Genomic DNA, 71,206 nt, shown 5'->3' on the forward strand with positions numbered 1-71,206 from the left:
TTGAATAGGCCCGTGGCTATTTAAAAAGCCAAATTAATCATAATCTTCCAAAGTACCCAGGCTTGCTGTGAATTCTACCATCCCCTGAAGGATGAGAGAACAGCCGTTCTCCACAATCTCTTGCAGAAGACAGGAGCAGAGTGAATACTTTCTCACTTCCCCATTCATTCCACAAGGCCAGAATCACATTAACACCAAAACCAGACAGAGAACTTTGTTTATTTTAACATATATTTTTATTGCATTTCCTTTTTTTTAATTAATTACATTGCATTATGTGATACATTTTTTTATGCACTGGGATTCCCCCCCTGCCCCTCCCCACACCCTCCCCCCACGGTGGATTGCTCCACCTTATTGCATTTCCATAGTTCAAATTCAGTTGACATTCTTTCATTGGAGGTATTTACCAAGCATGAAGTCCAGCATCTTATTGTCCTGGTAAGTTCAATGGCTTCTTGGTGAGACCATCTCTGGTCTAAAGGTAGAGCCAACAGAGTATCATCCCAATCAATTAAAAGTCCCAACATAATGTTTCCAACCATTTACAACATTATGGCATTAATTGACATGGTATTGATTAACCAATATGTTAAAAGGAAAATGCAGGTTCTCAACCACAACCTGTGACTTCTTCATAGACATTTCAATTTTGGTTTACATTCAACCGTGTTCTATACACCTTAAAATGGCTTAGATTGCTATTCAGCTGTCTCATGCCTATTTTAATTTTAGTCTTTAGCAGTTTATAGCATTGAAGCATGATTTCGCTGAACCTGGCTGTTTTTCGGGTAGTCTAACTCTCTAACTCTAACAGGATATATGTCAACAGTTTAGGTGAGCATGTTTAGGAGGGGTGTGCAGAGAAATCTTCCATACCCCAGTGAGGAGTAACTAATCTTTGTGCCCCACCCAGTGAGGTACAAGTGCATCCCCGCTGACCGTTTCCTGTCTGTTTCTGAGCTTTCCTTGTTGTTCTCTGTCTATCTATTCTAGTTTTGTTTGTTTGTTTGTTTGTTTGTTTTGAAGGGTTTTCTGAGCGCTCCTGATGGTTATTACAAGAGGGGGTGGGGAGCCAAAGTTGGAAGCAGGTAAGGACCAGAGAAAGCTCCTTTCCCTAGTCCCGAAGGAAGTTTACTGCTCTTCTGTTTCTGCGGACTGCTCAGGGATCCTGGTTGTTGTTCCGATGACCTTGGATCCTGCAAGGCAGGATTTGGGCTTCTTCCATCCCATGTGGTAGATCCAAATGGGGGTGGTTGACCTCAGAGTTCTTGGTCTCCGAAGGCACTCCATTTCCCCGTGGTCTCCTTGGCAGTAGGCAGACAGAGAACTTTGGATGAAAGAAAACACTAGGCCAATATCTTTTATGAGCAAAGACATAAAATGTCTCAGTCCTGCATTGTGGCATATCAAATAAAGCTGCTGATGATGAGGCCAGGGTCCCACGGGGGGTCCCAATGCGTGTTCTTGCTGCTCCACTTACTATCCAGCTCCTGGTAACCTCCTGGGGAAAGCAACAGAGGATAGCCCAAGTGCTATCCAAGTGAGAGACTCGCACAAAACTCCTGGATGCAGCTTGACCCAGTCTTGTTACAGCCATCTGGGGAAAAAACAGTAGATAGAAGCTAGCTTGCTCTCTATCTCTCTCTCTCTCTGATTTTAAAAATAAATAAATAAAAAATAAATATTTTTAAAGCTCTCAATGAACTATTAGCATATAGAATCCAATAACATAGAAAAACAACTATACACCATGAACAAATGGAATTGGTCCAACTATGTTAGACTGATTTAATATTCTAAAGTTATTCCATGTAACCCATCACAGCAATAGGATAAGAACAAAGACCAGATAATCATTTCAAGAGCTACAGGAAAAGTATTTCAGAAATATAAAAACTCTCAGCAAGCTAGGAGTAGACAGGTTGATAAACAACCTCTGTAAATCACTTACAGTTGGAATAATATCCAATGATGATGAACTCAAGAAATTTCCCTTAAGATCAGGACAAAAAAAAAAAAAAAAGAATGTCCTCTTACCATTTTTTCCAGCATCATACTGGAGGAACTAGGTAGTACAATAAAACAGTAAGAAAAAAAAGAAAAGAAAGCAAGAACAAGAGAATGAAAGGGTAGGGAAGGACAGGAAGGAGGTAGAAACAGGGTGTTCTAAATATGAACGAAGAATTAAAGCTGTTTTTGCTCACAGGTAACATGATTTTTTAAAAGACATTTGATTTGAAAGGCAGTATTGCAGAAAGAAGTTGAGACAGAGAGGGAGAAAGAGAAAAACATCCATCGACTGCGTCACTCCCCAAACGGTCCCTAATCACCAGAACCTAGATGATACAAAACCAGAAAGAAGCCTATTCTGAGTTTCATGTGTGTGCAGGGGCCAAGGGCTTGGGCCACGTCCCACTGCTTTCCCAGGTCGCAGTAAGGAGCTGGACTAGCAGTGGAGCAGCCAGGACATAAACTGATGCCCATATGGATTCTATCATTATGCCACTGTGCCAGCCCCAATGTTTCCCTGTGCTAGTTCTGCTTTGCTTTTAAAACTTGAGCAAATGCACAGGCAGGGGGAGGTGACACATTCGAAAGAACATTTGGAAGTGCGCGTGTGTGGGCCCCAGATCTGAGCCTCTTCCTCGGGCTCTCCCTCCCCATCGGCAGCAGGAGGAAGGTGAGGGACTGTGTCTCGTGGCAGTCTGGGTCTGGAGGCACAGCTGTGGGTCAGGTTTCTGTAGCAGACCCTGGCTTTGGTTTGTGGGTCAGATGTGGATATGTTGCTCCTTAGGATGTTCTGAGAGGGCATGGCGTTGGAGAGATGGCTTTCTCACACCTTGGGAGATCCACCCCTTGAAGCACGTGGCTAAGAGAAGAGATCTTGGACAAAGCAGCCCTTGGAAGATTCTGGAAGGAGGACATGCAGAAGAGTCTGCGATGCTACGGACTAGCACCGATATGGGGTGCTGGCACCACAGATAGAAGATTAGGTGGTTACACTTCCATGCTAGTCCCTCTGTATTTATTTCTAAATGCTTATGTATGTATTTAAAAGGCAGAATTACAGAGAGAGAGAAAGACAGAGGGAGAAATCTTCCACCCACCAATTAACTCCAAAATGACAACAAAAACCAGGACTCTTCCAAGCCAAAGCCAGGAGTTAGAAGATTCTTCCAGGTCTCCTATGTGGGTGCAGTGGCCTAAGGACTTAGCCCAAAGGCTTCTGCTTTCGCAGACACATTAATAGGGAAATGGACTAGAAATGGAGCAGCCAGGACAAGAACCGAGACCGCAATGGGATACTCGCACTGCATATGGAGGCTTAGCACTAGCCCCTGATTTGATTATTAATGTTGCAGACCCAAACGAGTTAATCCAAAAAGCAAGACCCTCCCCCACCAAAATAAATAAATAAATAAAACTACTGGAACCAATAGGTGATTATGGTTAAGGGTGCAGAATATTAGGTAAGTATACAAAACTCAATCACTTTCCTATATACCAACAATAAACAAGAGGATTTGAAATTAAAAATACAATGCCAACCAAAGGAATGAAATATCCAGGTACTATTTTAATAAAGTAAATGCAAGAGTTGTCTGAAGAAAATTACAAAACTTAGATGAGAAATATCAAAGGGCTAACTAAACAGGGAGATGTCCATGTTCACGGGTAAAAACGACTCCACATTGTCAGGGTGTCAGTTCTACCTAGCTTGATAACACAGCACAATCCCAATTTCAAAATAATACCAGGCCCGGCGGCGTGGCCCAGCAGCTAAAGTCCTCGCCTTGAACGCGCCAGAATCCCATATGGGCGCCGGTTCTAATCCCGGCAGCTCCACTTCCCATCCAACTCCCTGCTTGTGGCCTGGGAAAGCAGTTTAGGACAGCCCAAAGATTTGGGACCCGGAAGAGGTTCCAGGTTCCTGGCATCGGATCGGCGCAGAACCAGCCGTTGCGCTCACTTGGGGAGTGAATCATCGGACGGAAAATCTTCCTCTCTGTCTCTCCTCTCTGTATATCTGACTTTGTAATAAAAATAAATAAATCTTTAAAAATAATAATACCTCCGGGAAGCTGTTTTTTGTGGCTATCAATAAATTCTAACGTTTATGTGGAAGGGCAAAAGATCTAGAATAGCCAACGCAGAGTGTAAAGAGAAGAAACTCAGAGGATTGACCACATGCCTTCAAGACACACTGAAGAACAGCACCAATAATAAGGACAGAGTCAGGACAGAGTCATATTGGTGAAAAATTAAGTAAACAGATCATCAGGATGGAATAGAGAGCCAAGATAAGAGACTCATAAATGTATCAAATCACTCTTTCGCAGTCCAGGAAAGGCAATACAATGGGACAAAAACAGCTTTCGTAGCAAATGGTCCAGCTGGATACACATACAAAAGAATAAATAAAAAAGAATTTAAATGCAGACTTTCAATCCTTTGCAAAACTCAAAGTCAATCCCGGATCTAAAAGTAAAAATGTAAAACCGTAAGTTCCTTTTTTTTTTCTTTTATTAGTTACGTTGCATTATGTGACACAGTTTCATAGGTACTGGGATCCCCCACCCCTCCCCAAACCCTCCCCCATGGTGGATTCCTCCACCTTGTTGCAGTATTACAGTTCAAATTCAGTAAAGATTCTTTCATTGTAAGCATATACCAAGTATAGAGTCCAGCATCTTATTGTCCAGATAAATTCAACGGCTTGTTGGGGAGACCATCTCTGGTCTGAAGGCAGAGCTGGCAGACTATCATCCCGATCAATTAAAAGCCACAGCATAATATCAGCAACAATTTGCAACATTATGGAATTATTTGACATGATATTGAGTACTCAATATGTTAAAAAAAATGCAAGTTCTTAACCACATCCTGTGACTGCTTCATTGACATTTCAATTTTAGTTTATATACAACCGGCTTCTATACACCTTAAGATGGCTATAGGGTACTATTCAGCTGTCTCATGTCTATTTTCATTTTAGCATTTAGCAGTTTATAGTGTTGAAGCATAATTTTGCTTAACTTGGTAGATTTTAGGATGGTCTAAACTGGATTTTAACTCTAACAAGACATATGTCAACAGTTGAGGCGCAGAACAAAAACCGCTAAGACTGCATAGCAGGAAAGCTAGGTAGCCTGAACCCATATGAGAGACGCAGAACAAGCACCTGGCTTTGGATCAGTTCAGTTTGGGATGTTGTGGCCATTCGGGGAATAAAGCAATGGATAAAAAAATTCTCTCTCTCTCTTTGTCTCTCCCTCCCTCCTTCTCTATATAAATCTGCCTTTCAAATTTAAATGAATAAATATTTGAAAAAATACATTCTTCAGAATGCCTGGGATCAACACGTACCTCCAGTTCCCAGCTCCAGCCTCCAGTGATGGTTCCAGTAACTGCCAGTTGGAAAACTAGTCATGAGTGACTGGCAGAGGGCCACAAGACTCTACTCCAGGGCAAGAGCCAACAAGACCCTACTCCAGGGCAAGAGCCAACAAGACCCTACTCCAGGGCAAGAGCCAACAAGACCCTACTCCAGGGCAAGAGCCAACAAGACCCTACTCCAGGGCAAGAGCCAACAAGACCCTACTCCAGGGCAAGAGCCAACAAGACCCTACTCCAGGGCAAGAGCCAACAAGACCCTACTCCAGGGCAAGAGCCAACAAGACCCTACTCCAGGGCAAGAGCCAAGTACCTGTGCTCTCCTTCCAGGCCCACCCAAGACCACCCATTCAGTAGTGTAGCTTAGGGGTCAACATTTCCTGATGAAATGGGAACTCAGCCAGACCAGAAAAATCCAATTTATGGCACATGCACAGTGACAGCCTGACCTGAGGGAAGCCTTGCTTCATTATATGAGCATTATAATGTAATTACATAGCAGTTTTAACACTTCCTAACCCCCATCCAACAATAGGCTCTCCCAGTGCAAAGTCAAAAACACCAGGGCCACATCACAAACACAATGCCCTTCTTGTTTTAATGATAAAACCCCCAACCCTGGATGACACTCTGCCGGCTCTACCTTCAGACCAGAGATGGTCTCCCCAACAAGCCGTTGAATTTATCTGGACAATAAGATGCTGGACTCTATGCTTGGTATGTGCTTGCAATGAAAGAATCTTTACTGAATTTGAACTGTAGTACTGCAACAAGGTGGAGGAATCCACCATGGGGGAGGGTTTGGGGAGGGGTGGGGGGAATCCCAGTACCTATAAAACTGTGTCACATAATGCAATGTAATTAAAAAAAAAAAAAAACCAACCCCCAAGGGAAACAGGACCACTGTCCTTGACGGGTCTGTTCACCTTTTGGAACATACTGCAAATAATTTTGCTCTGCTGTACTAATTTTTCATTTTAAAAAAGTATTTATTTACTTACTTACTTGAAAGACAAATTACAAAGAGGGACAGACAGAAGGGGACAGACAAGAGATGCACAGAGATAACCTTCCATCTGTTGGTTCACTCTCCAAATGGCTGCAATGCCCATGCTTGGGTCAGGTTGAAGTCAGGAGTCTAGACCCCATCAGGGTCTCCCATTTGGGTAGCAGAAGTCAAACACGGAGGTCATCTTTCACTGCTTTCTTAAGTACATTAGTAGGAAACTGGATTAAGAGTGGAGTACCCAGCAATGCTGAATAGGCAGGTTGCCAGGTTAGGGTCAGAAGCTGGAAGCCACACCTCCCCCTGCCCAGTGCAATCCTATCTGCCCACCTGTCAGTCAAACAACCCCTTCCTAGCAGCCTAGGAGGCTCCTCCCCTCACCTTGCTGCGAGCATTATTATATAATCATTCCCCTTTGTCAAGCTCATAAGGAAGCCTGAACGGAAGCCTCATCTTCTCTCTCTCTCTCTCTCCCTCTCTTTTTCTCATTCTCAAAACACAGGGAAAGTAAGATAGAAATACCTCTCTCTCCTTGTCTCTCTCCCACTTTCCATTCTCAGCCCAATCTATCCCTGAACATGGCTAGTGTGTGTCTGTGATTTCATCATCTTCTAAGTAAACTTAGTCACTTTGTATGTCATATTTATCCCTAAACTTAAAAATGCTTTTTTACTGGGCCCGGTGCTGTGGCTTAGCAGCTAAAGTCCTCTCCTTGAACGTCCCAGCATCCCATATGGGTGCCCGTTCTAATTCCGGCAGCTCCACTTTCCATTCAGCTCCCTGCCTGTGGCCTGGGAAAGCAGTTGAGGATGGCCCAAAACCTTGGGATCCTGCACCCGCATGGGAGACCTGGAGGAAGTTCCTGGCTCCTGGCTTCAGATCAGCGCAGCACCGGCCATTGCACTCACTTAGGGAGTGAATCATCAGACAGAAGAGCTTCCTCTCTGTCTCTCCTCCTCTCTGTATATCTCACTTTGCAATAAAAATAAATAAATCTTTAAAAAATGCTTTTTTTACTAAGAAGCAAGAATCTAGAATAGAAATTCTAGACCCAGTTTAGCCCCATTCCCAGAACTCAAACTGGAACTCATATGTGATGTCCAGCAGGTGGCTATTTTTTTTTGAAGATTTGTTTATTTTTATTGGAAAGTCAATTTTACAGAGAAAAGGAGACACAGAAAGAAAGATCTTCCATTTGCTAGTTCACTCCCCAAGTGGCCGCAACAGCCATAGCTGAGCTGATCTAAAGTCAGAAGCCAGGAGTTTTTTCTAGGTCTCCCACACGGGTACAGGGTCCCAAGGCTTTGGGCTATCCTTGACTGCTTTCCCAGGCCACAAGAAGGGAGCTGGAAAGGAAGTGGAGCATCCAGGATACAAAGTGACACCCATCTGGGAGGCTGGCACATGCAAGGCTAGAATTTTATCCGCTAGGCTACTGTGCCAGGCCCTGGCAGGTGGCTGTTTGACTGTACCACAACATGGGGCTCTGCCATGGCTCCTTTGATGTTGCTGAGCTGTAATGCATTCTTACATAGGCAAAAACAGAGGCAAGCCGGTCACTGCCAGGTAACAGTTGCTCCCTGCCATCCACAAGGGAGGCCTGAATCAGGTCCCTGGCTTTCACCTGCAATTAGCTAGGCTCCAGCTGTAGCTGGCATTTGGGGGACGGGGAGAACCAATATATGGAAGCATGCTCTTGTACTCTTGCTCTGTGTATGTGTGTGTGTGTGTGTGTGTGTGTGTGTGTGTGTGTGTGGTGTGTGTGTGTGGGGGGGGGGGTGTCTGCCTCCCAATAAATGCAATGAATAAATAGAAGTCTATGTTTCTATACCTTCTCTCTCCTTCAAGAATGAGCTTAAATGCCAACCTTTTGCACAATCTGACTTCATTCTTCATCTTCAAATAACTTCTTCCTCCTGTCAACCATGATAAATTCTTATCTCAAACAGCCCCACACTTTTCATCTTAAATTACAACTAGATGAGCACATCTAATATCCCCTGTTTCTAGAGACAAGTTTCTGTTTTATCTTTGTTAGTCCATTCTAAGAACCTACCATGATTTAAAAAAATATTAAAAAGTGGGAAGTATTTGTGGAGAGAATTAATCAAGAACAAATTGAGACTAGAGACAGGGAAGTTCCTTTTAAAATGTAAACTGCAAGTTACAAAATACTAATGCCTTACCCATAAGGCAAGTCTGATTACGCATAGCACCTCTGACCATGTCGTCTCAGATTGGACTGGGAACATAGGGCAAGTGTAGCTGTCTTCCATTTGTCTCTGTCTTTAACTTCTACCACTCCTGATTTTAAAGAAATGAAGATGAAGGAAGAACAAAATAAATTACAAAAAAAAAGTACCCTAGGCATATGTAGATAAAAGGGAGAAATCGGAAACCATATAGAGGAAGGGAGATAAGTTAACTGAAATCACAGGTGTAATAGTGACTGTAATTGAGCCCTAAATTTTAATGCTAAGCTTCCTGGTAGCCAAGGCAAAAAGCAAAATACAATGGGTCATAGTTCTCATTCTCAGCAAAAAAAAAAAAAAAAAAAAAAATGATTAGAGTAGTTATCAGGAAAGGCAAGCCCCTTCCGGGAGCTGCCTTCTCTAGAAGGTATTACGGTGTCATTCCTTTAAGAATGACATGGAAAAAAGCCTGTCAGAACTAGGCTGCTCCAGAGCTCCTTGGACAGACAGGACCTCTGCAGGGACTCACAGGGAGTCCCAGCTGACACCCAGGACCCAGCAGCTGCCTGCACTGCTGGTCACATCATTACCGAATGTTGTCTGATTAAATGTAGGAGAGTGCCTGCCTGAAATTATTCATTTCAGTCTGTTGAGAGGTGGCTCTGTTCTTTCTGACAATAATTGGCCAGTGAATTGAATTTCTTTATTAAAACAGTTCATGACTCCTGAGTGTGAGCAGCAAGCCATCACAACATGTGATGGTCATAGCATCGACTTCCTGTTGTACGGGATGTGCCGGACTTGGCTGAAAAGTAATGATTGCTTGCAAGTTCAAGGGAAGAGTGTTCCACAGAACTGACACATGGCAGCCCAAAGTGGGAACTTTTTGAATCTGGGTGACAAGTACTAGGGATTTTGTGTGTTTGGAAAAAATATCTCATACTAGAAAGTTGTGTTAAATGTTTTTCATGCAAGAACTTAGATGTGACAGGTGAGTTCAACTCTATAAAGCACCAGCCAAGGGTAGCTGACTACTCAAGAAGTGACATGGGAGCCTTGGGTCCTGTCTGTGGTGCCAATTGGTCCAGACTCTGAGTGCTCCTAAAGACATCTTAAACAATGGGCCTAGTGTTCACCCCCCAGTGGCTGCCCTCAGCTCCCCGAATATCTGTGATAAAAACAAAAGAAGGAAAAAAATCTTGATCCTGAGTGCAGATGAGGAGATGATAGGGGCCTCCCTGAAATGAGAGCGGGAGAAAGTGATGCTGCCTCCAGAGAACAAATGGCCCAGGGTGGGAAGGAAAATAAGAAAAGGCACAGGACTGGGAGGAGAGGATGGGTAACATTCCAGGGCAGCCAAGGACTCCCTGAACTGCACACAAGTGAGTTGACCTTGTAGTTGATCCTGCAAACAAAAGATGCGGGAGAGGTGGCCCTGCCAGGAAAAGCCTGGAGCTGTAGAATTGAGGAGGGGCTTCAGCAGGGTCATGACAGGCAGGTGTACCCAGGGCAGCTCTTTCCAGAGCCAGGTTCAAAAATGGCTGCATGATACAGAGCCCCACATTGAAATGGACCATTGCAATCTAATTCTGCGATGATAATGCCTAGAAAAGCATTGTGCATGGGACCAGTGGAGGTTTGGCTCTGACCCTGGACTTGGCAGCCCCTTTGCCCCTGGCAGCAGCCAGCATTGCTTTTTTTCTGACTTTGGAGAAATCAGAAAGAGAACACACTTTGATTTTCCTAAAACAAACACTGTGTTGAGTAAAGAGATAAGCTGAGCCTTGGGTTGACTCGAGTTTCTCCAGCCCAGGGAAGTCACACTTCATATTTCCAACAGGAAAATCCAACAGGGGACTGGTGGGCTTTGTCCAGAGGACTGGAGAGGCTGCTGGCCCAGTCTTCTGTTTCAGAGGGAGGCCTGCCCAGCCACAGGATAGGAAAGGGAACAGAGAAAATCTGCTATAATCCAGAGACTACTGTGGTTGTGCCATGTGTCTCTACCAGCTGGAGCTGTGAGTGCCCGACTAGCGGGCTCTAACACAGAAGAGCCATTTTCCCAAGAAAGAAATTTTAGTAGCCCATACTCAAGCAGGTGTGACCTCCCAATCCTGTGGCCTTGGAGATGTGACCTTGTTGGGATAGTAACTCAGGTGTAACAGGTGGGAAGGGGGCACAACCATCCCCCATGGCTCCCCTTCCTCCCTTCTACCTGCTCATATTTGCCTAGCACTCTTGGGTGACAATAGGCACAGCCGGATTCTATGCTCTGGGCACTTTCCCTTGGTTACCTCATTGCCCTCTACAGGGAAAGGAAAGGAAAGCTCAGCCATGTCCACTTCACAAGAAGGAAAGTGAAGGCTGGAGTCCAGGTCTTTGGCCCCTGGGCCTGAGCCCAGGCACTGTGCTTCTGCACTGTCTCTCCACTGTCATCTTCCTGGTTTTCTGGCTTCCCCTCTTCTGTGATTCCAGCCCAGCATGCTCTCACCTGAACTCCCCAATGGCTCATTTCCATGGGTGAGGATGGTAGTCCTGCCTTACCGGTAATTTCTGTGTCTGTGGTTTCACTGACCCAGCGTCAGCTGCGGTCCAAAAATATTGAATGGAAAAGTCCAGAAATAATCGTTTTGTTGCACAGTGTAGCCATTCTGTACAGCACAATGCACTCTCACACCACTGGAGCCAGCCCACCCTGCCTTGGATATGAATCACCCCTGTGTTGGTTTATCCAGCTGTGTATGCTACCCACCCGTTAGTTACTCAGTAAGGACATCCTGGTGATCAGGTCAGTTGTTTCTGTACATTAGTGCTTGTGCTCAAGCAATCCTTATTTGATTTAATAATGATCCCAATGCACCAACCTTTACTGTACTACATTATCATAGTATTGATTATTATAGTTAAATCTTACTATGCCCCATTTAGAAATTAAACTTTGCCGTAAGTTTTGCACGAATAGGGGGAAAGTGTAGTATATAGAGAGCTGGATGCTGCCTATGATTGCAGGCATCCACTGGAGACTTTGGAAATATCGCCTAGGATAAGGAGTAATTTCTGAGGTCCCCACATACAGGTTGGCAACCAAGTCCTGCTCCCCTCCCCCTTTCCTCAACTCACTCAGCTCCTGGGGCCCCATTTTATAACATTCCACCAGACGTTTTCCAGCTCCAGCACCTCTGGCACAAAGCCTACAAACATACATCCCTCTCTCCTCATCTCTCTCTCTAAAAGAAAAAGATAATGCCGCCTGACATTCTCAAGGAAAGAATGGAAAAATAGAAGTGAAGTTATTCTGCAACGTCCAGCTGGACAATTCTTTCAGTTCTTGTACAGACAGGCCTGCTAAGCCAGTTTCTTTTAATTAAGTTAAAGCACTAGTTCCCAGTAACCTCACACAGACTGTGGTGTACATATAGTGAGCTGACGTGCTGAGGGTGGGCCCATACCCTGGACACCAAAATGAGGAATCCAGGAAAGCCCATGTGAACGAGACAGTGAAGCCCCATCACTACAACAGATAGTGGTCAGGGTGTAAGTGGCCCAGGACTGCTAGCAAAGCCTCACAAGGAAAATTATATTCCCAGACACAGGGACAATGGACAGAATATGACCAAGTCTTTTAGAAATAACCCATTGGACTGGGTCAGAACAATGACCTAAGAAGCTATAACTTGTCTCCACAACTAAATTCTATCTAGGAGCCAGCATGTCGGGCAGCCACTTGGGATGCCAGCATCCCATAGCAGAATGCAGATTCAAATCCTGGCTGCTCCATTTCCAATCTAGCTTCCTACTAATGTGCCTGGAAAGCATTGAAAGACAGACCAAGTATTGGGACTCCTGCTGCCCACGTAGCAGACCTGGATGAAGCCTTGTAGCTTCAGCCTGGCCCAGCTCCAATTGTTAGAGCTATTCAGAAAGTGAATCAACAAATAGAAAAGATCTCTTTTCTGTTTCTGTCACTCTGCGTGTCAAATAAGTAAAATAAATAAATAATTGAAATAGGACATCACATTTAAAGAATTTTGTAGTCATCAAAAAGATTATTGAGGGTCCGGCACGGTGGCCTGGCAGCTAAAGTCCTCACCTTGAAAGTGCCGGGATCCCATATGGGCACCCGTTCTAATCCCGCAGCTCCACTTCCCATCCAGCTCCCTGCTTGTGGCCTGGGAAAGCAGTTGAGGACGGCCCAAAGCCTTGGGATCCTGCACCCGCGTGGGAGACCCGGAAGAGGTTCCTGGTTCCCAGCTTCGGATCAGTTCAGCACCAACCATTGTGGCCACTTAGGGAGTGAATCATCGGACGGAAGATCTTCCTCTCTATCTCTCCTCCTCTCTGTAAATTTGACTTTCCAATAAAAAATAAATAATTCTTTTAAAAAAAGACTATTGAAGAGAAACTTTGTCAGATAACACCTGTGGCATTGACAGACCACACCCCAAGCAGCTGTCTCAGGGACAGTTGGCCCTCCACGCCTGTAAGTTTCATGGCCAAGGATTCAACCAACTGTGGATCAAACGGATTTGGAAAAAAGAAAAAATCCCACATCTCTCCTGAGCACATACATTTTGTTTTTGTCATTATTCCCTAAATAAAATGGCATAGTAATAATTTACATTGTTCAATATTACCCATAATCCATAAATGATGTAACATAGACAGGAGGATTGCATAGGTTGTATGAAAAGGTGGTTAAGAACTCGCATTTACTTTTAACAAATTGGCTACTCATTACTATGTCAATTAATTCCATAATGATGTAAATTTTTGCTGATGGCATGTTGGAGCTTTTAATTGATCGGGATGATACTCTGCTGGCTCTGTCTTCAGACCAGAGAGGGTATACCTAAGAAGCCATTGAACTTGACTGGACAATAAGATGCTGGACTCTATGTTTGGTATACACTTGCAATGGGGGAATCTCAACTGAACTTGAGCTGTGGTTATGTAACAAGGTGGAGGAATCCACCATGGTGGGAGGGTTTGGGGAGGGGTGGGGAGAATCCAAGTACCTATGAAACTGTGTCACATAATACAATGTAATTAATGAATTAAAATAATAAATAAATAAATAAATAAAAAGAAAATGCTATGCCATTTTTATATAAGCAACTTAAGCACCTGAACATTTTGGCATCCAAAGTGACTTTAGAACCAATCCACCACGGGATATCAAGGACAACTACAGTCCTATCTGCTCCTAGGGATGTCTGGAGTGACCAAGGCTTGGCACAATTTGGTGAAATTTCCATTAAGTAATATGTTCATAACCTGTACTTCCTGAGCAGCCTCCTAAATTTATAACTTGATGGAGATGTTCTTTCTAAGTACAATCCCCTTAGCTGGACTACTGGCCTATTCAGGACTGCTTCCCTCTCATCCAGAACAGCTCCAAGCACACAGTGCGATGAACAGTTATGGAGCTGAACTCGAAATGCTGTCCATTCTAAACCAACATTTTGTGATAACAGATGAGATAGAATCTTAGCTTTGAGTCTGTGAGGCCAGAGGCCCAGGAGGAGCTGCTGTCACCATTTCCAGCCCTAAATGCTGCCAGGCCAGCTTTTACTTCACCTGCCAACTTCTGCAAGCATCAATTTTCTAACCTGCAAAATGGCAGTACTAATAGAAAGTAATCGTTGAGTGAGTTGCTTGAGGGTAAACAACACGTGATGCATGAACCTTATAACTTAAAACCGTATGAAACACGCACAGCAGATGCAAATTTAGTGCCTGAATCCAGAAGATGGTCCCCAGTCACCATGGCAGGCTTATTTTCACCCCACCTTCCAAGAAGAGCCTCTGCTTCCTTTCCCAAGACCCAGTACAAAAAGACTGCAGTGATGGGAGCAACCCACTAGGCGGCAGTACAGAGTTCTAAACGAATTTAGTTTGCTAGGTATAGACATGATGGAAAATACAGGAAAGAAACACAGAAACAGCGACGCATCAGTTTGCTGATCACTGACGTCTGAAGTTACTTTTAAAACTCAAGAGAAATGAAAGGGATACCAAAAGCAGTAACAAACCTAGCTAAACAAACTTCTCAAATATCCTACGGAAGGTTGCCCACAGATGGAAGAGCAAGTTGGACAGGCCTTGGGAGAGGAACTTCCAAAGTATAGGGAAACATGGACATCTTCAAAGTACTTCTCAAATCAAAATGAAAACAACTCATCTTTTTCAGAAGAAGTGGCAGACAAAGCTCGAAAAATCCCTTGAAGCTGAAATTCTTGATTTGTGGAAGCCATGACATTCTGGAAGTTAGAGCTTGAAACAAGCCAAGCAATCAATGGTCAATTTCAAAGCCTTATGTAACAGATAAGGAGATGGACACTCAGAGAAGACAAGTCCTCTGATCCCAGCACAAGAGCACTGGGCTCCGCCACAACAGAGCCTCCACAGAAGCTGTAGTCTCCCAAGTCCCAGCACAGTGGCTGTCCAGAACCCTGGAGTCTGGACTAAGCTGGAGGCTTTTACATGACTAGGGCAAAGTAATTCACTAAGGCTTAGAGCCATGGATCCACGGGAAGCCAAGGCAATTGTGTTCATTCAACAATTAGATATTTAGCTAATGACCTTGAAGGGCATCTGTACCAGGGGGCCTCGCAGAATTCCTAGAGAACTTGGCAGGAGTTTGGATAAGTCATTGGTCTCTGGTTGGAATGGCGGCAACCCATGTCGGAGTACCTGAGTTTGATTCCCATCTCCAGCTTCTGACTCCAGGTCCTTGTTAATGTGGAAGTGATGTGGAATCCAGCAGCAGCAATGGCTCAGGTAGCTGGATTCCTGCCACCCAGACCTGGGTTGAGCTCCGGGCTTCTGGCTCCTGGCATCAGCCTGTCCCAGGCTCAGCTGTTGGGCTGTTTGGCGTGAACCACCAGATAGGTGAGATGCATTCTTTGTCTCTTGCTCGCTCACTGTCGCTCTCGCTCTCAAGCATAAAAAATAGAAAGCTCATGGAAAACACACATTGTGTGGGAAGAAAATCTGTGGATTTCCAAAAGATTTTGTACCAAATTAAAATTTTCTTTTATTTCAATTTCCATGAGCTTTTGGAAACCCCTCTGCGTGTACACAGCTTTCCAAAGGTGGAGGGGACAAAAAGCACTGCTTTAAAGCACCGGACTCTGATTTCTGATAGAGACTGGGAAGCTGGGGATGAAGCCACGTTGCTGCACATCTTTGTGTCCAGATGTAACACATAAACTCACTCATTGAGAGGATCTTCATTTTCCTTAGCCTGACTCTCATCCACTCATCCACTCACCAACCCAGTCCAAAGTGTGTTCTACATTAAAGCCACAGGATTCCTTATGGATAACATATGTTGCCAAAACACGTACAGTCATAATATCTCATAACCCAGAGATATTGTCCCTAGAGTTAATGTAACTCTGTTAACATGTGTTTCTGCTATTCCCATCCTGAGATACAAGTATTGAAATATATTATGCACAATGTATGGTTAATTGAAAGATACAGGGGGTATATGAAAAAATAAATCTGTTTATATGACCTATGCTGAAATGCATTTGAAATATCACACAGTTGCTTTCACGCTAATGTACGTGAGTGATCTCTATTGTTTTCTCTGATCTTGCCATCCTATTTTATTTCACTCTCCTCTGTCTTCTAACATGTTTCCTTGGTGCCAAGCCCACCACAGAAGACTAAGTTTACAGGCAGAGGATTGTGAAGCCAGGAATTTGGGTACCAGATAAGAAGGTGTGGTAGGAGGCCAGGAGTAACAGAAGGACAGTGTCAGTTATCCCATCTCTCTGGATTCTGGCAGCACCGTGGTTTAGGGGCTTAATCCCACGAGGAAATCAAGTATATCTGCTCCACTCTCCCCCTTGGTGTATGGTCATACTCATGTGTCAGTGACCCACTGTGACACTTCTTCGATAAAGCAAAGAAATGGCTGGGATGCTGCTCTCACTCTGGAGCCCAGTGCACGGTTAGCTGCCCTAGGTTTTTAGGGTGTTTTTTTTTTTCCTCTCCAACCTCTACTGCCCTACTCCAGGCTTCTGTGATCTTAAATCTGGATTACTCAGGGACCCCTTCCATGGTTCTTTCCCTATCCCAGTCTGTGCTCACCACCAGCTCACTGGAGTTGCAGCCTAATGAGAATCTGATTGACCCAAAACTCTGATTCAAAATCCTTCCATGACTTTCTGTTGCCTGTCACCAGCTTGAAGGGACTGAAGTAGGATGCCTGCACCCAGCAAACAGCACCGAGCAAAGCGCAAACTCCTTAACAAGAGGTAAGGCTCTTTATGGTCAGCCCATTTCAGTCCTCAGGCACGCTACTGTCTCAAATGCCTTCTGCCCCACCAAGATATTTCTGCTCTTAATCTCCCACACCATTATTTACACCGGACACCCTTCAAGGAATCTCCTTGTCTCCTGCACAAATTATATTCATTCTTCAAGGTCCATGTCAAGCATTGCTTACTCAGCGAGAGCTTCCCAGATCCAATTAAACAGACTGTTAGAGCAGCATCTTCTATAATTCCCTGGACCCATATCTACCCTGCTGTTAACTGTCCTTCTTAAGCTTCCATTGCCACTGGCTTGTGCTTGACTCCGTAGCAAAATAAGAGTTTCTTGAGGAGCATGACACGTGACTTCATTCACTATGGAGTTCAGTCCTGACTACGATTTCTGAGTTAAGGGAGTCACATATAGAGTCCATACATCCATATATACACCTAGATATGCAATGCTAGATTATAATCCATAGCACTGCTATAAGCAATAAACATAATAGCACAAGTAGTGCTCCTAACATGATGCTCATATACAGCAAATACTGGGTGATACAATTGTAATTGCATTACTGCTGTGTACCAAATATTTGCTAAATACAAGGAGAATTAAGAACTTTCCCTTGAAGTTCTCCATGTATGAGTAAAAAGACAAATAATGCGACGGCAGATGACACAGAAAGTGCTTTAGGAACTCAAAAAGAGGCACCTGGCTCCACGGCTAAAAACCATTTCTAGGGGAAGGATTTGGAGGGAGTGGATCCGGAATCAGGGATGACAGGTGTAGGCTGCTGACCTATCCAGGTGACATAGGATACTGCCTTCACTAAAAAGCAACAGCAGTGGAAAGGAAAGAAGAAGGTGGAGCTGAAAATGCGCCGGAGCTGGAGGATCAAGTCTATGAGCCTATGAGGCGATGGGGGCTAGTGTCCAGGAAACCTGGATGAGCACACATGCTTGAGAGGGCTGGGTAACTGCAGATTCAAGAGCCATCGATAGACTGAAACAAAGAGAAAGCACCGAATCCCAAAGGAAAGCGTGTGAGATGAGCTGAAGGAAGAACTACAGGCAGTGTATGCGTGTAAAGAGCAAAGGGGCCACGTGGAGCGCGTGAGGGAAGTGGGGACAGGACAACCGGGGGTGAAGAGGAAGACAACAAACAGCCACCAAGGAAGTAGAGGGAGGTCTTGGTCATCTCAGGGCCTGATATCTGGTAGACACACAGGTGACATCTGTGGAGGAAGTGAAAGACTAACTGCCTTTCAGTGGTCCACCGAAAACTGAAGACATACAGAAGGTCTTTCATGGAATGTGGAATTGCCTAATGGAGTCTCCAGGCTACTTCAGATTAAGGAGGGAGAGGCCTTGGAGTGACAAATCTTAAGTGTCTTATTCCTAGCAAATGCAAGATGAAGTATTTAGGAGCAATGTGTCAATATATAACTTTCAAGCAGTGTGACCCCCTCCCCACCACAAAGCCTCTCTACAAAAGCAAGTTTTGCTAGTAACCATGCTCCCAATATCAAGCATATACTATATGGTTGTCCCACTTCTCCAGACTTTTGGCTTGTTTTGTGCTGGTGGTAGTGTTGTTTGAAAGGTACAGAGAATGAAGAGAGAGGGGGAGAGAGGGAGTGCTCCAAACTGCTAGCTCACTTCCCAAACTCCCCAACCAGAGATGTCTGGGCGAGGCTGAAGCCAGGACAAGGAATTCAATTTGAGTTGCACGCATAGGTGCCAGAGACCTAAGTAGTTGACCCATCACCCACTGCCTCCTAGAGTGTGTATTAGCATGAAGATGAAATTGGTAATGGAAGCCAAGACTTGAACCCAGATACTCTGATGTTATGAAAGCTATTGTAACCACTACACCAAACATGCGCTCTTCCTGTCAGGTTCTGATGCCCAATGTTTTTTGTAATAAAAAATTGGGAAAACAAAACGTTGTCTCCAGATCCTTGGATGTCATGTCCCCAAAGCAAGAAGCAGACACATTGACATCTGTTCAGACATCAGATAAAGGGGCACGGAGAGAGCCCATAGAAAAGCCAAAAACTGGGGACACTCGATTTCTTATTTGTTAAAATGCCAGGGAGGGGACAGAGTTGTCGCACAACGGATTAAACTGTTGCTTGTTGTGTGAGTATCCCGTATCAGAGTGCAAGGTCAAGTTCTGACTGGACTGCTTCCAACCCAGCTTCCTGTTCATGTGCCGGGGAAGGCAGTGGATGACGGCTCCAGCACTTAAGCTGCTATATTCATGTGAGAAGTTTAGATGAAGTTCTAATCGCCCAGCTTTAGCCTGGGCCAGGTCTGGCTGTTGCAGCCATCTGGGGAATAAACCAACAGATGAAAGACCTTTCTCTCTCTCCCTCTCTCTCTCCCATTTTTTTTTTTGTTGTTGTTGTTGTTGTTGTTACATCTCTGTCTCACTCTCTATCACAGAGCCCTTCAAATAAATAAATAAACCTTTTAATTTTAAAAAATGTCATGGAAAAAACTACAAGGTGAGCAACCCTAGTCCATTTATATTTCAACACAGGCTGGGAAATAACAACTACAAAAATTCTTTGGGGATTACTCAGCCCATGTAATTTACCTCTCAGAGTAATAAGTGGCTGGCATTTACTGGGCACTTACTATATGTCAAGCTCGGTGTTAAACAGCCCGCTGAGTGCACACAACATTTGCTGTGTGAAGGCAAGTTCTGTGACCCTCCCCTGCTTTGCAGGTAATCTACACAGAGCTCTCCGTGTACGCTGTTCTCATGCGTTTCTCTCCGCATTCCCTGGGATTGTCATAGGAACTGAATCTGGGACTCTATATACGCTCTTGGTAAACCTTAGTAAACTATTCTTTATTCAACTCTCTCCTCAAGTTATCCTAAATTGAATATGCTATCTATTCTTTACTGGAATAGTAGGAAGGACAGAGAAATGGAGAGAAACCAAAGTAAACCCTATCCATCAATAAGGTGGACCAGAATCCAGAAAAGGGAGTCCCTGCAGAATGTGAGAGAAAGAGAGAGAGAGAAGGAGGAGGGAGGGAGGGAAGGAAGAAGACAATTGACAAGCCCGGTGAAAAAAAGAAACACTTTAGAGGGCCTGGCACGGTAGCCTAGTGGCTAAAGTCCTCATTTTCCCAGCGCCAGGATCCCATATAGGTGCCAGTTCCAATCCCAGTGGCCCTGCTTCCCATCCAGCTCCCTGCCTGCGGCCTGAGAAAGCAGTTAAGAACAGCCCTAAGCCTCGGGACCCTGCACCTGCGTGAGAGACCCAGAGGAGGCTCCAGGTTTCTAGCTTTGAATTGGCACAGCTCCAGCAGTTGCAGCCACTTGGGAAGTGAGTTGACAGTTGAAAGATCTTCCTCTCTGTCTCTCCTCCTCTCTGTATATCTGACTTTCCAATTAAAATAAAATAAATCTTTTACAAGAAACCACTTTAGAGAAAGATTTGGGAACAGCTGATGATACAGCTGAAGATGTATACATTCCATAGGCCAGAAATCCCACCAATACAACCTCTCTGGTTGTACAGACACTGGAAAACACAGACAAGAATGTTCACAGCAGAATCACTCGTGCAGAAAAAGACTCAAAGCAAACCTAGAATCCATCATCCATTCACATCCCCATAATGATTTAACATGGCAGAGACTGCAACGTCACTAGGCTGGGATTGCCTGTGTGCTGCACATGGCCCCAACAGACACAATGTGCAGCCGAGAAAGTGATTAACAGAGGAGCATCTGCCAAGCGCCTAGTGCACATGGCCTAGGGATACAGATAGGGTTAGGAAGAGGCTACAGAGGAGCTTGGTGATAAACTTCAGGAAGATGCTACAGAGAATTCAGCCACAAGGAGCTTTACCTCTAAAGGTGATGTTTTACTACTGATGTGATTAGTGGATAGGATTTAGTTCATTATCCTTTGTGGCTTCTGTGTGTCTTAACTATTGCACAGTGATTTTAAAGAGAAGTAGGGGAGAAGCACTAGTGAATGTTTCTAGGGAACTGAGAGCTCCCCAGAATTGCAATTGCATCACTAGTATGGAGACACCCTTCTCATCCTCAAATCGGTCAAGGTTTCTGAGACTCCTCAGAGCTCAAGGTTCATTTAGTTACTCAAGGGTGGTTCCAGGCATCACAGTTGGACCCTGAAAGCTGCAGCAGAGGCTCAGCTGGGAAGCAGGCCAAGAAACCCATCAAGTGACTAGGTTTCCTATGAGGAGAGATTTACAGAGATCACACGCAAAGGGCACTTGTGTGAATGGGTTCTTCAGGAGTCACAGAAAGTAGTCTCAAGACCACGCCCCTAAGCCATGCTACGAAGTCCTTCAGGGCAGAAGCCAGGAACAGCCAAAAGTCTCCTAGCCTTGCAAAGATCTGACAAGGACTGCACAGGTTCAAGTGAGTGCACCCAGAAGGAGGCAAATGGGAACTTGAATCCTGGCTCCACTTCTACATAGGGAACCCTTGCTCAAGTCACTTCAAGTTCTGAAGGTCAAAGTGCAGCAAGCCTGGACAGACAGGTCAGTTATCAGAGCAGGGGGTTGTGACAACCCAGGAAGACCATGGGTGTAGATGGTACCCGGCCCACTGCACCCAGTGTCCCTGTGAATCTCTTAGAAGTCAAACCCCATCACCCCTTCAGATCCTGCATGCTGCTAGGCACACCCCAAACCCTCCCTGACCTCAGGCAGGGTGCTGTGTTCTTCAGTCTCTGGCCCAGGATCCCAGGCCACTGTAGACCCAGCCCAAAGGGAGTGCTAACTTCTTCAGAGGCCATGCTGTGCTCCTGACCATGATTCCCCATGATTCACAGTATCTCTTTTCTCAAGTTCCTCAACAACAGCAAGACCACATGGCAAGAATCTGCTCAGTCCTCCACAGCAAAAGCAATGAGTGGTCCCTGCTGGGACCTGGACCACACAGCAGTGACCCAAGTCTCTAAGATCTGAGACTGCGGCCAGCTTTGGGAAGGTGAGCAGAAGCAGCAAAGTAGGTAATTACTTGCACAACTATGGGGATGCTGCTGCTGAAATCTCACCGGCTTCCACCCATTCATCGCGATCATGCTTTTTTTCATTTTCCCAAATCCAGACTGGCATGGGAAGGTTCTCTCCCCTCTTCACCTCCCTCGATTTTCCCTCTTCTGCCAAAACCACTCCCCTCCAGAGACACACAGTCCTTCTGTTCCTTCTCTGGAATGTCTCTTATCTCCCTCTTAACAACACTCTGGTCTTCCTAGGAACATGATTTACATTATTGACTAGGAGCACCGAGCATGGGAGAACAAAACAGTGGAAGAGCTGCGGACTGGGTGCCAAGGGCAGGGCAGGCACAAGTACTCCTGGGACTGGGCTCCCTCAAGCACTGCTGCCCTTTCCTTGCAAACCCAGAACAGCAGGGGCTTTCCCAGCAGTGCCCTCACAGCTGCTGCTGGCCAGCGAGTGGCACGGTGGCATCTGCACACGCTGCAGGGAGACAGTCTGCTGGGCTTTGTTGCTCAGGCTGCAGGCTTCGGGTCTGACTCACCACGCAACGGCTGGGCACAAGCCAAAGAGCCACGGAAAGACTTTCAGGTCATACACACTGCCCTTAGCAGTGCCAGCTCAGCCTGCAGGGCTGGCTGGCGCTCCCAGAGCAGACCGAGCATGACCCAGGAGTCAGGACCTTTTTCACAATTGTTGAGGCTTTTTCTCTACTGGGGCAAGAACTTTGTTATCCCCTCCTAAGGATGAATTATGGAGCAAATTGCTTCTGCCTCTCTTCAAAGGCCTGCGAGGTTAGGACATTGCTCCAGAAAGCTGCCTGTTCTGCACAGGCAGGTCTGTTGGCTGCACAGGGCTTGGCGGTGATTGTTTCCCCAACTCCTGAACCTTGACCCAACCAACAGGATGCAACCCAAGAAAAGATTTTACTGCCAAGTGTTACAAGGGAGACCAGAAGGGACAATGAAATCGACCACCTCAGGAATATAACCATGTTTGGGTCAGTTTTGCAAAGCTCTTCCAGCTGCTGACTTTCAGCTTAAACATCAACCCAAACCCCTCCAGGTCCCTGCCAAGTGCCCTGCTAGCTCAGAGTGCCACACAGACTCTTCTCTACTTCTTCCAGAATCTTCCAAGGGCTGCTTTGTCCAAGATCCCTTCTCTTAGCCACGTGCTTCAAGGGGTGGATCTCCCAAGGTGTGAGAAAGCCATCTCTCCAACGCCGTGCCCTCTCAGAACATCCTAAGGAGCAACACATCCACATCTGACCCACAAACCAAAGCCAGGGTCTGCTACAGAAACCTGACCCACAGCTGTGCCTCCAGACCCAGACTGCCACGAGACACAGTCCCTCACCTTCCTCCTGCTGCCGATGGGGAGGGAGAGCCCGAGGAAGAGGCTCAGATCTGGGGCCCACACACGCGCACTTCCAAATGTTCTTTCGAATGTGTCACCTCCCCCTGCCTGTGCATTTGCTCAAGTTTTAAAAGCAAAGCAGAATTAGCACAGGGAAACATTGGGGCTGGCACAGTGGCATAATGATAGAATCCATATGGGCATCAGTTTATGTCCTGGCTGCTCCACTGCTAGTCCAGCTCCTTACTGCGACCTGGGAAATCAGTGGGACATGGCCCAAGCCCTTGGCCCCTGCACCCACGTAACTCCTGGCTGCTAGTTGCAGATCGTCTCAGCTCTGGTCATTGCAGTCATTTAGAGAGTGAGCTAGTGGGTGGGAGACCTCTCTGCTTTTCCTCTCTCTGTGAAAATCTTCCTTTCAAATAAAAATAAATAAATCTTAAAAAAAAAAATAAAAACAGGGAAATGGTCTCCAAATAGAATGAAACCTTCCTTAGCAAACCTAGCATTTCCCCTCAAGAAAGGTAGCTAAAGGGCACACTCTGGGTGCCTGTGGCCTCCTCTGCCTTAGCCCCCTGCCTGGCACAGCCCTGAGGTCCTCACCCAGACCCCGGAACACGCTGTCCCTCAGGCTGAACGGCTCCTGTCCCCTGCTGACCATCTTTGGTCTTGCTGGGTTCCCCAGTACTCTGTAGGATATCCCAGATCAGCCTCCCACTTGCCCACAGCTGTTCATACTCAGGTCTCCCTTCCCAGCATCATCGGTCTGCCTCTGTACTTTGTTCATTCTCGTGTTCTGACTTTGGCTTCTTGGCTTGAGTTCTGCTTCCTCAGCTACCCTGGGAGCTGCTCAGGAAAGAGGCTGATGCAGTCACCCTCATCATTGCCTTCCTGAGTTCTTGTTCTGTGGCTGGCCCAAGGCAGGTGCTCTCTTAAATAGGAGGGATTAGGGATTCCACATGGAAGAAATGAAGTCACAGTGGAGAGGTAGGGGTTGCACATGGAGAAGATGAAGTCACAGAGGCAGGACACAAATTTTAAATATTTATGACTTTATTGGGAGTTAGCCATTGTCACCGCAGCAGCCAGCTCCCCGTATACACAGTATACACCACACAGCTAGTGCCCAGGTCCTCCTACCCTTCTGCAGCACATGGAATGCAAAAAAAAAAAAAAAAAAAAAAAAACATGCAAAACAGGGGACTCTCTCCAGGTAGGTGCCTAATGGCTTCTTTGGGAGCAGACTGCCTGGCTAGGGGTACTCAGGTCCTGCATACCATCCTCAGCTCCGTGCAGTCCCCTCGCTTCAGCATGATGAGGTCTGGAAGACAGTACTAGGGTCAGAGGTCTCCGAGCAGCAGCACAGGCAATGGGCACAGGAGGCTAGGAAATCCTGAGCTCAAAGCTACATGCTGCTGAAGAAGTTGCCAGAGACCCCCGTATGTTTTCTCTTTTTCCACAGACTTGATACACCATTTATTATTCCAGCCCCTGAAACCTGTGCCTTCAGGTCGTGTCTGCTCAGCCCTGGAGAGCATGGTTGGGTCTAACAAAGGGTTCAAAGACAAGACAAACACCTCAAGTTGTCCTGGTCATACTTCTCTTTACGAAGGAAAAAAATAATTAAAGTGACAAAAAAAAAATAGTCAGCACTGGGACCTTGCTTGCGTCAGGAACAAGACTGGGTGTCTCTCTTTGAAAGAGAGCAAACGATGGTTGAGACCAAACACCTTCTGCCAGGGAACCAATTACCCCACGATGGCATCTGCCTCTGCACCTGCTTCCTTCCTCAGCTGGTTCTGCACAGCCCTCACACACCCAATCCTTGCCACGCACATGATATGGCACTGCCATCAGCTAAGCAGGCTCCCTTCCTGTCTGGTCCTGCGAGCCCTTTGTCCAGGCAGCCTCATGGGCTCACAGATACAGGGAGGGAGATGGTTCCTCTTGCTCCATCCTGTCCCCAGAGAGCTGCAGGCCCTGAGGGAGCCCTGTCCAACAGTTCCAGCCCAGGACCATGCCCAGGTTGGAACACCAGGCCAGATGCTTGGCTGACAGGCTGGTTGTTTTGTAGATTTTAACCTAATAGGAAATCAAGAGATTGAACCACTCTCCCCAGGAAACTCATGTGCTTTGATTTTTATCTCAATGAGGTTCTCTGCTAAGCTCCTGGATTCAGAAGCAGGAGATCCCTTGAATACATTGAGGAGTCTGTACCATTAGCAAATACCCTGCTTGGCCAAACAATCTCTAACACTCAAACACTCCCCACTGGGAGACGTAAGAATCTCCCGACGTCTACTCCACTGATGTGTGTCTACATGTGTCTTACTATGCGCCCCTGGGCCAGTAATTCTTGGTGACTCTTGAAGCCTGCTCCCAAGAAACCTGAATGAAGAGGAAATCCTGCCACCCTGCCCTCAAGCTTCATCCTTGGAGCCTCAGCAATGGTCAGGCTGTGGAGGAGAGCAGGGAGCGTTGCACCACACTCCTCTCTGCGGCTGAGCAGCTCAGTCTAGGAAGGCGGTCAGTGGGGCATGGTGGGAGCACCGGGTGACCACTGTCCCAGGGCAGGGACAGGGGTGGGTTCCCAGAGAGAAAAAAATCTGAGGTAGGAAATCAGTGAACCCCATTTCCCAGCTTGGGGTGCAGCATAACCTGCCCACTGCGTACAACAGCTACTGCCGGGATAGAGACTCATTTGCAGGCACCTGACTCCCTGGGCATAGCCCACTCCCTTCCTGGTCCTCGGGGAAGATGCAGAGCTTACAGTCTGTTGACAGATGCCTCTCAAAAGAAAGACATCATCAGAACTGAGGTCTCCACCTCCCATCCATGGCAACACCCTCAGAACACAGAGCTCAGCGGATACCCACCCATCACTCAGCAGAGCCCTTCAGATCGCCCCTCCAAGTCTATGCTTCCACCACCAAGTCCATCACCCCCTAGAAGCATCAGTGTCTTTCTCAGAGTGCCAAGCTCCCTCTCTGCTTTCTGCCTCTATCTGACATGCTTCAGGGGGATATCTAAGAAAAAACCTTCTCACTAGTCTTCCGCCTTGAAAGTCACAGGAAGGCGCGCCTGCTTCTTAAAGGAGCAAGGCCCAGTACAGGAGCTGAGAGACCTGGAATGGTCAGGTTTTTTTCCCAGATTCAGCAGCCGGAGCTCTAGCACTGCCTCGTCTCTCTGCTCCCCCAGGTTCAGCCCACTTGGCCACTTCTTGCTGCTCAGTGCTTGTCAATCAGGAAAGGAGTGTGAGCTGAAAGCACCACGAAACCCTGCCTCTTTCAGAGATGGATCAGAGCCCCTGGGGCCACCTGAGGGTACCAGGCTGCTGGGCCACCGCTCTTCCAGAAGCCAGGGGTCTCCCTGAAGGAGGGGCCCAGGTCCCTGAAATTCTGCCCTAGGATCTGCCCATCCTCCAGGTCCCTTCGCCCAGCCGCTGCCCCTCGCAGCCTATGCCAGCACCTGGGCCCGGGAGCAGCGGGGCGTGAGGTAGACTGTGCGTAAGTTAGCATGCCCTGCCCAGCCCAGGGAGGAAGAAGGGACGTCTCAGCCCAGCCTCGGGGCCTTGTCCCTGGATGTGAGTGACACAGCGGCATGGGCCCCTGGACGCTGCCCTCTGCCCACTGATCCAAGTGGCCTGACATGGGCACAGCAGTGGGGCGGAGAGTGAGGAGGACACAGGGACAACCTGTGTTGTGTTGCTCAGCATGGCCTCAAGATGCAGAAGTCCAGTTCCTGGGGCTTGCGGCGCAGGTTGCACTGGTCTCTGGCCAGCAGCCGGCCTCCATGGCCCAGGCACTTGAGCGAACGCCTCTTAAAGCCACGGCCACAGCTCTTGGAGCAGGGTGACCAGGTCCCCAGCTCCCAGGTAGGGCATGGCTCTCCACAGGCTCGCGTCTCCACCGGTCGATGAGCAATGTCGCAGGCTGAGGCTCCACGCAGCCCCGGGAGGCCCTGGCAATCCACTGCCCGCTTCTGCAGGCCACTGCCACAGCTCACAGAACATGGTCCCCAGCTGCCTGCCACCCAGCGTGCTGGAGGCCTGTCATCTGGGTGCTCCACCTGGTTGGAAAGGCTGAGAACACTGTTGTGCAGCACAGAGGGACCCCGGGGGGCTTTAGGGTGGGGAGACTTGTCCTCCCGGGGCTCTTTGGGTAGATAGAAGGAGTAGCGGACCCGGGGTGGCGTCATCTTGCCCACAGAAAGGAGCTCTACAGTCAGGGGCTCCAGGATGGGCCGGGAAGCCTGCAGACTCTCCACTGCTGTGCCCGTCCCACTGTACCGCAGCACACTGCCCTTCACCACCAGGTCCCTCTCCACAGCTGACACCACAAAGTGGCCGTTGAGCAAGTACTTGCCTTGGCCGTTCTTGACAGCCAAGTAGTTGTCATCCCCAATTAGCCCCTTGTAGCCACGCTGGCGGATGTCGATGCTTGAAGCACCTGCAGGGATGGTCACCACGAAATTGTAGCCATGCCTGTGGGGCAGTAAGGGCATCATGCATTAGACAAACACCTGCACAAATGGATCACATTGCCCTTGATGTCCTAACTGACTCCCTTTTGCAAACCATAACGTGGGTCAGAAGGCAGCCAAACGAATCAGGCTGCAGCAGATTCCTGGATCCAACTGAGGCACACAGGCTGCAAGTGGGGACCTGAGCCTGCATTCAGAGAACCCTAAACTGAACAGGGGTGGGGTGGCCTCTCTGTATGTGACGCACCTAGGGTGCGACATCCGAGGGGGACAGACGAGACTCCAACACAGTCACCTGGGACTTTCCATCAACAGCACCTACAGTGCCACGTTTCCAGGACCGACAAACCGCCAGCCCCTGCCTGGGACCTGAGGAACCCTGCCCAGCCTCATCTGCTCCAGAACATGAATCTGGACTTTTGCAGAGGAGCACGCTGGCCTCAGCAAGCTGCAGCTGGGGAAGCCCACACTCCGCACTTGATGAGCGTCATCCAGAGATGTTTTCTCAATTGCTCCTGGTTCATGTTTCCCAGGAAACTGTGCTGTCTCTATCCCAGCCGCCCCACCAAACTCTAGGCCAGGGCCTGGCCTGGGAACAGCATGGTGGCTATCACAATCTCCTCATCATCACCAGGAACAGCATTCACTCTGCACCAGGGACTATGTCATTCAGCCTAGTTAGATTAAGCCCCTTAGTTTGCCCTAGAGCACAGGTGAAATGCATTAGTATTACATGTACTTTATAGGTAGTAATGTCTAAGAGCATTTCCCTGGAAATGACTCAATTACTCAATATTGGGGTGTGGGATTTGAATGCGAGCCAGTCTCAACCTAGAATGCTAGAGAGACCCTACCAACTCTGCCATCTCCCTGAAGGCCAGCTCTGGCTGAGTGATGCTCCTACTTGTGCATTCATCTTCATTTACTGAATGAATGAATGATTATCAGCCCCAGCAGCGTAGGGGTAAGGGTATGGATAGAATCTGGCTTTCACCGCAATCAACCCCCAGCTTCCAAAGTCTGGGAAGAATTCCACCCACCACCACACCCTTGCTCCTTGGCTTCACCCTCCAGAGTCCAGAACTCACATGGGCTTGGTGAAGAGTCCTGTCACCTTCTTGCAGCTCTTATTGTCTCCCCCACACACCCCACATTTGTCAAATTTCTTCTTGGAGCCCAGGTTCCCGTCGCAGCCAGCCTTGATGCATTTGCCTTGGACACAGACCGAGGTGGAGTCGGGAGCACACAGCGTTCCATCCACCACCTGCAGCAGCCCAAGAAGACGAGGAAAGCATGAGGGAGGCAGTTCAGCCCTTGCTCCACCGACAAAGACCAGCTCTAGGCTCAGGCCTCCTGCCCCGGCTCACTCACCTTAGGTGCCAGCACATAGAAGTAGCCGGTGCCATTAGCTCGGCAAATGAGCTTGCACTTGTCCCGGGGAGACACACCCGAGTACTTGGGCACCCATGTCACAGCAAGGGTGACCCGGTTGGTGCTATGATTGTGGCCATTGAAAGCTTCGCATTGCTCCTCCCGGAAGCTCTTGCCAGAGGCTGCCGAGGAAATAAGTACATGAAAGAAGTTAAGAGAGAATCCATGGGGATGAGACTAGAGCATCTTCCTACGGTGCTCAACCTCCTATGGCCCTAAATAGCCTTTCCCTTCACCACCCACTGCTGCACGGATGCTCTCCACCAAGGCTGAGCCTCCCTTCTGAAGGACCAAGGCCCCAGGGCTCAGAGAACAAGGCACCCCTAGCAAGGCACCCCGCTCTGGATCAAGAGATCTGGCCTTGAACTACCTCCCTAACAAGTACTACAAACATTTTGTGTAGTCCATTGACACAATTTTCAGAATCGTGTCTTGAAATACACAAAACAAACTGTATAACTGTTTTGTTACACTGCCCATCACACTGATAAAAAAAAAAAACTTGGTATATTTTGAAACATCTGTGTTTCACAAAAGTCAACTGTGAATATAACAATGGCTGTTGTTTTGAAGTAGGCATGGCCCTTGAATTCAACTTTGAGACTACTTCAACAACTGAAATGCCCACATGAGAATATCCATGATCTTGACGGAGGACTAGGTCATGAATGCCTCTACTATGATGGCAGTTCACTGCCTAACTAAAAGAAATGCTGTATTTTAGATGGGAAACTCAGCCAAAAAAGGAAAATGACTGTCTACTAAAAGGAAGCACTTGCACTGAATTCCAGGCAGAAACGGTAATTAAAACTAGAGATCTCAATTTTCTCCCACGAAGTTCATGACTTCTGGGTTCGTGCCTATGAGAATGAACTTGCCAGTACTTAACTAAGAGGACCTCTGGTGTCTCACCCTCTTGAGCCATTTGACCTTGAGTCCAGAGGGAATGACCCTGACCAGAGACAGAGATGAGCGGATAGAGGAAGGATCCCAAAAGACAAGGCCCACAAAGCCCCTTACTTTCAGGTTTCAACCTGAGGGTTAGGATCTAGACTGTGGTCCCTTTGTGGCCATGAGTGAGTTGGAATGGATGGTACCGCTGCGGGGAGGGCAGAAACGGAGGCCACCTCTCCCCAGAGGCCCAGGCCACAGCTGCCCTCTCCATCTTACCTGAGCTGGGGCAGGGCTCCAGGTTGCAAGATCGGTATTTCACTCTCACTCCCTCGCAGTACTTGCCCCCGTTGGCAGGGGCGGGATTGCTGCACTGCCTGTGGGCCAGCTGCACGCCCCCACCACAGGTCCTTGAGCAGGGCCCATAGGGTTCCCATTTGGCCCAGGAGCCATCCACCTGTGAGGAAGAGCTGGTTAGCCTCCTGCAGATGCTACCAAGCAAGCCTCCAAGTTGTCACTCTCGCCCCACTGGAATGAAATTCACTTTGAGGAAGGAAGGAAGGAAGGAAGGAAGGAAGGAAGGAAGGAAGGAAGGAAGGAAGGAAAGAAGGAGGGAAGGAAGGAAGGGAGGGAAGTAGGGAATGAGGGAATGAGAGAGGGAGGGAGGAAGGAAGGAAAGAAAGCAAGAGAGAGAAAAGAAAAGAAAAAGAAAACACGAAAGCCAAACCATCAGTATGCACAGGGCCCCACACTACACTGCAAATAGTTCCAACTTCTCCCAGTTATAAATGAAGCTACTGGGAAGAGAGAAGCCATGGGGAGAGGCAGACAAGTTCTACAACCATCCCAGGCTCAGGCAAGCAGTGAAACTCCCTTAGATGTTTCGTTTCCAAGAGTGGGGTCAATAACACCCAGGCCTGTGAGGGGACAGAAGGCTGATGTCCCATGTACAAAAATCCCAAGGGCCATAACTGTCCCTGCGCAGAAGTCCCAGTTTTCCCCATACCCGCTGTCTGTGTGTTCACAAGGATCTTGACAGCTAAAGCATGCGCCCAGCCTTGCCTCCACAGACACGTATTCAAACATTTTTTTTCATAAATGTCCTTCCACTTTTAAATGTATGACTCCTCAGCAAACCAAACTGAATTAGGAGCCATATGGTCAAAAGTCCCACTCTAAACATCTATTATGTTTGCTTTAAGCAGACGCAGGTAAGAGTCTTATTAAACAATACAAAAAGTCAATGTGGCTCAGGGTTGAACGATGCAACAAGCATTTGTTTGCTTGTGAAGGGAGAGAACGGATAGAACTTTTATAGACATCATGCTGCTTTTCCTAGGACAACAGTACACGGGGTTTTTAGCCCCTGACTCTCCACTGGTGGTTTACGGAGGAAGCAGCCCAGCGTGCAGGCCAAGATTATCACTCTGCCACAGATGGTCCACACCAGGATGAACCCGCATGGAGCTAATTGAGAACTGGGCACATGAAATATGAATACACTGACTTAGGCATACATTCAGCACATTGATTCTTTCTGTCCTCCTGCCAGATACATCTTGCTTGGTTGGGACAACATGTCGGTTTTATCCTGCAGCCAAAAAAAAAACTCTCCATCAACTCTACTTTCTCCTCAAACGAGCACCCCACTTTCTCCATCCTCTCCCTTCTGACTCATTTACAACCTTACTACACAGTGCCTCGCACTGTGTCACCATCACATGATGAAAACCACTCTCAGAGCTCTAAGCACTGGCTGTCCAAAGAATCTGGCTGGGTCTCCTATTCCCCAGTGGCTCTTTCAGACCTAACAACACCCATGGCCTCTGAGACTACTTACTTTTCACCAGCTTCACACAAAAACAGTGTTCCTTGCACTGCAATCACAATCCCACCTGAATTCATTCATCTGGTATTTATGGGATTCCTATCACATGGCTGACACCACACATCAGCCACTGAAGCAGTTATACCCTGGCGGTGGTACGATGGGAACGAGCTTGGTGAAACAGGCTCCTCCATCCCAGGGAATTTCCAAAAAGTGCATGAAAATATATATATGTGTGTGTGTGTAAAAAACTGCAAAAAACTGAAGACTCTATGCTTACTTTTTCCATAATGAGCACTTGCCGTATTTTGAAATGCGTGAATTTCAAAAATTTTAACAACAAAAGAAAGTAATTTTTCCATTTTGGTTTTTCTTTCCATGAATGTTTTGAAGTACTGTTGTACTACAGGAGCCTGACAGGAAACTCACACTTGCAGGGGCCTGAGGGAAGTACAGGCTCATGGAACAAGTGTCCAAGCAGAGGGAGCAGGGACAAGGTGATGCCTGGAGCGCCTCAGTACCACTGCAGTGAGGTGAGAGGAGAAGAGCCGCAAGCGAGGCCAAGGACAGGGCCGGCTCATCTTGAGCCAGAGGTAAAGCCCTGGGAAGGTTCCCTGGGTAGGTGTGGCATATTTGGCTTTTGTTTTTAAAAGGATTCCTCTGGCTGCTGCATCAGGAGTAGCAAGATCAGAAGTAGGAGATGAATTAGGGAATGTCCGCAGTAGCCCAGGGAGGGAGAGCTGGTGGCTTGGGCCAGGGTGACAGCAGGTGAAACAGCAAGAAGCAATGAGATCCTGCACCTGTTTTGAGTCAGCAGAAGTCACTGACATAGCACGTGAAAAATTTAAGGGGAAGGTGGAGGGGATTTGTCATGAGTTACCAGGAGATGGAGTAGCCAAAGCAGCCTCAGGGGCTGTGTCACAGATAGTTGGGGCAACATGTCTGTTCTATTCTGCAGAAAAAAAAAATCTCTTCATCAACCCTACTTTCTGTTGGGGAAGGGTGTCCAAATGGAGACATCAGGATTCATTAGACACAGGAGTCTGCAGCTCAGGAGCAAGGCCAGGCTGGAAACAGAAAGGCTTGGGAGTCAAGCCATGCAAGACAGTTAAAGTTGAGGTCTAGAAGAAACACTGAGTGTGGACAGTGAAGCAACTAAAGATGCAGGCTTAGAAAACGCCAACACAGGATTTGGAAAACAAGGTAAGAACAAGCCAATACAGGCAACTGTGAATGGGATGGGGAGCGGAAGCTAGAGGACAGAGAGACAATACAGACGCCTACCCCCAGGGGAGATGAGGCTGGGCTGCAACCCACACTGCCAGCCTGCCTGGACTCCACTGCTGGATGGATTTGTTTGGGAGGAAAGGGCTCCAGGGGCACAAGGACACAGGGAGCAGAGAGAGCTCATTTGCCCAGTTCTCAAGGAACTTGAGTGTAAGAGTCAGAGAAACAGACCATGATGTGTGGAGAGGAAGCAGGGGGACAAGGAGCTTTGTTTCAGATGGGAGAGATGACAACAGGATTGCAGTCTGATAGGACTCACTCAGCTCAAGAGAAGGGAACTGATACTGTGCAGGGAGGGAGAGGGAGGTGGGTGATGTATTCGCTTGAGCAGAGGCGAGGAGAGGATCCCAGTGCAATGCACCCTGCACAACCTTGGTCACTGCATGGACTGTCCAGCCACTTCAAAGGGGGAAAGGTGGGGTATGTGGGTCTCAAAAGCCAGTCAAGATGTGGATGTGGTGGTGGGAGCTGGCAAAAATCCTCTTCTGATGACTGTATGCCCTTTTTCTTTCCCCAACATGTTAGTCTCTGGCATCCAGATTCAGCCCAAGGGAAGGGGCTGGCCATGATGACCTATCCAAGGATACTCAGCCTGCTGACCTTGGCCCCTGCATTCTGGCCCCAAAGGTGTTTCTCACAGAGCCCTCAGCTACCCCAGTTGCCCCCAGCAGTCCCACTCAGATAGCCCCACACTGCCTTGTCCCATCTCCACATGTGGAGACCCCATTGATCCCACTGGGCTTCTGTCACATTCCACCTCCTCCAGCTCCCTCAAAGCATCACTAGCCCCTCCCTCATGCTCTCCCAGGACGTATGTTTACGTATCTGTCATGGCACAGAGCCATACCTCCCTGTGTCTTGCATTTCAGTCACATTTCTGGTTCCCCTCACCCTAACTCCCTAGACTGGGAACTCTAAGAGGCATGGACCATGATCACCACAGTCCCCTGGATACAGTGGTTTGCTGCCTAATAAATGGTTGAAGTTTGACTAAGTAAGCATTTTGAGAACACAGAAAAATATTTTAGATAATTCTGTGCCACATCTGTCAAAAGGCGGTGGCCATCCAATGCTGGGTGAGTGCCATTTCATACCAGCGACTCTGTGCACCCACAGCCCTATTCCCCAGCCAGGGATGAGGGTGGAGGAGGAACAGTCCCCTCCAGGGCCAGAGAGAACAGTGGTCTTCTCATTCCAGCCCAGAAGTCCAAATCCCTCTCCTACCCTTATTCAAGAACTAAAGAACACGAAGGTTTTTTCCCACACCTTCAGAATGTCTGGGCTTGTGAATCTGTTATGGCTTCATTGTTATTCCTATGTACTAGGGAGAAAACTTCTATTCCATTAAGTTTCAACTTAGAAATAATCACAAGAGGAAGTGGAGCTAGACTCCAGCAGAAGCAGATTGCTGAAGCTTGCCCAGGGCTTTGCTTGGCTTCATTTCAGGACCGAGTCTTGTTCACCTGGATAGGGAAGTCACTTGGCAAAGGTGCAAGAGGGGAGAAGTGCAGGAGCCAGCAAGTGGGGCTCCCCTACTTGCAGGTGTTCGGCTCTGAGTCCAGAAGACACAAGGCTGGGCCTCCCGCTTCCCACTGAAGGTTCCTGTCCCAAGTGTCCAAGGCCCACCAAGTCCTACGACCCACCATATCTTCACTCTGCACTCTCAGAGTCAGAGAGCAGCTAGGGCCACAGACAGCAGGAGGGAGCAGTACAGACATGGTTTACAGTCAGTGACACGGAAGGAGTGGAGGCCTCAAGTCCACCCCACACCCCACTAACAGTGCCTGCTGCACAGGCTCCAGTGCTCACCTTGTACTTGTTGGGGTTGTGTCTCTCCACACAAGCTCCCTTGAGGCAGAACTTGCCCTCACCACAGCTGGTGCCATCTGCCCAGGGAAAGTGGCGGGTCTGGCACACCATCTGACCCTTGGCCTTGCCGGTACACCACAGCTTGGTGCAGTATTGCATGTAAGGACAGGGCTTAGAGCCCACGCCAAAAGCCAGCTCACACTGCTGGCTCAGGGTGTAGCTGGCACCCGGCAGGTCTTCAGGCAGGGAGACAGGCTTGCTGGGCTGGTCCAGGAGGCAGTCGCCTACAAAAAGCAGAGAGCATTTGTTAAGACAAGCTGAGTAAGGCAAGGCTCAGTGAACCCAAAATCTAACCAGCAGGAAGAGAATGGGTCCAGATACGGCTGGCACCAACTGCTTATCACGGTTGAAGGAGAGAGAACAGACCCGAGAGGCAATGGGCACCACCCCACCACCTGCCTGCCACCCTGGCTTACCATGCCCACTGTCCAAGAAGTCCGTGATGATGGCAGCGCTGCAGGCTGACCAGGGGTTGGCCCGGTCAATCTGGATGAGGGTCGGAGACATCATGTGGTTGGCTCGGAGCTTCCCGAAGACCTCCTCACACACTTTCACGTTGTCATGGGGCATGTTAAACACGTGGCCTGTGGGATCAGCCAAGAGGACTCAGGGGTTGGGAGGTCAGGGCTGTGCAGAAAAGGTTCAAGAGGTTGAAGGAGGAGTGGGGCTGGAGGAGGGGAGGCACTAAGAAGCTATGTCAACAGTCCTCACGACTTGGCAAATGTCCTCCCCGTTTCCTCCTCCATCAGGCAAGGGCTCAGTGAGGACACAGGGTGTCTCTTTGCATTTAGCATCTCTCCCACCACCAATGCCCAAGTGATAAACCACTGTGTGCAGAGGACATTCAGAGCACAGTCCTGACCAACTGGGCCCAGGCCAGTAAGAAAGAATACAACAAAGCCACGATGGCCTGGGGAAGAATCCTTAAGGCTCAGGACACCAGAGTGCAAAGACAATCAAAGACCTCACCAAACCCTGCCCGCAGCACACACTACCAGCCCCAGAGAGACCCCACAGAGAGTCCTACCCAGCTCGTGGGCAGTGGTGAAGGCGGACGGAAGCCCATCATCCTCAATAACGGAGCAGCTTCTCTTGGGGTCACACATGGTGCCCACATCAGCCATGCCCAGGGTGTCACAGGTTGTAGCACCACACAGGTCCTGCGGGGTGTGGAACAAGAGAGCAGGCCTAGAGTTAGAGACAGTGAGAGAAGGGACCTAGAGTGGTATAGAAGCCAATCCCCACTCAACCTGTCTCCAGCAGGCTCAGCAGCCACCAGCCGGGCCCTCCCTCCGAAGCAGTTAGGAGGCAACACAGACTGAGTGAGGCTACCAAGAGTCTGCCTGCATCCTGCCCTGGAGGTCCCATGGAAGCCACAGGACCATTGGTTTATGCAGAAACAGTCTTGCAGGTCAGGAAAACAGTGACTGTCACAGCTGGGAGAGGTTCTCGCGGTTCACAGTAGGTGGAAATCAGTAGGGATGGGAGGCTACTACATAGGCCATCCAGAGTCAGTATCCCAACTCCCTGCTGGGCACCCTTCCAGACAGCCAGGAGTTAAATACAGATTCTCAGTCAAGGACTTGCCCATGCCCGACATTTGGCTTCTTGAGGCTGGGAGGAAGTCAAGGATGAGGACATGAGGACCACCTAGAGCCAACTCAGTTAGCTACAAAAGCTTGAGGGGATACGATGGCTATTCATTGGAAGAAATGGTAAATTAAACATCCTGAGACCTTAGTGGGAAGGTCCCTCATTCTGTCCTGAAGCTTGACATGCTGTAGAAGCTCGGGCTTCCAGCAGCAAACCCCAAGAGAAGCATTCCAAGGACATGAGGGGGGCAAAGGGGAGTTACTGGGGTGGATCAAGTGATGGACACACACAGCATTCTAAGCCAGTGATGCATGTAGTTCAGGCGCCCTAGAGCTGGAACTGGGGTAAGACCCTTGGGCACATCTCGAGAAGACACACAGGGAATCAGTGATGCTGGTGTCCCCTTTCACTCCTCACCCCCTTGAAGGCACAGGGCATTGTAATTTGTAAGGAACTACAACATGCATCATTTAGTCCCCACAGCAGTGTCAGGAAGAAGCTATGCTATGATGCTGTCTGTCAAAAACGGAAACAGGGACTGGTGATCATGGCCAGTCCCATCCATGATTTATGGAATACTGCCTCCATGCAAGCCCTTCGCATGCACAACCGTATCTAACCTTTCCCACATCCATCTGACATCCCAACTGTCATCATCCTCCACCACAGACAAGGAAGCCAAAGGCCACAGGGGCTCAAGCCACACAGCAGAAGCACACACAGAGGATCTGTTATGACAGGAGATGCATATCTCTGTTCACCGAGTCACAGTCAATGGCACCCCGCAACTTTTGGGTTCACTGTCAGGAGAAAGAGCTGCCTCTTGGTCTCGAGGGAGCCACGGGGTTCACAGAAACACAAACACACAGAGCGGTCCTCAGTGTTGTTTCATTGTGTGTGTGTGTGTGTGTGTGTGTGTGTGTGCACGCACACGCGCACATGCTGACCTACGGGAGCGCAGACAGTGGCAGACTGAAGGGGGCCAAGGGCATGAGAAGGAAAGTGGTCATAGTACATAAAATCAGCAAAATTTAATCCAAAACACTCAGAAGTTTACCACCTGAGCAGTCAAACTCAGCTTCTCACGGTCAGGTGAGAGTCACACCTCCTAATGAGTTAACAGTTATTCTGGCCTGAGAACCGTGACAGTGACCACACTGAACCCAGAGCACATCAGGGTAACAACAGGTGCCAGGCACAGCGAACCCTGGTCAGCTGCCTCTGTGTATGCACAGCACATGGCTTCCACTTCTGGGAGCCCCACAGGGGAACCTCAAATCTCCTTCCCTGCCCACTGCTTTTCCCAAACAGGGTTCCTCCCCCAGGGCTTTGAATCCTAGCAAACAACCATGGTGAAAATCAGGAGGAGAGGTTACCTGATTGGCATCTGCTGTGTGTAAACAGGACAGGGCCTGCACAAGGAAGTTCTGCCAGGACACAGAGTAAGAGGCCAGGAGCCCATGCAGTTGATCCTGGACACCAGTGTGTAGCACCCTGGGAAAGGTTGTCACTCTGGAAACCCTGGCTCAATGGTTGCAAGCTACAGAGAGGGGAGCCCAGGTAAGGACTGTATTGTCCCTGGACCACCCTGTATACAGAGTAACATTCATTTGGAAGAGGAAGACCCTTACGGAGCTTCTGGTCCACTGAGCCACACCATAGAGTTAAAAGCACTGATGGCTGTCATGTGATCCACCCCCATGAGCATGCAGAGTTCTCACTCCATCCCAGCCGACTCCTCAGCATCAGCCAGATCAGTCTGACACTCAGCCAGAGACATCAGCTGCCCAGAGGCTGCTTCTACAGCAGGGAGATCCTCAAAGCCAAAGCCGCCTTGCTTTCCGGAAAAAAAGAGGAGACCAGCAGCTGTGGGCCCTTCTTGGCCAGCAGCAACCTGCTCTTCCCATCAGAGCAGTTCAGCTTCCCTGGATCAAATAAGAGGACAAGGAAGCAGCCAGCAGATGTCTACCATGGTGGCCGGTGCCTTCACGGTGGGCAAGCCCAGCTGTGTGGGGTCAGAGGCTCTGCCTGTCCCTCTGCTCACAGTCAGGGGGACAAGTAAAGCATCACTGGAGCCTTGAACGCCCACGTGCACAGGTGCAGGTGCCCAACCGAGCCTCAGGAGCACCACCATAGGTCTGCACTTTTCTGAAATGAGTTCAGAGGTACTCCTTTGGCCCTCATTCACCTCTTCAGTCCAGGCACTGGTCTCCACAAAGCAGAGGCCATTCTGGTTCCCTGCACTTGAGGATCAGGGCCATTTCCAAGTCTAGTCCCAACCTTCCCTATTGTTTCTGGCAATTTGCCATCTCTCATGACAACCATAGCTGCTTTTTCAGCAGATGACCCAAGAAACGGCTCAGCTAAGAACTGAATGCTCATAGTTCATTCTTTCCTTTCTTTTTTTTTGAGCTATTTTTTTTATATTTTTGAATTTTATGGTACAATTTCTACAGTCTGGGATTCCCCACACCCCCCCAGTTTATTCTTTTCTAAGAGTCCCTTCTGGAAAAAATAACTTCTAATTGGACCTACAATTGAAATAAATACATGAGAATAACAGCTCGCAACAGCCCAACCCACATGTCCCAGAGCTGCACCCTGCACGCCCCCACCGTTTTTCCCTTCCCAGCTGACTTCTTCCTACCACTTGTTTCCCATACATGCACATACTGACAAGTTCAATGTTTTCCAGCAGTGGAGAGGGAAAGAGGCCCACAAAACTCAAGCACATTCATCTGTTGCAATGTCACAGAAGATGTGTGTGCTGCTGTGTAGCTTACTTCCGGCTTACACCAATATCCCAGGCATGACTGTCGCAGCTCATCTTCAGAATCACAATTCAGAGGGCAAGGATTACACTCACAGCACTGTGGAGCCATTCACAGCTGGAGAAGCTGAGGCTGGGGGAGCTGACCGCACACACCCCAGGCCAGATGGCTATTCCGCCAAGAAGGGGATCCTGCATTCACATCTTTCAACACAAGGTTGGCGAGCTCTTTGATCTAAAACACCCTGTCCTGTAAGGAAACCACAACAACTGGCCCAAGCCCCCCGCACTACTAGTAGACTGACGTTTTACCCTGCTTCCTGTCTGACTCTGTCATACATCCCTGCATTTCCTTGTCCAACAAACCCTACTTTCCGCTCGTCACACCCAAAGCTGGGAGGACTTGCTTAGCCAGAAGAAATAGTCTAGTCATTCAGAATGCAGGCCAAGAGTGACCAAGGCTGTGTAGGGAAGCTGAGTGAAAAAGCAAGCCCTGAGGGCATTCTTCACTCCTCTTAGCAGATTTGGCTTCCCTGGTATCAGATCCGTCAAAGAATACAGCATTATTGTAAGAGACTGGGGGTAACCAAACCATAAGAATTACCTCAATGAGGAAGAAAGAGGAAGCAAATGCTTGCAGCAGGATTAAACCCTCTCTCAAAATCATCACTTCAAGAGAGGATGCCTACCAAACATAATGGCAAGGATACACACCAGAGACTATGTCAACACTTTACCTGTATTAGCTCATGAAATCCTTACACAGCTGAGCTAGGGAGAGTCACCCCACCCTGCCAGAAAAAGTAACCGGCCTAGGGTCACTCAGTCCCAGAGAGGAACAGGCTGGAATGAGGCATGGGCCCCAGGTGGTACAGCCTGGGGCTGAGCTCTCACCAGGATTCCCCACTGCTTTTGGTGCAGTCCACCCCAAGAATGAAAGGGTGTCAGAATCTTTGAATGAAGAGATTGCTCACCCAGCCCTGTGTCCTCCCCAGAGCTCAGCTGGTGCTGGTCCACAGCAAAGTCTTGGGGAGAGGCAAGCAGCCAGACAAAGCGCTAAGGGTGTCTGCATCCTGCCTTGCTGGTTGAGCAAGCTCCTGGCTCCCTGCCCCACACCTGCAGTGACACACTGACCCGTCCTTGCCGTGCACTCTGTCTGTTGACTCCAGAGTAGATTAAACATGCTTCTCTTGGGGGCCTCTCCTTTCTCCAGGGCAAAAAGCTAGTGGCAAAGAGCCACGATGGAATGCTAGCAGAGCACAAGCTTACCCTCTGTCACCTCTGCAGCCTGACAGCCTGAAAGCTGGATTCCTGATGTCAGCGGGTGAGCCGCCTAAGCACCACCAGTCTCAGGTAGTGCCCATGCTTTTGTCTGAACCTCCCTCCACAAGCACTCCCTGAAGGACACCACACAGGGGCACACTGAGGGGCTGTGACGATGGCCAAGGCTTGCATCCAGTTTCTACACCCGCATAAGAAGAAGTCATTATTATTATTATAGCTTTCACAATCTTTACATAGTTATTTAGGGTAAAAAGGTTCATGGGCTATAGGAAAGTGGGTTAGACTATTATTTCCATATTGTGTCCTTCATGTATCTGAGGTAAAGGGGGATATTGAGGGAGAAGCCCCACCCAGTTTCCCACCCACCCCAGTTCCCTAATGGGGGGCATGCTCCAAGATTCTTGCTCAAGTGGTTTTGATAGTTCAACAGTTATGAATTGCTGCCAATCTTGCCACTCCAAGCACGATGAGGTCGTCGAAGAATCCACTGATTGACACAGTCCATCATAGTCTCCGTCTGGCCAGTTTTTCACTGCCAACATATAGCTGAGATGGTTGATTGACTTGTTCTGTCTTCTGTCTTTTCATGGTTAGGGTTCTGAGTCCAGCATTTCAGTTGGGGAGATCCCCAAAGAAACTTTGTCTGAGGTGTTCCCAGACCAGATTCTTGTGTGTACTTGCAAGTACAGGGCCCGGTACAATCCATCGCCCCGATCAGCTGGTGGTAGCAATTGCTGGGTTGGTTCTGTTTTCAGCCCCGACTTCCACTGGAACCAATGGGTGTTGCAGTCCAGCCTGGTTCTACCCAGCATACACTCAGCTCTCACATAAACCAGTGGGAGCTGCAGCCTAGTCAGAGCGACCCACAATAAACCCACCAGGCCTGCCCCCTACCCTGGTTTGCCAGTATATATACCAGACTAGTCCAGTCTGTCCCATATCCCATTCGGCAATCATACATGTCAATGGGTATTAAAGCTTATAAAACTGCCATCTGTGACACATCCCATTACTGTTGCTGGTTCATATCTCAGTTGTTCCATTTCCAACTCAGCTCCCTGTTGCTGGGAAAGCAGTGGACCCCTGCACTCATGTGGGACACTTGGAAGAGCGCCAGCCTTTGTGGCATTTGGGAGGTAAACCAGCAGATGGAAGAGCTCTCTCTCACTCACACCCTCTCCCTCTCATCTATAACTCTGCCTTTTGAATAAATAAAAAAATATTTTAAAAAAATACTCTAGCTAAACCCAAAAGAGAATAAAGAAAAGCGAACAAGGAGAGGGGAATGAGAAATGGCATAGAGTGACACAAAAACACAACAGAAAATGTAAAATAAATGAAGGAATAAGACAAGGGAGAAAGTCATAACTACAAAATTCCTAAGAAACAAAGCCACACAGCCAGGAAACAGCACAAACAACAAAACAGAGAAGTGAGTGCCCTACACAGCAGAAAACAAGCTCCCCCTGCTCTCTGACACAGCTCCCCAGCCCTGGTGCCTCGTCTTCCGCCCTGGTCCTCAAAGCCTGCACCCCACAGAAATGGCCCATGCCTCTGGGAGGCACTGAACACACAGCACCAGCGTGAGCTCTGCCTCATGGACTCCCTGCCACCCCATAAATCTCTGGAGACCAGCCCCCATGGCTTATTACTATTAGTAGCTCCACAGCCAGGAATAGTCCTTAGAAATAATTGATGCTCAATAAGTACTAAGTGGATGCATGAATTCTCAAGTCACAGCCATTCTAACACTCAAAGCACCAGCAGAGGCTCCTGGTCTGAAGGCAGAGAAGTCGCAGAAACCAAGGGCCAACCCTGCCTCTCAGCATTCTATACCAGCATCCTGCTACCCCATGCAGCAAGAAGCCACAGAACTTTCTCTCTTCATAGAAACACACAGAAAAGCTCTGGCTTAAATCCCCCACACAGATTCTGGTTCCAATCTGATGCTATGAGCCTAGAGACTGAGCATTCTGCAAAATCAGATGTGAACTCTCTTGGGTCTTTGCACAGACTCCTCAGATTGTCATAGCGCCTGTTGCATGTTCAGCATGTCCTCCTCTCTGGAAAGTTAAGCTCCTGGAGACCACAACTGCCTGCCTCTTTTTAGAGTGAGCAGTTGCTCACTCTTCCTCCTGCCCTGCTGGACGAGTTCTGGAATGAAAAGGTTCTAAGACTCTGAGAATGCAGCAGGCTCTGAAGTTAGGGCTGGCAAGGACTTGGGGGAAGAGATGTTTACGCTAACGCATAACGAACATACCTCAATGCTGGACCAGCCAACACTGTCTCTCCACCCTCTGGCTTTGCCCTCTGGATGGCTAAGGAAAAGCAGCTTCCAAAAGTCACATCTTGCACATGGCTGCTCCTGACCCAAGCGGTCATGCATCTTGTACCCATTATGCAAGGACCATACAGCCCCCACTGGGAAACAGAAGCCACCCTGCTGTTTGATTGCTTCTTCTTCAAAAGATGGAAATCTTCTGATGGCTCGGCCCATGTTCCCAACTGGGAGTTCTCTTCACCAAGGCTGGTTCCAAAAGTCAGCCTTAACCACCAGGCAGTAGCAGGTGAGGGCAGTTTTGTTCCATTCAGTTGTTTGACCTCCACAGGGGCCTCCTGGGTAGTGGATGGTGTAACAGCTGCTTTGTCCATTAAGATATCCCGGTTTGGGCCTTTGCCTTTCTCTGCCTGCCCTCTGATGGCTGGGCTGGTCTGTGTTGCAAAGGCAGCCACCATCTCCCCTGCAGTTCCCCGCCATGACTCAGGCAGTGCTTGGAAGGGCTGGGCAGTGACAGCTTCACAGACCTCCTTCATTGGACAAATGAGTGCAGGAAGCAAGATGCAGGCCAAAGACCTCCCTTGAGAGATCAGGTGGGAGGAGGAGAAGAAGGCTGGGGGGGAAGAACGCACGGCTCCACAAAAGGACCAGCCAAGCCAAGTGTGTTCCCGTGGGTCACGCGAGCGCCCACTGGTGTGCACCAGCCAGCTTTGAGTGGCCATTCGGAAACAACGGGGAGCAAGAGCCAGAGGTAGTCACCCCCAGAATGCTGCAGCACCACGATGACAAAACAGAAGCGTGGTGTGGATGCCAAGTCCCCACTCCAAAACAAGGGGAAGCAGTTTGGATGGCTCCTTTGCTGCAGACCTCCTATATCTGAGAAATTCCAAGAATCCTAACCATTCACAGTGCCTCATCACTCCAATAACTCTAAATGTTCACAGATTTATAGCTCAACTTAGATAGAATATCAGGTAACGAGCCTGGTCCGAGCCCACCTCTCCAATCCCCACATGCAGTATCTTCCCAGCTCAGGAGTCTCCAATGCTTTGACCAACCTCATCCCATGTCCACCCCTGCAAGGACAGAAGCCAGCGTCCCATGGTTTAGTAGGGTCATAGGTGTTTCAGCAAGTCTGGAGCAGGAGTCATTTGGCCTGATGTTCCATCAGAGCAAACGGGTCGCCCTCTGCTAACAAAAACACACTGGAGAACATTGGAGAATTTCCAAGACAAACTCCAAGTGAGACTCCCAGCTGCAAACAGGTGCTGGACCTCAACTACCTCCCCTGAACTGGAACCGCTGAGCCAGGCCCAGCAGAGACGGGTGCAGGAGAAGGAGCCAGGAAGGAGGAATGCTGCCAGGACTGCTTGAGGGAGACCTTTCAAGGCAACCCACTAAACAGCCCACTGCAACACACACACACACACACACACACACACACACACACACACACGATTTCCTCCCACCTTCCTTTCCCATGCAGGCTTTCCAAACCCAAAACAGAAAAGCATAACGTGTTACCAGGCAGAAACGTTAATAGCGGCTGGCCATACATCGCCTTCCAGTTCCACAGCCAGAGAAAGCAGTCCTCAGTGCTTGAAAAGCTATAGGTGTCCCATACTGCTAGGGCAGACCAGTCTGCGCTCTCCAACACTATCCTCACAGCACCTCCTATCGGCCCGGGACACAAAATGCGGCTCCGGGGAGGCTTCCTGGGTTCCGGCCCCTTGGCGCCCGATCCGGGAGGCGCTGATTGGCCGCGACGGGCCAACACCTTCAGAAGGAGCAGGCTCTTGTCCAACCACCCAGAAGCACGTGGGTCAGGGCTCCGGCGGAGCCCAAGACCGGACTCACCCTCAAAGCTCCCGAGGAGGAGTCCCGAAAGCAGCAGGGAAATGGCGTGGCACAAAAGGAGTTTCGAAAGTGAAGGCAATGGGCGCCAAGGGAGGCCAGGTGGACTTACCTGCCTGGTGAAGAGGATGGCGGTGTCCCAGTACTCAGGGTGCTTGTCGCTCACTTCGTTCAACTTCTTCTGCCACGCGCAAAAGTTGCGCAGCGTCAGGGCCGCGTTACCGGTGACCTTGGGCCCGCTGTCACGGTCGCCAAGAAGCAGCACCTTGACCACAACGATGTTGATGGGGTTGAGGATGCTGGGGTGACGGTAAAGGCGCGCCGCCGTGGCCAGCAGCGTCAACAGATAATGCTCCAAGTCCGCGCCGTGGAACTTGACCATGGACTCGTCAGCCACCACCAGTGTCTCCACGTACCGTGGGATAGAGGCGAAGCGCTTGGCGCGCCCGTATCTGCGCCCGCCCCGATTCTCCCCCAGGCCGGTCCGCCGCGGCTTGTAGGGGTCCAGGGCTCGCAGGATGGCGGGGTTCCAGCCCGAGCCCACCCCGCAGCGCGAGGTGCGGTCCCCAGAAGACCCGCCCGGGACGCCCCGGCGCTGGAGGAGGTGTGTGCCCTGGCTGTTGCGCTGCGCCGCGGACGCGCTGGCGTTGGGCAGCGGGCTGATGACATACTCCGCGCCTTGGTAGCCGAAGGCCCCGCGAAGCCCCCCACACAGGCTCAGAGCGGCGAATGAGTCCGGCTCCGCGTTCACGTCCCCAGAGTAGAAGCAGCGTCGCAAGTCTTCAGAGTTCTCAGTGAGCACCCGGAGGGGGGTGCCCAGATGCCCCGAGGCAAAGGCTGGTGCCAGGAACCGAGCATCCGGCGCCAGGTGTAGGTAAAAGTCCTCCTGAAACGCCGTGATCTGAAAAATAAGTCCCTGATCCCCGGAGTCCTCGGGACCTCTTCGGTAGTAGTGGCGGCCGTTGATGTCCGGGTCCAGTCGGATGGGAACCACCACCTCCCGCTCCGGCTCAGAGCCGCCAGCCTGTCGCCCGGCAAGAGCCAGGGTCAAGATGCCCAGCAGAAGCATGGCGCCCGGCAGCGCACGCCGCTCTCTGGCCAAGGAGCTCGACCCTGGGATCCCTGGCTGCGGGCACCGGCTCGGTGCAGCCCGCGCGCCGGAACCCACAACGCCCCGGGACTGCCGGCAGCTCCCAAGAAAGGAGAGCTGCAGAGGGTGACTCCTCCCCGAGCAGCGAGCGTGCACCAGGCAGCCCGCCTCCTACCTGTGTCTTTCCAGGCAGAGCGTGCTCGGGGAGCTTAACCGCATTCGCTGTCAAGTGCAAGGACGAAATTTTGCAGCGAAGTGCCGAGCGTCTTCCCCAAACCGCAGCCACTCACAGCGCTGCAAACTCCGCCCGAGCTGGCTAGCTTATTAAAGGCCCCCTCCCCTTTGGACTGCCCAGTCCCCGCCCTTCCCCTCGCCTCCCAGAGCGGGGAACCTCCAGGGGCAAACGGAGAACTCGGTCCCGCCTCCAGAGCTGAGAACCAGTGGCGTTGCACTGAGGCGGGAGACGTGGGCTGGCCAGAGGAGCCGGCGGAGCCTGGGTTTTAAGTTTTGCCCTGGGCTATGCCCCATTGCCCTCGGGAACATTGCTTGGCTTCTACCCGGGCCCGTATCTGGGCACTGCTAGGGACTTAGCCTTGATATCAAAGCAGCTGGGATCTGACCTTAGGCATGGAGACCCACCATTGACCCCTCTCCCAGGCCCACTTCAGCCCTCCAGTTGCAACATCCCCGCTGTTTCTCAATCGCAATCTTCTAAAAGACCCAGCAGCAACAACTTCCCACCCCTCTGGAAATCAATGCCCTACTGCCACAACTTCTCAGCAACACGAAGAGCCTTGCTCCAAAGCACGCCCACCCAGGTTCACGGCTTGCCCTAGGGAAATTGTGTTCTGGATGGGCTGGTGTGGACTTAAATTTTCAGGAATTTTCTCAGCCAGCTGTCCAACACTGCAATCATTTTAAAATAAGTTGTATTAATTTACAACTAAGCAGATTGGATTTTTAAACCAAGGTAATCAAAATCCTTTGCTTCCTAATTATGGGACTAGGACGATGAGTGGTCTTGAACCACTGGAACTGTCCAGCTTCTGGGGCAGTCCACAGAGCTCCCAGCGACTCTGCATCTCCCCACTTAGGGACATCACAATGGCACTTAGTTGAGCTTGGTCCTAATGGAAGTAATGTCACCAACTAAAAAGCAAACACTTCCCAGCCCTTGTTCAACATGTGCCAGCAACCCAGTAGCTGGAGGGAATGTGGACAGCAGGTGCTGAGGCTGTTGGATGCAAGGCAGAGGGGTTGTTTTCCTGCCAGGGGAGACCCACAGATCGTGGATGGCAATCAAAGCAAGCTGGTCCTTCAGATCAGCCCATATGATCCTTGATCAAGTGCTGGACAGGAAGACTAAATAACAAGAGAGTGTAGGTCACTTGGAGAAGATGTAGTGGAGACTCAGAGCCCATCTTACTCCTATCTGTGGCGCTAAATCCCAAGGCCCATCTCTCTCCAGAGACAGGAGCAAGAGACGTAGAGAGGAAGGAGAATTTCTTAGACACTCCTGATGCCTCATCCGTTGTTCCAGAACCAAAAGGCTCCATGTTGAACTTGGCAGAGGACAGGACAGGGATGTGTGCAATGATTTCAAGCATCAAGAGAGAGGTATGGAAGAAGTTTCAAATTTTCTTAGCAAAGTGGGCTGCTCAACAAAGCAACGGTGAGGGAAAGAGAAGCTAGAACTGGCCTGTTAGAGAAGCACTCATTTATCATTATCTTCTTCCCATAGAGTATCCACTCTCAGAAGAGATCCTAAGGGCCTGGGGATTGGAACAGGAATTCAGTGCAAATGTCCATGATTCTGCCGGAGCCCTTCCCTAATTGAGACCCCGGGAGCTGAAATTCATTAAGCGAATGAGTAAGAGACTGGTGTTTACACTCAGTAAATGAAAGGGAGAATATGCATACGGAAGGACTGTGGGTAAGAGAAAGAGAGTTGCAGTTTACAAAGGCCCTTGTGTGTTGAGTTCAAAGAGGGCCCATAATTAAAGAGAAACTCAGACACCAAGAGCAAAGACAAGGCATTTATTTAGGACAAGCCATTGTTGTCCTGCACCCAGCAGTCTTCATGGTGGGGTCCAAGGTTTCCAAGGACTCTTTGCTCTCCTTCTGATGGCTGGGCTTTGGCAAGGTCTGCAACATATCAGGCCCAGGGAGAGAAAACCTGCACCCCACACAGGTTCTTGGCTTTCTCAGTCACAGCCCCATCACTCTCAACCCTGAGCTCAGAAACCTGCTGTGTAGTCCTGCCTGACAGCACTAGCACAGAGCCCACACTTCTTGTGAGCTACCACTGCACCACAAACTTTGGAGGCATGCTCTTGTTTAATGCTTGTCTCTCCTTGGGAACACTTGCATCCAATCACTCTTTTCCGGGCTTTCCAACTCAGAACTGAGAGCACTTGGTAGCAGTCAGAGGCACTCAGGATCCACACTCCACCCCCATCTCTGATCTGATTCTCAGCCTCTGAATTTCTTCATCTGCCAAAAGAGAAAGTGTCATCCCAGATGAGAGGCTTGTGTCAGGAGTCTCTGGTCTACATAACATCCAAGATCAGTTCCAGATCCCCAGCACTGTGGCATGGTGGGTAAAGCCTAGCTTGCAACATCAACATCTCCTATAAGCTCCAGTTCATGTCCCAGATACTCCATTTCCAATCCAGCTCCCTGCCAATGGCCTGGGAAAAGCCATGAGAGATGGCTCAAATATTTTCATGTGGGAGACCCAGAGGAATCTCCTAGCTCCTGGCTTCATCCAACCCAAAAAGAGTGAACCAGTGGATGCAAGAGCACTCTCGCTCTGTCTCTCTCTCTTTTTCTTTCTGTTTCAACTCTGACTTCCAAGTAAACCATATAAATCTTTTTTTAAAAAAATCGCACATAAATATTACATGGTTATTTGAGCCTGCAAAAGGCAGCATCATCTGATCCACAAAATCCTAGGATCAGAGGGACATTTATATTAGTCAGCTTTTTCTCACTGCAGCAAACATGTGCAAGAAGCTTTCAAAGGAGAGGCGTATTTCAGCTCATGGCTTTAGGGTGCACAGCCCAAGACTGAGTGGCCCCAAAAGTCTGGAATCTGATGAACGCAGTGGCTCACAGAATGCATTGCATGGTAAGCCAAAAATCAGAGACTGGAGAGCATGACCATCCATGTGCCTTCTCCTCTTAAAACCTTCATGATTTAATCACAAGCTCTATCTACAAAACCTTATCATCCAGTTGTTTCCCCCAAAGTCATATGTTTAGACACTGTAAGTGGACCAAGTGTCCACCCTATTAAGTACCATCAGTCCAAGACTTTGGGCCTTAAACATCTGCGTGCACTGGGGAGTCCAATCATGTTCAATAGAGCAACACCCCTCCACCAGATCTTAGTTATATTGTCTGCGTCATCCTTAAGCCTCAGTTTTCTTATTATTGAAGTCAAGATGGAAATGCGCATTGGCCTACTGCTTGAGATGCCAGTTAGAATGCCTGCATCCCATATCAAAGTACCTCTATTCCAGATTCCTGGCAACACAGACCCTGGGAGGCACAGTCCTTGGGTGCCTGCCACCCTCATGGTGGGAGTTCCTCACTTCCTTTGTTTTACGCTGTGAATGTCTGCTGCAGTCATTCAGTAGGTGAACAGTCCATAAGATCTCTCTCCCTCCATCTTCCAACTTTTCAAATAATTTTTTAAATACATTGAATACATTAGTTAAATGGAGTTTATGACACTATTCACCTCCTATAGATGCTGTGAGGATCCAATGAGCCAGTACTTCCAAAATGCTCAGCAATGCCATACTCCCTGAAAGTTATCTTTTACACTTTAATTAGCTATCCCCATTATTCCCACTGTTATGCTCCAGCAGGCCTTCCATCTCTCATCTGAAGCTTTCTGATATCCCTAACAGGAAAGGGACAAAGGTAGGTTCTCTTCTCCGTGTTCCACTCAGGGACCTCCACCTTGCCCTTGACCCCCTACTTCCATGCAAGGGTGTCACACCTGCTACACCGCTACCTCTCCCTGTCCCCCATGATCTCAAGATGCCTGGGAAAGGAAAGACAATTCCCTCATCATCCTCATGGAGAGCCTGAGACACCTGGACCATTCTGTTACCTCTGGACAGCTCAATAAGATCTTGTGCCATTCACCAACCTCCTCATACCCTTCAGGCCTCAACCCACAGACAGCCTCCTTAGGCAAGTTTCCCTGAGCCACCCAGTCTAAGAATCCCAAGTCACAGCCATGACTGCACGCTTTATTTTGTCCTTAGCATTTCCCTATCGCTAAACCTGCATTTGCTTGCATTTTGCTTTTTGGTTGACTATGATCCTGCTCCCACCAGAACGAGAGTGGAATCTGTCTCATTCGCTATGAAAATAGTAACCCCTTCTCCACAGGAAAGACACTCCAGGACTTCAAACAGATGCCTGAACCTGCAGGCAGCTCCAAACCCTTGCTATGCTGGTGCTTCCAATACATGTACAACCAAGATAAAATTTAATGTATAAATTAGGCCCAGCGGGGGCTCGGCAGCGTGGCCTAGTGGCTAAGGTCCTCGCCTTGATCCCATATGGCCGCTGGTTCTAATCCCGGCAGCTCCACTTCCTCTCTATCTCTCCTCTTCTCAGTATATCTGACTTTGTAATAAAAATAAAATAAATCTTAAAAAAAAAAAAGTGAAAAAAAAAAACTAAAAAAAAAAAAAAATTAGGCCCAGCAAGAGACTGACAGCCATCACTGATAACAAAAGAGAACAATTGTAACAATTGTAACAATATATTGTAATACCAATCATCTAAAATTCAGGTTGGAGTTGGGCCTGGCAACTCAGATGCTAGTTAAGGAGGACCCCATCCCGTGTCTGAGATCCCAGCTGCAGCTCAGGATTCCAGCCTCCTGCCAATGCACACACTGCAAGGCAACAGATGATAGCTCGGGTTGTTGAGCCCCTACCACTCATGTGGGAGTCCTGGTTTGAGCTCCCAGCTGCCAGATGTGGTTCCTGCCTGGCCCTGGCCAGAGACTCTGGATGTCCATGAGTGACTGAAACTACAGGAAGTGAAACCACAGATAAGAGGGGCTGTGTGCATGGCACAGCCTGATTCAGTCAGACACACAGGAGTTACCCCTGCATACTGAATGAATAAATCAATCCATTTCTAATCTCGGCCTGACCACGCACAGTCTGCAAAGGTTTGGGCAAAATGCGTTGCATCTAAAATAGGAATGAAGCTGTCTCCGACTCCTGGTCCAGAGCACCAACACACTGCTCCCATCTGTTCATTTTCCTACACTTTTCTGACAGCCCAATGCCTGATCACCTAGGCCACAGGCCTCATTTCATACTTGAGGAAACTGAGTTCCAAATAGACACAGTGACTCTCCTAAAGCTACCAGGCCAGCAGCTTTACTCATCTCATCTCTCTTTCCTTTTTCTCTGAAAGCCTGGCTAAAGCTGCATGAATTAGCTTGGTTGTGTCTTCCCAGAAGCCACTATTTCTGCAGGTGTAGCTTCACATAAGTCTCCCACCCAAGGTGCTCCCAACCTCAGCTGTGCCCATCTCCAAGACCCTCATCTCCTAGAAGAAATCCCTTGACTAAACTCCCAGCCCTGGTTACGCCATTGTTTTTCATCCCTTTCACCATGTGTGCATTGTTTCTGGCACAGGCATATTCTCTTTGAACCTGTTTTCTCTTGGCTAAGTGGGTTATAAACCCTTTTCCTGAGACAAAGCAACTGCTACGTTGGACTGGAAATCCATCCTTCCCTTTTATATCAGTCTCCAGTTGTTCCCCCAAGCAGGTGTTGACTGTGTGCCTGAGCCAGGAGGATACAAGAGAATCCAGGTAGAAAACTGGTCCCCAAAGTTCATGCGCTGGGCCACAAAAAGGCATCCACAGGATGAGGCTTGGAGACTTGGGTTTTACTTCTTTCAGATCTTTGGTATTCGTCATTATCATGGCCAGAGACAGCTTCTTACATCTCTGTAAAAAAAAAAAAAAAAAAAAGCACCTTGAAGGCTGTCCCCCAGAATGGGGTGAAAGAAGAAAATAGTTGAGGCAAGATTTTAGCAGGCAGGAACATAACTGAAAGAAATCTCCCAACTCCTTGGATTAGGTCTTACAAGCCCTTGGCTTACCACATTAGGATAAATTGGATTTTGCTCAGCATCATTAAAATGGCTTTATGAGCCTCTCATATTTATGCTTTATCACACTTTATCAAAGATCCCTTCAAGTCCCAACTGTGTTGAATCCACTCTAGGCCGAAACTGTGCCACAGAAGTGGGAAAAAGAACTTGAAGGCCCAAAGAGTACTGAGTTTGCACCATCCAGTGACCAGAGTCTGTGGTCAACCACTCTCAGACTTTGAGGCAGCTTAGAGATTCACTGAGACCCCAGGAGAGGCAACTCTGAGCTCAAGTCCATTCATCTAAACTCCTTCTTCCGATGTTTATACCTGTTGAGGTATGGGTCACACTCATTCCTCCCTCATTCCTTGTAAGTACCCTGGTTCCTCATGTCAGCCCATTCTCCTTTCCAGCAAAATACTTGACCTATGCAAACATTTGATTTACAAAGAAACTCGTCTGTATTATCTCATGTTATCCTCATCAAAATCCTTAGGGAGGGGAGTGGTGGCACCAAAATCATTAATGCCCACTTTGGGTAGAAACTGAAAATCAAAGAGTTTGAGTAACTTGACAAGGATCCCTTCATGAGTGACAGACAGAAGACCAACTGCAACGGACAACCTGGATTAGATTTTAGCCCTGGGACCTCCTGTAACCTCCTACAAGAGCATTCCACTTCCGTTTCCGTTTTCCCACTCTCACTCACAGCGGGAGTATACACCATCCTGTCCTATTACACAGTCCCAGTCACAAAGAGCTCTTCCATCCGTGCACCTCCCCACTCTACCTGAACATATACCCTTGACATTCTTTAAATAAAAACTCAGTGATGGCCTCTAAGCTGAATCTACACTGGGTCAGCAATCCACTCATTGGCCCTGGAACGGTTTGGCCTACTGTCTGTGGAGTTTCTACAAGAAGCCACAGAAAACCTGTGAAACAGAGTGGTATTTAATTTATATGAAAAGAGCAGATCTTCCACTGACTTGATCTTCCCTCCTTCCCTCTGGCGGGAATTGAGATGAACACAGTCCGAAGGATTCCAGTACAACTCTTAATGATTTGAGGACCTAAGGGATGTCCTAAACACTGCAGAACCTCATTCCTGAAGAACACCAAACCATGTGCACGCAGTTTTGACAAGTGTGACCCATTCCTCAACTTGTAAAGGTTTAGCAAAAAGATTGCCAAATACTTGAAAATTAAAGCATCCGCCCTGCTAAGTGCAAGGGATCAGGACAAAAGAGCCATCTTATTCATCACCCGAGGCAGACAGCCTAGCCAGAGCCCTGCCCAGATCTGCTTGAGGTTGGACTGCGTGGGGATGCCAGCTCAACAACACAACCTCCGGAGTTCGGAATCCCTGACTTAGGAAAGAGGAAGGATGTTCTTGTGGTTATTAACTGACACATCGAGCCTGCAGAATGAATGGCGTCATTTGTTTCTTCGGTAATTAGAAAAAATGATAGAGTTCTCACTTCCAGAGTTTATAATCTGTGTAATTTGTTCTGCCAACAAAAAAAGCCAAGGTGAGCTACAGACTTTTGCTCTCTACCTTGAGGTGAAATTAGAGGGGATGGCATCCAGCTTGCGGAAGCCCAGAGGCAGCAAGCCCTTCCCGCCCACTCCCCTTCTGCTGCCTCGGCACCGCCCACCACAGAGCCATCCGCTGCCCTCTGGTTGATTTCTCTGGTTTCCTCAAGGTCCTTTCTCGAAATCTGCCAGCAGTGTCTTCACTTACACTTGAATGAGAAAAAAATTATCACAGCTTTAATTTTCCCATTAGTATATACTTATTTCCTATAAAGATCAAGGTCTTTTTGAAACAAAGGTGTGATGTTTTAAAGTCAGTAGCCAGCAAGAGAAAGCTCCTTAAAAGGGGAGAAGGATGGGATGGGTGTTATGGTACAACACGTGAAGCCACTGTTTGGGATGTTGGTACTGGAATCACTGGAGTGCCGGTTCAAGTCTTAGTTGTTCCACTTTCTGCTAAAGGACCTGGGAAGGCAACAGAGGATGGCAGTGTGTGGACTCATGCATGTGGGATCCAGATGGAGTTCCTGGTTCCTGACTTCATCCTGGTACAGATCTAATTGTTGTGGCCACTGGGGAGTGAAGCAGTAGATGAAGAATCTCTCCCAGACCCTGTGCCACGGCTCAGTAGCTAAATCCTCACCTTGCAGTCACTGGGATCCCATAGGGGTGCTGGTTCATGTCCCAGGTGCTCCCTGCTTATGGCCTGTGAAAACAGGAGAGGACTGCCCAAAGCCTTGGGACCCTGTGCCAGTGTCGGGGACCCAGAAGAAGCTCCTGGCTCCTGGCTTCAGATCAGCTCTGCTCCAGCCATTGCAGCTGCTTGGGAAGTAAACCAGTGGAGGGAAGTTCTTTCTCTTGGTATCTTGTTCTCTCTGTAAACCTACCTTTCCAATAAAAATAAATAGATTAAAAAAAAAGATCCCCCCCACCACTTTCTGTCACTCTACCTTTCAAATAAACTTTTCTTTTTTTCAGAAAAGAGTAGTGGAAAGAGGAAGTGGGCAACAAAGAGACCTTCCCAGGCTGGCATCTCACCTGGAAATAATTCACTTAACACTAACCTACCTCACCCTCTCCTTTATTAACCCAGTCAGTGCTCCTTGCTGTACTGTGGGCTTCACACCTCTCTCATTCTACACAGGTGGGAGGGGTGGGTGGGCCATGGGAATGAGCCTCCCAGATAGCTGAGGTGACAGAGAGCCCAGAATGACAGCCAAAGGTTACTCCACAGATCTGCAGCCCATAATGCACGCGGCCCCCAGATGTGACCAACTCTCATCTTCATGGACATGGGAAATGCAAGGGGAATGGGAAATGCAAGACCAGCCTGTCGTTGGACTGCAGACACGCACAGAACCCTCATGCAAGTCATGCCCATTGCAGGAGCAAGGCTGCTGTGGCTGCCCTGTGTGTGTGTGGTTTCCAAGGTGCCTCAGGACACCTGGTACTTCTTACCCCCAGTGCTCTGTTATTAACTTGGATGTCATGTGCTTCCCAACGGCCTACATTCCGCTTTACCTCCTCCCTGCACCTCTGTGCAAACTCCCTGCTTCTGCTGACACCCACAAGGTGACAGATTCAGTAATGTCACTTCCTAGCCAGCCCAGCAGGAGCAGTCCAGCAGCTTGTCCGATGCTTTCAGCCTCTCTCTCCAAAAGCCAAGTCGCTCTGCATGAAGCCCCGTCCCTGCTTCCCCCTTTTCTCTCAGAGCCAGCCAGGAATCTGCCTTCACAACAATGCATCCCAGCTTGACTCCTGAATCAGCTGACACCACCTGCAAGACATCTTGCAGACCATAGACCGCCCCCAAGGGAAAAGAAGTCAGTCAGTGTAGGCCCTAAAGGAAAAAGCAAGCCCAGGATGCATCTTTGCTGCTGGAATGCCCTAGACTCCAAGGGAAAGGTGATGGCCAGAAGGATGGTGACTGGCAGCTCTCATCAATACTTTGGGAAGCCATCATTTCACAGATATTACTAAATGAGCAGAAAACAAGGGTACTTTAGCCTCAACTGTCCCATACTTGCATTTGGTTCCCAAAAACACATTCCCAGCATCACTCCAACCCGAGTTTCATACATGTGCTCTTCTTCACTTTAATATTCCCAGAGTCAGACTTCGTGCTCCCCCGGGCACACACAGAGAACAGCACGCAGGCACAGGTGCCGTATTCTCCCATTGTGCTCCTCCAGGCCAGTGGCATATCTCTCCACCCACCCCTCCACCAATCAGCCTCCCCCTGTCTCCCCACTCTCGGCCCCACATCCAACACCAGGTCCTGACAGTGCCAACTCACAGAGCTGGGAGTGCACTGTCCCGTTCTCCCTGTCACTTCCCAGCACAGGGTGCCATCTCCCCAGGTCAAGTCCCAACAGTTAATGCAATCCTTATTCTGGGAAGTGCCAGTGTCATTTTTCTAAAAGACAATGATCATGTCACTTCCCTGCTTAAATGCATTTCACGGATCTGCCTTGCCTTCTGCAAAAAAAATGTCCCCAGGTCCACAGACACATGCACCCTGCCCAGCTGACTTCTTGGGCTTCCTGTCCCACCATGCCTAAACAGCCCCCTGAACTCCCAAACTCACCGAACTCCTTGTCTTTCTCAAATAAGCACGTCTATTGCTGTCTTCCTGTGCGCGCATCTCCACCTCTCTGTAATGGGTTTTCTTCCTCTGGTGCCAGATGGACTCCTCCTCATTCATTACATTCCAACAAAACGACCACTCAAATGTAATCTTCCCAACCCACTCCCCATCCTTCAGAGCATACCCATCTCTGCTTTCCCAGGTCTCTTACAGCTCACTCATTCTTTCTACCAATGCTCATTTACTGAACTCCTGTCCTGCATACCAGGCTTTTGCATGTACCTGTTGAGTATCTCGGATCCAAAAATCCTAAATCCAAAATACCCTCAACGATCCAAAACTTTTTAAGAGCTGACATGATGCTACAACCAGAAAAGCGCACACCTGATCTCATGGGATAGGTTATTAGCAACCTGCAGGCACAGACGAAATGCCAGGGTCAAGTGATCGTCAGCGTGCGATGAAGTGTCCACAGACATAAGTGTATTTTGTGTTTACACTTGGGTCTCATCCCCTAGATTTTTCATTATGTTTAGGCAAATATTCCAAAATCCAAAATCTAAGACACTACACACTTTGGAGGAGGGATGTTCAACCTTCAACTTCAGCCATCTCATTACATAATGTTCTGTCTTAACTAGCTGGTTATTCTGTGTTCTTTTCTTGGCCAGACCAGGAGCCGTCCTGATGAAATGGATAATCTGAACATAGATGGGCTTTTGTGTTTCTTTGCCTCAGATGCCTAGGACTGTTTCCAACACACAGGAGGTTTATGGGATTATTTATTGAAAGTGAAGAGCAAGGAAATGGAGGACTGAGAACAGAAATGAAGAAAGAAGGAAATTCAGAAAGAGGAAAGACCGTGTAAAGTCCAAGCAGCAGAGAGAAAGCTGAGATGGAAGCCACAAAGATGCAACAAGCGGAGAGGACTGAGGACAAGGAAGAGCAGAAGAGGGGGACTCCTCCCACCACCACCAAAATGAATGGGGGGACTCCTCCCACCACCACCAAAATGAATGGGGGGACTCCTCCCACCACCACCAAAATGAATGGGGGGACTCCTCCCACCACCACCAAAATGAATGGGGGGACTCCTCCCACCACCACCAAAATGAATGGGGGGACTCCTCCCACCACCACCAAAATGAATGGGGGGACTCCTCCCACCACCACCAAAATGAATGGGGGGACTCCTCCCACCACCACCAAAATGAATGGGGGGACTCCTCCCACCACCACCAAAATGAATGGGGGGGGAGGGGTGACTAGACATGAATGGGTGTGCATACACCTCATATGACAAAATATGGGGAAAAGGAGTCTTCAAGGCTAAACATAATTCTTCCTATATAAGTACAACAGGCAAGATTGGTCCCTACCACGCTCCCTCCCCTCCTGCCACAGGGCTGCTCTAACCGTGTCTCAAGCTGTTTCTTCCTCTCTATCATCTTGTGAAGCAATCGGGAGATAGCTACACATTCTTAGATATAGGTTCTACGCAGGGCAAGCAGTTTTGTGTAAGTCCTTTGCAAGACTGTATTCCAAGTGCTGCGGATTCCTCCATAGTGCATGGCTCTTTTGCTGAGGAAAAGCAAACCCACAAAAGACAGAGGACGGAATGAGGATGACACGTCTGTTGTGTTGGAGAGGATGCTGGACTTTATCAGCGCATCCAGCTACGAGATGGGACCCAGTTTCTACTGCCAGCTCTGCCTCCAGGCAGTGATGAGACCTCAGCCACATCCTGTTCAGGTCCTGTGCTGCAGGAGACTGTGGGCTCACTGGCGAGAACCCTAGCCAGAGAATCCATGCTCTAGCCCAAATCTCTTGCCAATCAGCTTTGTAGCTCTAGTCAGATGCCAGGCTCCTCTGTCTCAGCTTCCCCAAGTGCAACATGAAGGGTTAGAGAAGAGGATCTCTTCAGGACCCTCTACCCAATGCCTACATGCTGTAAGTTCATCAATGCCAAAAAGTGTGATCAGACTCCAGATCCTGTACTTCCAGAAAGAATTTCTGGAAAAAGAAATCACTGCCATCATCTCAGGAGGCAACATGGGTGGGCAGCTGCATCCTTTGCACCAGGCATAGATGTCTAAAAGCCAAGATGGAAAACAGAGTTTGCATTCCAGAATGAATGAGAAGAAATCCCCCACTCCTCAGGCGCACCTGTGCCGTTGGCCTTACAGAGCTGGTAAGATTGTCTCCAGTCCAATCCAGCAGTCCTCCTTCAGCAGCCCCGCAGTCCCCTCCTGAAGCTTGCACACCTACACTAAGTCCTGCAGAGGCCCAGCAGGGGCAGGTAGCGCCAGAAGGGACCTTGTCACATGGACCCAACCTTCTCTCTTGTGCTAGAACCACACCAGCCAAATCCTACTGTGTGTTTTTGTGTCTTTCAATTCCCTTTCCTCCGGACTCTCAAAATCCAAACATTCCTAGCAGTGTCAGCTATCACACCAAAGTGCTTCTGGCTTTTTTAGAAGCACAAGGTCAGACAAGAGCCCAGGCAGATCTAAGAAGGGAAACTCTAGGATATAGGGAAAGTAGCAGCACAGATTTGAGACACTTGACAACCGTTGCACAGGTCAGGGAGAAATAGAAACAATGGTGGTGGTGATGATGATGGTGATAACAGAAAGCAATGAAAACATATGTGTGTATACTCTATGTCAAGCGCTCTTCTTAGCACTTCACATTCTTCTTTTTTAAAAAAAAAAAGCAAGTTATTTATTTTTATTGGAAAGGCAGATTTACAGACAGGAGAAGAGACAGCGACAAAGCTCTTGCATCTGTTGGTTCACACCCCAAGTGGCCACAATGAGTGAAGCAGAGCCAATCCAAAATCAGGTGCCAGGAGCCTTTTCAGGTCTCCTGCATTCTAATTCATAGCAAGAACAGTTACAACAACTAACCTATTCGGGGCCAGCATTGTGGTGTAATGGGTAAAGCCTGCAGGGTGTGCCAATTCAAATATCCTGGTTGCTCCATCTTCCATCCCACTTTCTGTAAGCACACCTGACAAAGCAGCAGAGGGTGACTCGGTGCTTAGGCCACTGCACTCACGTGGAAGACCCAGAGGAAGCTCCTGGCTCCTGGCTTTGGTCTATCACAGCCCCAGCCACTGTGGCCGTTTGGGGAGTGAAGGTGGAAGATCTTTGTCTCTCCTCGTGCCCTGTACCCCTTTCAAATAAATAAATCTAAGAACTGGACTGTTTGGAGGTTGCTACATCAAGTTATTAGATGAGCACCCTATCTGTTTGAGATACCCTCTCCATCCTACAAGCTCTGGCTCTTTTCCTTCACGTCTCTTCTCTTCCCCTCTAAAGCAAACAGGTACCTCTTTGCAAATTGGTTTCTATACAACATACAAGCAAGGAACCCATAAAATAAGAAGGAGTTAACTGGTTGGTAAGACCCACGGCTCGGAGAGACGTCAGACCCTCTTCTTGTAGCAGCTGGAGAGAGTAAATGTGATGAGAGTGCCATCTGGTGGTTGGACGCATTCATGAGTCTCAGCAGGGAACCTATTTCTCGCATTAACCGGGGACTACAGATACCAGTCCTCGTGCTGAATGAAGGTAATCCCATTCCCTGGAGGCATCAGAAGCTCTCCCGGGTGGCCAGTACTGTGAGTTCAGATGCTCTGGTCTGATGGAAACCAGAAAACAAGGTGTTGGAAGGGTAGTCAAGAGAAGTATAGCTGTGTTAACATCAATCACACACAATCGCTTCTACAACCTGGCCCAGGGATGAACTGTGAGAAGTCTCATGAGCAACATTCAGCTTTTCCTTTTGTACAATTTCAGACGATTATTGTCATCAACTTGCATGACCAGATATCACTTTCTAATTAACAAAATTACTCTGAGAATACCGAGCTCCAACAGCGCCACCTTCTGGCCATTAGGTGGTGAGGCAAGCATAAACTTAGCCTTTCTTCTTAAGGTTGAGAGACCAGTTAAAGCAAGTATAGCACTTAAATATGCAACCCTTAGTGGCCATGGCAGTCACCACAGGCTCCTGTGTGCATTCATTTCACATGAAGTTCTGAGCAATGCTACATGCCGGTCTTTGCCTGTACACACCTTGGCAAGGCAGGGACCATCAATGGAACTTTGGACGCCCAGTATTTAGCAGATGGTGACTGGACATCCAAATGGCCGGTGCAGAAGGAACTGTTTGTTGGTTTCTCATTGCAGTGAAATTTAACCAAGAAGCAAGATGATGCCGAGATCACATTAGCAGATTTGGGAGCACTGACATGGTGTCTGAACACTGGACCTGCCAGTGGAAGGTCGGAGAAAGAACTACACTAGCCAGCACCTCACAGGGTACTGAGCTTCAGGTGCCTCCAGAACAGGAGCTCATGGTTTCCCAAATACTGGGTGGAGTTCCACAGGTTCCACAAATAGAACATTTGAGACAAAGACAAAAGGGCCTTGCCTAGACACAGATGGAGATCACGAAAAAATCTGCATGCCACAGGGAAACTCAGGAACCAAAGGGATGTGGAAAACTCAGCAGGGCCCCCAGAAAGGGCCCCCAGAAAGGACACAGGAAGCAGGGAGCCCTTTCTGTGCCACAGGCGGTGTAGAGGCCTGACCGTTGCGCCAGGGCCAAAGCTAGAGAAAATGGACATGAGCTATGGTCCAAAACAAAAGGCCTTACTTTGTTTAGAGAGAAAGATCTGTGTTTATACTTAAGTGCTGCACCAGGCTTTTGGGAGAAGCGGCGTATTCCCTTGTTTGAGATCTTTAAAGAAGGGCCACACTCCTTCTTTGGAGAAGGGGAGGACAGGCCTGGTGACCTCCTGTAGTTCCTTTGGCTCTGTGATGCCAAGATGTAATCCTTGGTGCCACTCATAGAACACTCAGCATGTGGCGTTCTCACCAGAAAATATTACGTGTGGTGAGCAGCTTAGGAATTCGACCTTGGTTAAGAAGCCCATCTCTACCATTTAGTAGCTGAGTGACCCAAGCAAGTTACCTAACTCCCTTCGGTTTCCTCAAGCGTGAGACGCAATGTTTCAGGGACTGTCATGATAATTCCATGAGATGAGGTTTGCTGCAGTTCACCCTAGTTCCTGGCCTACATCAAGGACCTTTAAGGTGGAAGCTATTATTACAGAGGATTTGATGAAAATTAATTTTTTTAAAATAGCTATTTTGATCAATGTTCAGCCCATGATAGGCACTGCATGAATTGCAAAGGAAACTTTAAGGCGAAACTGATTACCATGTAAAGGGTTCCGCGGTAGTTTGGGAAAACAATCTGCCTCTAGTCATGGGACTTTAACCCACTGAAACATCTGCATTTTGGCTGCTTCTGTGAAAGTTCTGTTAGAGGAGTGTGAGATTTCTTCCACTGTCAGGATCTGGAACACAAGAGAATGCCAGAACCGAGTACACATCAAAACCACATGCTGAACTACAACCAGGTACTAATCATATAATCCAAACTCAAAATTCATAACAGAATGCTTACAAATACAAAAGCCTTATAGCTATGAAGACAAAGCAAAGATATTTCAAATTGCATAACATCCCTTCATTACTGTTGAGAGTAAAAAATAATTTTGAGCTTCTTATTTCATTGCAGCCATATGCAGGGCCGATGCTATGGTGCAAAGGGTTAAAGCACAGCTGGCGTCGAGTGCAAGCTCTGACGGCAGCTGCTCTGGTTGTAATTCAGCTCACTGGTAATGCACCTGGAAAAGCAGTGGAAAATGGCCCGAGTGCCTGGGCCCCCGTCACCTACGTGGGAGACAGAGATGGAGATGTGAGCTCTGGCTTCAGCCTGACCCAGTCCCGGCCACTGCAGACATTTGGGAAGCAAACAGATGCAAAGGTGGGTGCAGAGTCTCTCTCTCTCTCTCTCTCTCTCTCCATCCCTCCCTCCCCTCCTCCAACCGTGCTTCTTTCTTTTTTTCTCTCCCTCTTTGTGTATATGTGTGTCTCTCCCTCTCTCTCTGTCTCTAAAATAAATAAATGTTTCTTTAATCACAAGCAATATTCATAAAATATCTGGGAAATGCAAATTATGAAAATATTATGCATGAATTTCAAATTCTTTCACACCAAAGTAACCTTATATTTTACCACCTCACAAACTATGTGAGGTGTCCTCACACACTTAAATACTGAGTTTAAACAATCTCAACCCTCAAACTCGGAGACTCTAAACTAATGGCACTTTACACTCATGAGGCAGCAAGCTTTCTTTTCAAAGAGCCAGCTAGTAAATATTTTAGGCTCACTCAACCCTTCCCAGCTGAAGCAGCCAAGTAGTAACCAGTGGCTGAGGCTGCATTCCAATATATTATATTGATATTGACAGCCACTAAAATGTGAATTCCATATCGTTTCCAACTGTCACAAAATATTCATAGTTTCCACTGCTTGTTAAATTATCATCTTAAAATATATAGAAGTCTTGAGGATTATACAAAAACGGGCTGTGTGCAGGATATAGTTTGTGGTCCATAATGTGCCAAACCTTACTGTAATTATATACTTGGAGAAAGCAGTCATGAAGGAAATTCAGAATTGGCAGAATGCCTTTGTGGGGCTCTGGTTGTTTGATGGTGTTTGTTTTGCCTTATTGTTGTCATCTGCCGTTCCTGTAAGGGACCCCACTACAAACCAGTCACCAGTCATCCCATGCGGGGTTTCAGCAAGACTAGGGTAAGCCTGACACCTTGTGGTTGCATTGCAAATGACAGGTGCCGCCCTGCAAGTTACCAGCAAGACCTCACTCTCTTGTAGGGACGCATGAGGGAGAGCTGGCTCACAGGATGGTCGCCCAGCTGGCAGCTGCAGTCACTCCTGCCATCCTCACTGTCATTGATGTGGTTGTTGAAACAAGGCAGGGTAAGTCCAGGGTTCACTCTCTGACTTCGCTTTCCAAAGGGAACTTCCGAAAGGTTGTCATGGGGGGCAGGGGCACCTGCCCAATGCTGCCTAGCTGAGGACTCACAGATGTTCCTGGCTTTGCCTGTCTGGCTAGATCTCCCACCTCCAGCCATCGGTGTGCATCCAGGGGGAGGAGAAAGAACCTGAGCTTACATCTCAGTGCCACTCCTCATGCTTACAAAACAGAGCAGGAAAAGCACCCACTGATGAAGAGCAGCAGAAGCACCCCGGAAATGCTGGAGAAGGGGTCTCCAGAGAGCAAACAGCCCCAGCGAAGATGGCACAACACTCCGAGGCCAGCTGTCATTATTCACTGACTGCCCAGGTCAGACTGTCCCAAGGCCTCCACAGCTGTGCTGCGGCAACAGGCTTTGCTCATTTTTGGAGAACTGAAAGAGTGACCCTCCCCTCCACCAGCTCTCCTTGTCCCTCGAAGCTTCTGTGTCCAGGTCACTCCCATCCCGCCAATCAGGCAGGAAACGAGAGGTCATGCCCACTGGGCTGGGGAGGTCATCGCCCAGCTCACAGCCATGCCTATGTGCTTCTCAGAAAGCAGACGGACACTTGGAGGAAACTCCACAGGGCTCTGCTGGCTTCATGGTCACAAAAGCGTGCTTGTCACCCAAGAGGCTCCCCTTCGGAGGCAGCAGCCCTGAGTGTTTCCCACACCTGCTGCAAAGAGCGGCCAGGAGGATGGAAAAGAAATGCAGATGACCCCACCTGGCAGTCCCTGCAGTGACAGCCGAGATCTGGGGAGCTGGGGCAGGGCAGCCGGCAAAGGACTGAGTTCCTAATGCCAGGCATCTCAACGGGTCCTCCCACTCCACACTGCCAGCTCAGACAACAAGCAGGAGAGTCTGGAACCCCCACTCCAAGGAACAGGACTCAATCCAATCCACCGTGCTGTGATCTGGACACCAGAGCATTCCTCTCTTGCCCAGGGGAAGGTGGTGGTGGAGCTGTGGCCATCAGTGAGAAGGGGCCTGACACCTTCCATTGAGGTCATCGCAGACAAGTGAACAATACCGCAGCCAGTCACCAGGGCCAGAAGACCTTGCTTGGGACAAGGTTTCCACTTACTTTACCGCAGGTGCCTCCCCGATGTGCCACCAACCCTCTATCGCCTCCATCTTTGGGGAATTGACCAAATCGCTTCATTTCCCATCCCGACCCCCCACCCTGCCAGTTCTCAAGTGAGAGTTAGGAACGCTGAACAGTGCAAGCACGACTTTAGTATGCTTTTTCGCACCTCTTCGCTTGCACTCTGCTATGGAAAGCTAGAGAATCTTCTCGACTCACCACCGGGGGCGAGGCTGCGGGGTCCCTAACAGTATCCTGAGGCTGTCACGCAGGAGTCCCTGGGAGGCATGTGGCCTCCGAGCACGGAACGGTCCCCGTGACCCCTGGGTGAAGGGCTAGACCAGCGCCTTAGGAGTTAACGTGGGTCGGTGTAAAGGGAAGAGGAAAGTTGCAGTTAACACTCCACCGGGGCGGGTCTCCTGATTGGTTTTACATTTCATCTCTTTCCCCCCTCCTCCGTCTCTCCCTCTTTGCAGCTCCTCTCCCTGATCCCAGGGGAGGGGAAACAGGAATAGTGAGAGATCAAAAATAAACCTCTTATGTCAAAGCCGGGAAGGAAGTATAAATACGAAGGGCTCGGCAGCCCACTCGGTGCTTCCCGGAGCGGGGAGGAGGCCGGCAGGAGGCGGCTGCGCCGGGCAGGAGCGGCAAGGGGCGCCAGCTGCTCGCACTCGGCGGGGCGGGCGCAGCGGGCGAGAGGGGCCGCCAGGGGACCGCGGTCGCCGAGCCGGCCCAGCAGCCGAGAGTCAGTCTTTCTTTCTCTCTCTCTCTCTCTCTCTCTCTCTCTCTCTCTCTCTCTCTCTCTCTCCTCTCTCCTCTCTCCTCTCTCCTCTCTCCTCTCTTTTTTCCCTGGAGACAGCGGCCGAGCCGCACTCGCTCCGCCAGCACCTGCCCAGCCGGGCGGGCTCATTCTCTGTCCCGCGCGCGCCGCAGCCTCTGTCCCCAATGCTCCCCGCCGCCGCCCCCCGGTGGCCGCCTCTCCTGCTCCTGCTGCCGCTGCTCTTGCCACCGCTGCTACCGCTCACCCGCGGCGCCCCGACCCGGTCCGGGGCTGGGGGTCAGGCCTCGGAGCTGGTGGTGCCCACGCGGTTGCGGGGCAGCGCGGGCGAGCTCGCGCTCCACCTGTCCGCCTTCGGCAAGGGCTTCGTGCTGCGCCTGGCGCCGGACGCCAGCTTCCTGGCGCCCGAGTTCAAGATCGAGAGGCTCGGGGACACTGCTGGGGTGGCCGGGGACGAGCAAGGGCTGCGAAGCTGCTTTTACTCCGGCACGGTGAATGGGGAACCCGAGTCGTTGGCGGCCGTCAGCCTGTGCCGCGGGCTGAGCGGCTCTTTCCTGCTGGATGGGGAGGAGTTCACTATCGAGCCGCAGGGGTCTGGGAGCTCCCTGGGCCAGCCGCACCGCCTGCAGCGATGGGGGGACCCCGGGCTCGCCGCGACCGCCGAGGCCAGTCCCCCGCGTCGAGAGCCGGCGTGGGAGGTGGAAACCGCAAAGGAGAGCGGAGCCGGCGAACAGAGGGAAGAGGAGGCCGAGGAGGAGGAGGAGGAGGAGGAAGAGGAGGAGGTGGCCAAAGAAGGCGCAGAAGGCGCCCGCGAGCTGCCCCAGCCTCTAGGGGCCACAAGCAGGACCAAACGGTTTGTGTCTGAGGCTCGCTTCGTGGAAACGCTGCTGGTGGCCGACGCATCCATGGCTGCCTTCTATGGCACCGACCTGCAGGTAGGCTCCCCGAAGCACCTGGGGAGGTCTCCTGGTGCCTGTTTCATCTCTAAATGCTTCTTTCCCCAACTCCTCGGAAAAAATAGTCCTGCTGAGCGACATTCCCTCCTTTCTGACAGCCAGCGAAGTGTCTTCCTCTATTGGTCCAATCCCCCGGTACCTTCCCATACAGAGAGGAGGACTACCGCAGGTTCCCTCTGTTCCTCCCCGCAGCCCTCTCATGCCGAGTCCCCTGCAGCACCTGGCCGGGGTCAGCAGCGCTGAAAGCGGACTGACCGTGTGCCCCAGGCACCTGCTTTTCCCAAGAGATGGAAATGAAACACGTTGGAAAAGCACCCACCCCACCCCTCTCCCTAGCCCTCTGCGGCTCCAAATCCCAAAGGTTCTCAAGGAAAGGCAGTGGGCATGGAAAAACCTGGCTGATTGACTCCCTTTTAGTTCAGAACTGAGGTTACCATACCTAAAAGACATCGTTCCGAGGGCGTTGCACCTGGAAAGGGGCTGCTCAACTCCTGTGTGCCCAGCTGGTTCTGATCAAGGGGTGGGGACTACCTCGCCAACCTGGCACACAGCCCCAGCACAACTTGGCAGTGCCGGCATCCAGCCCAAGCTGGGAAGGAAACAGTATTTCTGCCTGGGAGCAGTGCAAAGGAGAGACAGCAGAGGGGTGAGATGAGCTCTTGCTACTACGACTCTGCAGGAGCTAAAGATCTACTTACCTTTCCTGGTCTGCCAGCTGCCGGCAGCCTGCACTCAGTACTCAACCCAGCTGCAGCCCCTGTATCCGGGGATGGCTGCCGAAGCCAGACTGGCTCACGAGATACAAAGATGGTGCTGAAAAGACAGGAGGTGTCCCTGTCCTCCTAAGCCCCAACACCCCCTCGAAAGAGCAGGCAAAGTCTTCCCAGGAGGGAAAGAGGGGCTGGGGGCCAGGAGAGAGCTGCATTTCCTTTCTGTTAGGGAAAGGACAACCAGGACCTGCACAGAGATCAGGGTCCCTGAAAAGGACAGCAACAGGTTAGCTAGCACTTCAATGGCATCTGTGGACCAGGACGCCATTCAAAGGCTCGGGCTGAGACCACCTGTTGGGAGCTCCAAGAGCAACATCCTAGCCGGTGTAAAGTGGTCCACTTCTCACCTGCTGTGTATCACCAGGAAGTGCAGGGTGGAGAAGATACAGACAAACAGATGGGGAGTGCAGAGATGTTGCAGATGAAGGTCCATGTGGCTGCTCTTCTGTCCCCTAATGGGGTGTTAGAGGATAGAAGGCTCCCCTGCTTGCCCTGCTGGAATCTGTCTCAAGGCACTGAGAGGCATCTCTGAGCTGGCAGGGCAGTCTGCCATGTGAGCTTTGATTTAATATTTGCTTCCTGCCTAACCCAGGAGCAGGGAGAGGCACTAGCTACTTTAACTGACTTTTACTGAAGAAGTGCTCGAGGGTAGCAGGAGAGGGGTGGGGAGAAGGCTTCTCTTGTTTCATTAAGACCTTGGGACCACTATGCCAGTCACCAAAAGGAGGCAGACATGCTCATTGGATACCGGAGCTGGGATGCTGTGCCCCAACTTATGCCTTGGAAGCAAAATCAGGAAGCCAACCAGCACAGCAGCAAAAGTTAGCTTTTCAGTCCAAATGCTGTCCCCAGGGCTGGCCCATTGTCTGATTCTCTAAAATCATCCTCTTGACACTATGTTTGCCTCAAGGACATACCAGCATCTCCAGAACTCATTGCTATCTAGACACACAACATACTTGGGTGCCAGGCTCAGGGCCCTGGGACACTGATGGTAGGAGGCCAAGCTGGATTCTGTACTACGTTTTCTTCACTCCAGCTTGGGATCTGGGCTCGCTGCTTTAGGCAAGTTGGCAGAGCCATGTGGAATACTTCTATCCTCATGGAACTCCTGGCTGGACTGCCTGGCTCATGCTTGCCGCTGCCCCTACCCAACCTGCACATACTCACATGTCTGGACCCTTCACTACCTCACAGGCACCCTGTGGATCCAGCCAGCTCACCGGCAGGGCTCACGAGAACAGGTGCTGGACACCTGTGAAGGCTGAGGTCCTTGCTAGGGCATCTACTTGGCAGTCTTCTCTCAGCTGGACCAGTCCTGCCACCTGCATGTTTGCTGCCACCTACTGGGATAAAGGAGGGACTGATAGCTATCTCTCTCTCTCTCTCTCTCTCTCACACACACACACACACACACACACCCTTCACTCCTGGCAGTGGGCTCTGGCCAGCCTCAAAGGGAGATGCTAGCAGGACAGGCTTGAACTTCGTTCAGTCTCCTTGGGAAGCTCAGTCAAGAGAGAAATGAGAACTAAGGGTTGATGGCCAAAGGCCTGCCCTGTCTACACCTGACTCCTGTGGCTCCCCAGAAAGAAGCCACTTCTTTGCAGAGAACTGCAGCCAGTCTCCTGATGCTCAATTCCTATAGGTGGAAAGAGCTTGGGGGTGTTTTAGTCATTGGAGAGAGAAGTGTGACTGTGATGCAGAGAACCTGTGCTCCCTCTAGAGGTTAGATGTCCTCATGTCCATAGCAGGACCCCTGGGCCAGGTAACCACTTTTTTTTTTTTTAAGATTTATTTATTTTTATCACAAAGTCAGATATACAGAGAGGAGGAGAGACAGAGAGGAAGATCATCCGTCTGATGATTCACTCCCCAAGTGAGTGCAACAGCCGGAGCTGCACCAATCCGTATCCGGAGCCAGGAACCTCCTCCAGGTCTCCCATGCAGGTGCAGGGTCCCAAGGCCTTGAGTTGTCCTTGACTGCTTTCCCAGGCCACAAGCAGGGAGCTGGATGGGAAGTGGAGCTACCAGGATTAGAGCTGGCGCCCATATGGGATCCTAGCTCATCCAAGGCGAGGACTTTAGCCACTAGGCCACCGCGCCAGGCCCAGGTAAACACTTCTACTCCCAGTGTCCAGGGTGAGCCAGTCTTCCAGAACATTCACCTCCTCTGAGTGTCTACAGTTTACAGAGCGGTTTTGCAGGCTTTGCCTCAATGCAAACAAATGTGAGAGAGGCAGAGGGGAAACACACAGCTCACAGAAGGCACCGCCAAGGTCACGAAGCTCCTAGGTGACAGAATCTGCATGCCCAGCCTCACCAGCCTGAGTCCACGGCCAGGCCTCTTTGTTATTGCACCATGCAACCTTCTTGCTGCGCTAAGGGTCCATGCCTCTGTTCACCCACCAGCACTAGTCTATGTCATGGCGCAAGCCCAAGACTTGCAGTCAAAGTGTGAGACCCTCGGGGCCTTCTGGACTAAGAGAAAGAATTAACTGTGCTTGGAGGCTGCTGGGCAACTGTCAAGTTTTCCACGAGTCTGCTCCATGCAGCTGACTTAATCCCTTCACAAAAGGGGTTCCTGCCGCCCACCTTCTTATAAGGTTTCAGAGTTGAGGAGCTCAGACAAAAGGGGCTTTTTGAAAGGAGGGACCACCTTGGAAGAGTCCATTAACTCTAGATCCAGCCACTACTAAATATTCCCTGGAGGAAGCGTCCTACTGAGCAGTGCCCCACACGTGCCCTGGGAAATCCCATCCCACCAAGTCTCCTCCAAGAAGAGATCCCTCAAAGGCAGTGGTGCTGCCCTTCCCCAAAGCAGGCAGAAGCATTGCTAAGGGGCTGTTCCCAGGGAGGACTGCCCTAGCCATCTCCTCTCATCTGCCCTCAGCCTGAGTTCTCTGGGGAAAACGTCTCCCGCAAGATAGTCAATTACTAAAGTGGCCAGACAGCCTAGTTCGCCCCTACAATCCCAGTTTATACCTGCTCTGGCATAAGTGTTAAGACTATCATCTTTCGCCAGCAAGAATGTCCCTGGTTGGAATAACAGACACCTGTCTGCCACCTCTGTCGTTTTCTGAGTCTTCATGGGTGAAAAATGAGTAGATGAGTGCTACTGGAGTACACCTCCAAAAGTTCATGGAAAACTGGATGAAAAGATAAATATATGTTGGTGCAGAAACCCTAGAAATCCAAACACAGGTTTTTCACAATGAGTATTCTTCCACCAACTTTTCAAAGACCCCCTCAAAGGCACAGACTATATTCTTCCCACTAGCAAAAGAACGAATCTTCCCCATCACTGAGACCATCTGCAGTCAGAATGATCAGATAGGAAATGTTTCTGAAAGAAAACACCTTAATACCCAAATGTGGTTCCCTCCCCCTCCCAAAAGATGGGCTATGTCCAGGCTCGAACTGGGGCAGGCTTGCTTATTGGTATGCTTGGAGTTCAGTTTGGTGAGGTTGTGGTTTTCTTATAGCTGCCAAGATGGCAGGCAGGTAGCAATCAAGGGCATAAGCTTTGGAAAAAAAAACTAGAAATGACTGAGTTGTAGAGCAAGTTAACCTACTTCTCTGTATCTGAGTTTCTTCACCAGCAAAATAGGAGCAGGAATACTCAATTGCCAGCGTTGCCTCAAGGATGTAACAAAATATGGAAAGCACCTGACTTGGTGCCCAGAACATAGTAGATGCACAGCAGAGCCCCTGAAGGAAACTCCAGCGATGGAAGCCATCTGTTGGCGTGGGGAGGTCAGTGTGGCCACCCACCATGAGGGTGCCAGCCGAGGTTTGAGCACTTGAACCTGTAGGTGTGTTCTTTGGTGGGGCGTCATCACCCTTTGCTGTGTTGAGAGCAACAAGGACAGATGAAAGTGTCTATGCAGGACCCTCTGTTCCACTCCTGCTTCTTTGCGATCCCCTGGCCTCTCCCTAATATACAGAATAGGCTCAGCCCTACAGAGCTGGCAGGAGGGAAGATCAACAGTGCCGGGCACTCAGGTCCCAGTTTTACTATTGTCAATCTTCTCTTGTCCTCCCAAGGCACGACACAAGAGAGAGCTGTAGCGCTTGTAGTGTGCTAAGGCTACAGGTCGGCAAAACACAACAGATGACAACCTAGACGGGAGAAGAAACTGCCAGAAATGCATCTGGCCCAGGCTCAGTCCCAAGCCTCCCATTGTGGCTGGTTTTGGCTACCAGGGAGAGCTCTGGGGAGGTGAATCCTTGTTTGTGCCTCCAGAAAGTAAGAGAACTACATCCCAGCTGGCCTGGGCATCTGTTTCCTTCCCAGATCCTGGACACACCAGTAGAGGAGTAGACCCCTTGAAAAATGCTACCTTTCCCTAACAGAAGCTAAAGACGCCAGATCCCATGTTATTCAAGAGCAATGAAGGATTCTGCAGCTACCCCTGGCTGACTGACCATGGGCATCCATATTTGTGGTGGTTTCCTGCTAAACTGGATCCCTCCCAGTCCACAGGGGACAGGAACTCATTCACATTCTTCAGCAGTAGCAGCCTGCGCCTGTGCCTGCGTGGGGAGGTATAAATAGACACCAGATGGTAGCACAAGCCA

The 71,206-nt window shown here is 49.3% G+C and overlaps 2 protein-coding genes across 3 annotated transcripts in view; one reads left to right on the top strand and one right to left on the bottom strand.

Moving 5' to 3' along the window:
• Positions 1-25,994: 25,994 nt before the first annotated feature.
• ADAMTS15 (ADAM metallopeptidase with thrombospondin type 1 motif 15) lies at positions 25,995-46,144 on the bottom strand. Of its 2 annotated transcripts, none has more exons than XM_004593276.3 (8): positions 44,892-46,144; positions 36,028-36,160; positions 35,417-35,584; positions 34,941-35,224; positions 30,296-30,473; positions 29,066-29,247; positions 28,783-28,958; positions 25,995-27,695 (listed from the first exon to the last, which is right to left on the bottom strand). In XM_004593276.3, exons 1-8 carry the CDS (start codon positions 45,846-45,848, stop codon positions 26,921-26,923), a joined length of 2,853 nt encoding a protein of 950 aa, XP_004593333.2. In that variant the 5' UTR covers positions 45,849-46,144; the 3' UTR covers positions 25,995-26,920. The 2 variants fall into 2 exon arrangements, with proteins under 2 accessions (XP_004593333.2, XP_058520079.1); XM_058664096.1 differs by lacking the exon at positions 44,892-46,144 and adding an exon at positions 44,450-44,577.
• An 18,843-nt stretch (positions 46,145-64,987) lies between these two features.
• The window catches only part of ADAMTS8 (ADAM metallopeptidase with thrombospondin type 1 motif 8), a 19,810-nt gene continuing 13,591 nt past the window's right edge, over positions 64,988-71,206 (top strand). Inside the window, exon 1 of the mRNA XM_004593277.3 lies at positions 64,988-65,834. Coding sequence (XP_004593334.2) covers positions 65,067-65,834 — 768 coding nt within the window. The 5' untranslated portion in view covers positions 64,988-65,066. The remainder of the gene's footprint in view (positions 65,835-71,206) is intronic.

The sequence above is a fragment of the Ochotona princeps genome, chromosome 4 (assembly GCF_030435755.1).
Source record: "Ochotona princeps isolate mOchPri1 chromosome 4, mOchPri1.hap1, whole genome shotgun sequence".
NCBI classification, from domain to species: Eukaryota; Metazoa; Chordata; class Mammalia; order Lagomorpha; family Ochotonidae; genus Ochotona; species Ochotona princeps.

Bases quoted from the DNA above. Each gene is read 5' to 3' on its own strand.
- ADAMTS15 (XM_004593276.3), bottom strand. From the start codon at position 45,848: ATGCTTCTGCTGGGCATCTTGACCCTGGCTCTTGCCGGGCGACAGGCT. The intron at 35,225-35,416 runs GTAAGCCAGGGT...TGCTTTTTGTAG, and splicing joins CTTCTTGGACAGTGGGCATG to GCGACTGCCTCCTGGACCAG. The intron at 28,959-29,065 runs GTGAGTGAGCCG...GGGCTGCTGCAG, and splicing joins TCTATGTGCTGGCACCTAAG to GTGGTGGATGGAACGCTGTG.